Source organism: Mesoplodon densirostris, chromosome 19 (assembly GCF_025265405.1).
Source record: "Mesoplodon densirostris isolate mMesDen1 chromosome 19, mMesDen1 primary haplotype, whole genome shotgun sequence".
NCBI classification, from domain to species: Eukaryota; Metazoa; Chordata; class Mammalia; order Artiodactyla; family Ziphiidae; genus Mesoplodon; species Mesoplodon densirostris.
The window spans coordinates 9219206-9287306 of NC_082679.1; the positions used below are offsets into that span (position 1 = coordinate 9219206).

A 68101-nucleotide genomic window follows, 5' to 3' on the forward strand; every position below is an offset into this window, starting at 1 on the left:
TCTGCTGTAATTTCACTATCTGTCTCAATGTTTCCTAGATCTAGACAGGACAGAAATTGTGAATTCCTACATAACCAGGTGCTGTTAAGAAATGAAGGAATTTGCCCTTGAGCCCGTTACATACCTTTTACCTCTTAGTCCTAAGCAAATCCTTATATGCATGAGCATGTGCTGTGATGGAGAATGGAGAAGATCCCAGGAACTACCAACAATTTCTCCCCCTGTGCAAATGCAGCTTTAATTTTTATGGGTTTGGCAGAAAATGAGCCAAGAAAGGATAAAGATCTCTGTGGTGATTTTACAATATGACCACAAATTCTTTGATGCTCTTCCCTTCAAGAGGTGGAGCTTAATTCTACTGCCCTTGAGTAAGGTCTGGACTTGGAGAATCATTCCTAACAAGTAGAATATGGCAGAAGTGGCATTGTATGACTTCTGAGACTACGTCACATAAGGCTCTGTGGCCTTCTTGGGCTCCTTCCCTCTGCAATCACTACTCTGGAGGAAGCCAGCTGCCATGCTGTGAGGACATTCAAGCAGCCCTATGGAGAGGCTCACATGGTGAGGAACTGAGGCCTCCAGCCAACAGCCATGGGAATGAACAATCTTGGAAGCATGTCTTCGGGCTCCATACAAGCCTTGTGATGACTACAGCCCCAGCCAACATCCTGCCCACAACCTCACGAGAGACTGTCCCAGGTAAGCTACTCCCAGATTCCTGACCCTCAGAAACCGTGATATGACTCTGTTATTTTAAACATTTATTTGTTTATTTATTTATTTGCGGTATGCGGGCCTCTCACTGCTGTGGCCTCTCCCGTTGTGTAGCACAGTCTCCGGATGCACAGGCTCAGTGGCCATGGCTCACGGGCCCAGCCGCTCCGCGGCACGTGAGATCCTCCTGGACCGGGGCACGAACCCGTGTCCCCTGCATTGGCAGGCGGACTCTCAACCACTGCGCCACCAGGGAAGCCCGACTCTGTTATTTTAAACTGCCAGGTTTGGGGACAATTTCCAACCTGGCAACAGGTGATGAATACAAACTCTTTAGGGTGTCCCATCCTAGTTCCTGGGGAAGATGCTCTGTTAATTTTATACCTCAGGAGCCAAGGGTTAAGATGATTGTCCTCCTGGCGGATAAATAATCTGTCCTCCTCAGTTTGTTACCTTGTTTCATTATTTTCTCCTTCATCTCTAGTCACCCACAGAGAATCCACACCTGCACTTCATGAGACCATCAGCAACTGAATGTCACAAAATCAACTAGGATCATGACATTGATCATGACACATGCTCCCTGCATTTCTCTTGTCCCATTCCAACATGAGGAGCCAGAGCCTGAAAGAGGGGGGTGAGGAGAAATGAGGATGTGTCCCATCCCACCACAAGTCCCAGAGCCAGAGCTGGAGAAGGAGAGGGGAGAAGGATGGAATTTTAAACAGGATGAATAATGGGAATTCCCCAGTGATCCAGTGGTTAGGACTCTGCGATTTCACCGCCAAGGGCCTGGGATCGATCCCTGGTAGGGAACTAAGATCCTACAAGTCGTGCAGCACAGCCAAAAAAAGAAAAAAGATAGATGAACTTTCTTCTCATCAGATGAGGGATGAAAAGGATGATTTTAGGTGGTCCATATAGGTGTAGTGATTGAAGTAAAATTTAAATGTTTCAATTTTTTTTTTTTTTTTTTTTTTTTTTTTTTTTTTTTTTTTTTTGTGGTACGTGGGCCTCTCACTGCTGTGGCCTCTCCCGTTGTGGAGCACAGGCTCCGGACACACAGGCCCAGCGGCCATGGCTCACGGGCCCAGCCGCTCCGCGGCATCTGGGATCCTCCTGGACCGGGGCACGAACCCGTGTCCCCTGCATCGGCAGATGGACTCTCAACCACTGCACCACAGGGAAGCCCCTAAATGTTTCAATTTTCCCACCCTCTGTGCCCACCCAATTTCAGACCTCTTGATTAACTAGTTGTTTACCAAAGTATCAATGTGTATAGCTGCAGCTGGGGAGGCTCATATCCAACTGGATTCCTCTGTCCAGGTAATTGTTGGGAAGGAGACTAGCCCTTTCTGCTAACTCTGCTTCTTCTGGAGAAGATGGCTGGAGGAGGAAGGGACATTAAAATATATAAAACCAGTATGCCCAGGATCCAGCCAGCAGAGGGATGTTGGCTGAAAGCCCCGCTAGAGCAAGGACCAGGGACCAGGGATCCGGGTGGACTATCAACCTTGACTGTGGGGCTTCTTAGATTCCAAATTGCAAACCAGTCCCTGCTCTGGGCCTGAGAAGGCTGGGCTGGGCCAAGGCTTGCTCAGGATGAGATGATGCTGGGCTAAGGGCCAGGCGGGGGCCCAGGCACTGAAGAAGCAAAGGACACTGGGTGTAAAACAGAGACAGGGTATTTCCAGGGTGTTCTGGCCACACATCAGCCATGACATGTGGGCATCTGTTACCCAGCCTTAGACGCTCCCTTCCCCCATTGCACGGAGCACCCAGATACCAGGCCAGATGCTTAACTCACTTGACTGCAGGATCCCAGGTGACACAGGGAGAAGTCACACGTGGGGCCTCGCCACCCCACACATTGCCGGAGGCTGCTCAGCCCAGGGCCAGGCCCCCAAGGTCCCTCAGCCTCCCGGGGAGGAAGGGGCTTCGTCCCCAGCCCCAGGTCCAACCTGGCCTCTTCCAGGGTCAGCTCCTCTCTGTCCCCGGGGAGATCCCTGCAGCCCAGAGGGGGCCACTTCCGACCATGACCGGGGCAGCACCTCCTGAGTCAGCTTCTGCCCCTGGGTGTCCTGAGGTGGGGCTCGGACAGTCCAGCTGGGCTGTGGGGACACCCCCACCCCAGGCCCCTGTGCCTCCCTCGAGATGTGCAGGGCTCCCTCCCGGCACAATGGGTTCCTCACCTCCTGGGGATGGAACTTGGACACAGATACACAAATGGCCCCAGGACAAGAGGACCTGGAGGGGCTGTGGTGGAGATGGCGATTCAGAGAAAACATTGCGATGGGCAGAGGGGGCTGGTGCCCGTGTCACCACATGGACGCGGACACAACCCGGAAGTGTCTTCACTTGGACGGCACGTGCTGACCCCTGACAGCACCAGGCCAGGTTACTTGGGGGTACTCTAAGGCCAGGCTGTGGTTTCTTTCTGGGGGCATTTCGTCCCCTCTAAAGACAGGTCCTGGAGCGGCTCCGACACTGGCCCAGACCAGCCTCAGCCCCTCACAGGCCCCCCCTCAGAGTTCCCTCTGGCCTTTGATTGACTCAGACAGCAAACTGGGGAACCCTATCATCTTAAGTCAGGGGCTACCAGGCCAGCGTTGAGGGGCCAGTCAGCCCACGGGATGTGGGGGCAGCTCGTGGGACATGCAGGGGGAGCCACAGGCCCATGGGAGGAGCACTGCCTGGTACTGCAGAGAAAAGCCAACACTCTGTATGTGAATTGTCCCAAATTGAAAATGTTGCAAATAGGACGTCCCTGGTGGCACAGTGGTTAAGAATCCCCGTGCCGATGCAGGGGACACAGATTCGTGCCCTGGTCCGGGAAGATCCCACAGGCCACGGAGCAACTAAGCCTGCGCACCACAACTACTGAGCCTGCGTGCCACAACTACTGAAGCCCACGCGCCTAGAGACTCTGCTCCGCAACAAGAGAAGCCACCGCAATGAGAGGCCTGAAAACTGCAACAAAGAGTAGCCCCGTTCGCTGCAAATAGAGAAAGCCCGCGCGCAGCAACGAAGAATCAATGCAGCCAAAAATAAATAAATAAATATTTTTTTAAAAAGAAAATGTTTCAAATAATACCCATTGTTTGAAAACACTGTGCAGGTTGAGTGACAGGTTCAGTTTCTGGGCACCAGCAGGTGGCTTTGGCCTTGAGGAGCAGGTGCATTTGTACCAGCTACACTTCAGATGGGCAGGGCAGGTGTGGGTCTCTCTCTTCCTTCCCCTCCTTCCTTGGTCCTGGTCACCAGAGCCCCGCCCCTCCCTTTCCCTCCCCCACCTCTTTTCCCCTCCCCCAGGAGCAACCCCTCTGCCTCTCAGGCTTCTCTTCCTGGAATCATCTCCTCCCCCAGCAGGGAGGTTCAGCCTTCCTGACTGAAGGCTCAGCTACATCCTGACACCCCCGCGCGGCTGGGTGGCCGAGCCTCCATCACAGAGCCCGGCCCCCATCAGATTGGGGTGGAGGACAGGGGCACAGAGACGCTGGCCAGAAGCATGAGTCTGGAAAGAATGGGCCTCTACGAACAGCCAGAAAGAACTCACTGGCACTGCTGGCCTCCCCCGGTGCCCGGTGTCCACAGACACGCTCACCCCTGGGCTAACGCTGGAGACCCAAAGACAATCCCGCTGGGGGGGCCCTGAGACCCCGTCCCATCACCTAGGGCTGCTGCCTCCGCGGGCGCCCGTTACACTCTTCCTTCTTCCGTGGGGCTCGCTCGCGCCACCTGCAAAGGAGGGACTGAAAGGACAGGGGAGCGAGCGGTGGGCGGGCGCGCACTTTAGAGCTCAGAGCCCACGGTTCAGCGGTTGCCGCCTCCGCGGCGGGGAGGGCCGAGGGGCGGAGCTGGGGCCCCACCGGCAGCTGCAGCCTCGCCTTGACCTTAGCGGCACATGGAGGGCAGCCTCTTCCCCCGACCAGCCTTCTTCCCACGCGTGGACTTGGAGCCGGCGGGCGGCCGAGCCCTGGGCTGGCCGCCCTTGGCCTGCGCCCCAGCGCCCGCGCGCCCCTTCCTGCTCTTGCTTCCCGCCGCCTCGTCCTGGGCTTCCGTCTCGGGAGGGATGCCCAGCCCGCCGGGGCCGCCGCCTCTCCCTCGAGTTTTGCGGGTCCCCGATGGGGCGGGAGCCGCTGCCCAGCCCACCCGACCCAGGGCCCTAAAGGCCGGGCGGGCCTGCTCGGCCCGGGGCTTCCTGGACGCGCGGTCCTCGGGCTCCGGCTCCTCGCTCTCCATGTCCTCCGACGTCTCCTCCGATTCCCTGTTCCCGAGGGCCGCCCGCAGCGCCAAGACCTCCCCCAGGTTGCCTTTGGCGCATCTGAACCTCCCGCCCTGCCAGCCCTTTTCCTTTTCTTCCTGCGTCACCTCAGCCACGTCCTGGGCATCCAGGAGCACCGCTAGCTCCAGGAGGCCGCTCTCATCTTCCTCGTCCTCGCCCCAGCCCGCCATCGGGCCACCAGGAGCCTTCTCCCCTTTGCAGGTGGTCTGAGGCTCAGCCACGTAGGAGATGCATCCCAGCAAGTGAGCACCGCGTTTGGCCTTCCTCAGGACCACGGCGTCCACCGGGCGGCCTGCCTCCTCCACCTTCACTCGGGTTCCGGAAGTGTCCTTGGCCATCACGGACAAGACCTCGGGCAGGGCAGCTTTCTTGTCTTTTTTTTCGCTCCAGCCCAGCGACTGGATCACAGAAGCGATTTTCAACGTCTCCCTGCAGGTTTTGATGTCTGATGAAATCCTGTAGGCCAAGATGTCTAGAACTCGGGGTTCTCCATGCCCTTCTGGTGACCTGGTTACCTCATTCCTCGGACTCACCTCCTGAAGCATCACTGCCCTTGAGCATCTCATCAGGTGTGTCCCTCATGACCATGAGAGCCACTGTGTTGCAGGTGCTGCTCCTGGCTTCTGTGATGCTCAAGCTGGTCACATCGGGGGGCTCTTTCTTTGTCACTTTCTTCTTGGCTTTGTCCAAAACGGTCACCAGGGCCAAGAACTCCATGGGGACTGTCTGCCTCATCCACATCTCTCTGCAGGGCTTCCTTGCAGCCGTTTGGAGTGTTGCGTAGAGCACACTGGCATTGTCATTTATCCCTGCCCAAGTCCTCCTCTTCCACCTCCACGATCTCGAAGCCCAGGCTCTGATGGAAGAATCCTTTAGCTCCTTTTTTGCAGAGGTAAATGGCGGTCCTCCTCGGCCCCTCTTTTAGTCTCTGGCTCTATTTCTGTGACCCCACCCCTGCCCCCACTGCCCTTGCTAGCCTTGCTGGCTGAACCAGGAACGGGGCCTGGGTCTCTGAATTGGCAGATGAGTCCCCGGGGGCCCTGGCCACTGCGGCCTGTGGGAGCCTTTCATGCAGCAGCAAGCTGCCTCAGGACAGTTTCATCTGCCTCAGGACTCTCATGTCCTTGCACAGAACCCTCCAGACGCTGTTCTTGCCCGGGATCCCCCTGGGGATGGCACCGTGATTAATGTCAGCCACAATCTCCATGAAGGCGGCCTTGGCCTTCTCCTCCCTCACGTCCCTCGTGTTCCTCAACCTGAACGTGCCCTGGGGCAGGAAGGCTGGCTGCAGGACGGCTTCGATGGCTGCCTGTTCCAGGTCCTCCGGGATGCTGGTGACCAACAGGGCCCTGTGCGCGTCCACAGCCAGCCCCCTGCATGAGTATGGGCCTCCTGGGTGACGGATCACTACTCTCCCTCCCACTCCAGCCAAGTGTGACACACACACCCTCCCCCTTCATCCTGCCAGTTTTTTCGCATCTACATCAGAGTGGGCAGCAGGCTTTGGCTCCCGGGCACCGGCACCTCTCCTTCCCCCACTGGCTACTGCCAGTTCCATGACAACCGCTTTTAGGCTGTTGCCAGGGTCTGAGCATTTGTTTTGAGGAACCCAATGAAAATGAGAATATTCGCCTTGTGGTTTCACTGGGCAGGCCTCACACAGAAAACTCAGTCCCACTCACTCGCGGATCAAGTCTCAGGAGGACCAGGCCTTAATGGGGGGTGACCAGCCCTCACTCGGGGTTACTCCGGGTCTGGAGTGAGTTTGATGGCTAGGGCCAGGAGGCGGGGTCTGGACTGAAGCTGAGGCTGGGGATGGGAGTGCAAGTGGCAGGTCAGTGTCCCGGTGGGGCTAAGGGCCTCGAGGTGGCTGCGTTAGATGGAGGCTGAGCCCGAGCAGTGGGCCAGGCCTGGTTCAGGGGCACGACTGCTGTCCGGGTTTCACAGCCCTCTGGGCAGCCACAGCTACCAGGACCGCGGTGGGACCTTCTCTGTAGATCAGAGCAAGTGGGGTGCTCAGAGGGCAAGGCCTGCTCATGGCATGGGCCTGCGGCCACTGCAAATCATCATATCATAGTGACCCCCAGGGGGCCACTTGAATGATATCTCAATAACTGCCGCATTAACACCCCAAGCGCTGCCCCATTGTGATCCAGGGCTGCAGCCCATGACACCTCCAGAACTGCCCCTTCAAGCCTTAGGTTCTGTCCCTCCCCTTCCCTCCCCTCCCCCTCACCTTCCCTCCCCTCCCCCTCCCCCTCACTTGGGACCTGGACACACTGTGGTGGTGACCCAGGCCCCAGGCTGCAGGATGAGCCCCAGGTAATGACATTCGTTCATTCCCTCCTTCCATCTGGGCAAACTATTAGAGATAAAATCAGAGATTCCTTTCTTCTCAGCCCATCTGATGGCTGAGCTGCCAGTCTGCGCAAGCGTGGGCCCATCCAGCAAACACCGACCGAGAACTTTCCTGCCATTGGGTCTTCTTCGAGGGCAGCAAGACCGCCTTTACTGGTTCCCTGTTGGCATGAGACCTGGGGCCCCAGGAATGAGGCAAAAAGCCTCAGGAACCTATGGCAGGTGACGGTGCCAGGTCTGAGAAGTCAGGAAGACCTTTCCCTGGTCCCCTCAAGTCCTGCTCCAGCACTTCGAGCCAGAGGTAATGTCTGGCAGGGTACTGAGAGGCCCCTGTGCCCCTTCTTCTTGGGGGCTTGGAGAATGCTTTAGGGGGAAAACATTACACAGGACACTTTGAGTTCCAAGTGCAGAAACGGAAGTTGTCCTGGATTAAGCAGAAAAGAGAATTCATTGGCTCATGTTACTATAAAGTCCAGGTTGTATTAGCTTCAGTCATGGCTGGTTCCAGGGCCCCTTCATTCATTTATTCAACCAAAGACTCTGGACCAGTTCCCATTGGATCGGCTGGGTCATGTGCCTGCCCCTGCACCAATCACAGTGACTGGAGAGGGAGTGAGTGCTTTGATTGGCCAGGCTTCGGGGAGTGGTGAGTGAGGGTTAGTGATTCCCACAGGAACCACCTGGCTCCCTCCACGTGAGGGAGGGGATGCCACAAGGAGAAATGGAGGCAAATCACTTAGGAGACGGGGGTGGGAGGGTGGGGGGTGGATACTGGGCTGGAAAGCAGGCGATTCTGTCCCCAGGGGGTGAAGGGCAGTAGTGAGACTCACTGTACCTGGATGGGGGAGGGCCTGAAAGGGAGTATGGGGCCCTCTCCTTGGCCGGGGGTGTCTGTTGTCGAATCTCTGGAACACTGGTTGGGGAAGAGGGTTCACGCTTTCTGGTGCTCACTGAAGTCATTCTCGCCCAGAGACTTCATTCACTCATTCATTCAGTTTTTATCTAGTGGCTGTTCTGGGACCCACCTGTGCAGGTCGCTGGGAGCAGTGATGACCGAGGCAGGCTCTGCCTCCTGGAGCTCAGAGCCTCGGCGGTCGCATACGGAAGCGGAAGCGGGTGCTAGGAGGGAAACGCCTGCATTCTCAGGGGAGGTGGGTCGGAAGAGCTGGAGCTGATTCTGGATTGGGGCCAGCTTCCTGGAAACAGGTGACACTGAGCTGAGTCTGAAGGGAGGAGGCCCTCTGTGAAGTAGGGAAAGGGAAGAAGTGTTTTTGAGGGGGTTGGTGTATGAAGACCCCAGCGGCTGGATGGAGGACGGGAGACCTGAAGAGCTGAGGGGAATGAGGTGTGGCCGAGTGGGGGAAGAGGCAAGGCCAGGTCCACGGGGAACTGTGAGTTGGTTACACCAGGGATGTGGCCAACAAGCAAAGGGCGGTTGGGTCTCCAAGGCCAGAGTGGGAAGCTTCTCTGCAGTTTAGGCGTTGTGTGACGCTGGGAGAGTTAAACAACATCTCTGAGCCTCACTTTCCTCCTTTGCACGATACTTTGAGCTGCTGTGTTGGCTTAGGCACGTGGAGGGTTTAGCACACGTCCTGGGGTGCAGTAGGGCTTTCAGTAGCGGTTATTGGTATTAATCCTCTTCAGTATCGTAATACCTTTTTGTACGAAGAGCAGGCTGAGTCGCTGCTTTAGGGATTTGCTGGGTCAGAGCGTCCTCTGGTGGGCACAGGGAGACGTGGCTCAGAGAAGAAAGATGGACCAAAGGTTTAAATTTTAAAGATCTTTCTTCCCTCTCTCCCTCCGTTCCGTTCTCCCTGTCGTCTTTCCTTCCTTCCACACACATGCCCCCAGGACCTGCTTCCACCTATCTGGAGACCCAGTGGTGACTGCGACAGCCCAGGCCCTGCCCTCCCGGGATTCACAGCCTAGTGTGTGTGTGGGCGGAGGGGTGCCAGTCATAGGACACTCCTGAGTAGAGCTTAACACGGAAGCAGGATACTTTAGGCTGGAAAGAGACCCGGGAGGAGGGCGGGACCGCAGTATGCAGGGCCTCATAGGCCAAGGCGAGGAGACTGTGCTTTCTCCCGAGGGCACTGGGGAGCCATAGAGAGGTTTAGAGGAGAGGAGAGAGCAGGGTCAAGTTTGTGATGTCACGTGGAGGATGACTGGGAAGGGCGGGAGTGGGGCTGGATCAGACTCTCATCCTCCCTCGGAGTCTTCCCCAGTCTGGCAGTCTGATGGCAGCTCCCAGGGACCTGGCCCAAGTCTCCAGGCCAGTGTCCACACACAGAGCTCCGGGTGGCGGTGGCGGCCCCTCAGCCCGCAGGTCCAAGCTCCCTGCGCCCCAGGGCAGGTTCGGTTGGCCTTGGTGAGCCTGAAGGAGAATCTGGCGGGTCCCTCTGGGTGGGATCTGTCCCTGCATGGGCAGGAGCAACCTTCCCGGCTCCAATAGCCGGGCGAGAGTGGGCGAGGGGGGAGGCGTCGCTTGGTCCCTGCATGCTCTCTGGCGGTCTCCTTGTGGAGTTGGTGTTTTTGTTCACGTGTTATAGATGAGGATGTGGGTGTTTCTGTTTCGGGCTGAAGCATGTGTAGTGTATCTGTGTGTTTCATTTGTTAGGGCTGTGTGTGTCTTTCTGTGGATGTAGGTGGTGTGAGTCTCGGGGTGTCAGTGAATGGGTATCTGTGTATGTCTCTGGGTGTGTGCGAATTGTGTGTGTGTGTACGTTTGTAGGAGGGAGTAGAGTAGCTCAGTCCAAGTGTGTGTCAATGTCACTTTGTGTGAATGCAAGTGAGTGTGTGTGAGCCAGTGTGTGTTTTGTGTGTGTTAGTGTGATCGTGGTACGGGCTGACACGAGCCTGATGCCACACCTTGAATCTAGCAAACCTCCAACACCAGCCCCTTCAGTTTGTGGGGGGGCGGTGCGGGGAGATAGATCCGATACCCGAACCTGGGACCCCCTCCCTCAACACTCTCCCCCGTCTCAGGGATGTACCAGGTCCCAGAACCGCGGGGAGGGAATAGTGGGGAGCTCCGCGCGCAATAGATGAAGTTCTGCGGCGCCCGCATTGACCACCAGGCGGCGCTCCAGGGCCGCTACATAAAGACGCACCTGCGAAGGCGCTTCCCTAGCGCTCAAGTGCGCGGGCGAAATAATTTGCTTAAGTTGATTCAGCTCTGAAGTGGGGTGCTGGGGTTCAACACTAACAGCAAGAACAACAATAGCTATTATTTATATATCTCTTAATACGTGCGCTCTGATGATTTAAACGCAAGTTTAGGTGCTTTTACTGTGCACATTTTACGGATTCAGAGAAGGCAGATGACTTGTCAGAGTCACACAGAGCTGGAATCTGAACCCAGGCGATCTGGCTTGACTCAAGTCACGTCCGTGTGACTCCAGGGTCTGTGAGCGGACCCCTTCTTTGCCGTCTCCGCAAACTCTGGGGGAAGGGGAAGGGAGGGGAAAACTGGGTGTGGAGGAGCGAGGGACGGGGAGAGGCCAGGGTGAGCTGGGACAGATCATTAGGGGCCCGAGGCACCGGGTTGGGGACGGTACACGGTCTTGGGGCTCGCAGTAGTCTCTACGCAAGCTGCCCCCATTGCGGTCATGGTCAGTTGTGGGTGATCTGGAAGTGACCGGCCGCTGATTCATAACCTCAATAGGACTTGCTGAGTGCTGTAGGGATTCGCTGGGCACGAGCACGCCACAACCTCTCCTATCTTCCTGACGACGCTAAGAGAACATGATCCCCACTTTCAGGGACAAAAGTGGAGGCACGGAGAGGTTAGTTACCTGTCCAAAGCAGTAAGGATGGGATGGGTGTGTGCTGGTTATTTTTGCTGCATAACAAACCACCCTAAACTCATTGGCATAAAACAAAAATGTTTTATTATGTTCATGGAGTCTGTAGGTCAGCATAATGAAAGGGAATAATGGGGAATGGCTTTTTTTCAGTTCCACAACGTCTGGTGCCTTAGCTGGGGTGACTCCAATGGCTAAGGTCTGGAATCATTTGGAAGCTTCATCAGTCATGTCTGGTGCCTGGTCTGGGATGACTTGAAAACTGGGCTTAGCTGGAGATGTTGACTTGAGCACCTCCATTGGTCTCTCCGTGGGAGTCGGGCTTCCTCACAGCATGGAGGTTAAGTTTCAAGCAGGAATGTCCTGGGAGGGGGGGTCTCGAGAGCAAATATTCCAAGAGAAGTGGGCAAAAGGCTTTTATAATTGGCCTTGGGAGACACGTAGCATCACCTCTGCCATACTTGTTGAGGCAGTCACAGCATGTCCAGATTCAGATTCAAGAAAAGGGTATGTGGACGCCGCTTCCAGATGGCGGTCAAAGAACCTGTAGCCAGGACTTCCCTGGTGGCGCAGTGGTTAAGAATCTGCCTGCCAATGCAGTGGACACAGGTTCGAACCCTGGTCCGGGAAGATCCCACATACCGCAGAGCAACTGAGCCTGTGGCGCCGCAACTAGAGAAAGCCCGCACCCAGCAACGAAGACCCAACACAGCCAAAAGTAAATAAACAAATTTATACGAAAAATGAAATCTATTCTTAAAATTCATTTCACCTGTTTTTTATTTATTGAAGGTGGACGTTAGCAAACTTAACATTTTGCATGTGGCTTGCCTTGGGGGCTCGCATTATATTTCTGTCGGACAACGCTGCGCTAGAGAGAAGGATAACATCCATTTGGGGACCAGGAGGGCGAAAGGAAAAGAGGAAAGCAGGGGAAATAAGAGCTGTAAGGGCGTGGGTAGGAGAGTGAGTAAGCGGTTTGGTTTGCCGTAGGCCCAGTTTCCATGGTAACCTTGCAATAAACTCTTCCTACGTTAAAAAAAAAAAGGAAGTGTTGGGGTTCCTTCTTTATATACTTATTTATTTAACAATTAAATTAATATATTTATGTTAAATGATTATATCATGATAAGTTCTCAAGAAAGAAGTCCCATAGCCATCTTTCATGGTGCACCAACTCTGAGCCAACCTCTGTTCCAAGGGCTTTCATGGATCATCACCTTTCATCCCCCTAAGGATCCTATGAGGTACGGTTAATGGTTATCGCCATTTCACAGAGGAGCAAGCCGAGGCGTAGAGAAGCCCAGGGACCTTCCCAGAGCCCATGCGAGGGCAGCGAGCAGCAGTAGAAACTCAATAGCTGGACCACAGCGCCTGATTTACACACAATTGCGGGTGGGGGAGGTTTATAAAGGATGGTGATGCAGATGTGTATTTAGAGTAGCTACGATATCCACCTGTCCCGGCCTGCGGACCCAGTCAGCGGAAATACCTTCTTGCAGAATTCACGTCTGATCTCAGGATCATACACGTACAGAAACTGTGTACAAAAACACACGGTGGGGCTTCCCTGGTGGCGCAGTGGTTGAGCGTCCGCCTGCCGATGCAGGGGACACGGTTTCGTGCCCCGGTCCGGGAAGATCCCACGCGCCGCGGAGCGCCTGGGCCCGTGAGCCATGGCCGTTGAGCCTGCGCGTCCGGAGCCTGTGCTCCGCAACGGGAGAGGCCACAGCAGTGAGAGGCCCACGTACCGCAAAAAACAAAACAAAACAAAAAAACACGGTGAATTGCACGTGCATCGTTATGGCTACAGAAACATCTGCAAGAGCGAGGCCTCATTGAACGAGGCCCGTACCCCATCAGTGAGGGCTGTGGACCCCAAATGATGCCCGCACCTCACAGCTGAGGCCTGTGTACCCTTATTGAAGCCCGTCCCCACTGAGTGAGGCCTGAAAACTCTGAGTGAGTCCTGGTTCCACCGTGGGAGGCCATAGGCTTTTTTTCTTTTTTTTTGTCCTCACCGCGCCGCTTGCGGGATCTTAGTTCCCAGACCAGGGATCGAACCCGTGTCTCCTGATGTGGAAGCACGAAGTCCTAACCACTGGACCGCCAGGGAATTCCCCACCACCACTTTTTCCCCCTCATAGCCCTTGATTTACGTCTCTGTATCCTGAACTCCACCTACACTGTGGAAGGGAATTACAACCCTGCAGGAAGCCGGTCCTTACCGAAAGAAGGCCTCTATCCCCTGAAGGAGCTCGGAGCCCCCGGACTGCTGTTTCACGCCCTGTGAATATGGCCTTTTGGGGCTCATCACTAATGGCGATCCTACCCCCTGAGTCTTCCGTTCCTCAGGCTCGTCCAGAGCCGACTCCTCAGACCCCACCAACTCCGACCCCTACTCCAGCCCGCAGTGTTGCCATGGAGATGGGGTGCAGCTGGGAGGCGGGGCTAGCCCGTGTGCGCAGGCGCAGGGCGGAGCAGACCCATCGCCCGGAACTGCTGAGATTGAGCAGAGGGTGCAAGGCCAGACCCGGCCGCAGGCAGGCGAGCGTGGCGCCCCTACCCGCGCCGCTCCGGGGGCCCACGGCGCCGCCCTCTCCAGCACCTGTCCTGGGCGCCGCGGTGTCACTCAGCCTCTGTCAGGAACAAAGGGCGGAGGGGCCGGGCCGGTGGCACCCCTGGGTTTGACTCGTAAGCTTCCTGCGGATGCTAGGACCCCTGTGGGGAGGGGCCTCGGGAAAGGCTGACGCTGCGTCAGCCGCCCGGGGGCAGCTGGAGCCCGAGCCTTGCCACATTCACCTGAACCTGAACTCCAAGCCCCGTGGCGCTGTTCCAGAGTGGCATTTGCACAGGGGACCGCAGCCCACGTCCGCCTCGGGCTCCCTCCTGCTCCGCAATCAGCGCCAGCGGCGGCACCGTGGCCATGAACCTTTTGGGGGACTGGTGCAGGGGGCTGGCCGTGGACGTGCACAGGGCCCTGCTGGTCACCGGTATCCCGGAGGACCTGGAGCAGACAGCCATCGAAGCCGTCCTGAAGCCGGCCTTGCTGCCCCTGGGCAAGTTCAGGCTGCGGAACACGCGGGCCATGAGGGACGAGAAGGCCAAGGCCTCCCTGATGGAGTTTGTGAAGGGCATTAATCACGGTGCCATCTCCAAGGAGATCCCGGGCAAGGACGGCGTCTGGAGGGTTCTGTGCAAGGACAGCGCGGAGGGCGCCAGAGTCCTGAGGCAGATGAAACGCTTGCTGCTGGATAAAAGGCCCCCACGGGCCGCAGTGGCCAGGGCCCCCGGGGACACGCCCACTCCCCCCCCCCCCGCTTCGGAGACCCTGGCTCTGGGGTCGGAGCCGGGGGTCAGGGAGGCTGGCCCCCTCTTGGTGCAGCCAAAGATGCTAGGAGGGGCCGTCGGGGTCGCAGAAACAGAACCAGAGGCAGCAGGTTGACCAGAAGAGCAAGAAGTGGGGCGTGGAGGGCGGCCATCCACGTCGGGGAGCGGGAATCCCAAGACTCTTCCGACTAGAGCCTGGGTATCACGATCGAGGAGATGGCCAAGGAGGACTTGAGCGGGGATGGCGAACAGAGCGCACTGTACGCCACCCTCCAGCCCGCCGCGAAGGAGGAGCTTGTTAGGAAGTGGGCCCTCCAGAGGGAAGGAGATGATGGAACGGGCCCGGCGAGTTCTTGGCCCTGGCAACGGTGACGGACAAAGCAAAGAAGAGGAAGATGGAGAAAGATCCCCCTGGGGCTGAGTCGATCAGCCTGAACATCAAAGAAGACCGGAGCGAAATTCCAGACTTAGTGGCCCTACTCGCAGTGAGAGACGCGTCGGACGAGGAGACCATGGGCAGCGACGCCTCCCAAAGCGACTCTCAGGAAAACGGGGATCAAGAAAGAGAGGGGGTGGACATTCCTGAGTTTGTGGCCATTGTGGCTTGTACAGACCCCGCGAACCACTCCGCCCGCGACGAGATGTTTGAAAATCGCTTCTGTGATCTAGTTGCTGGGCTGGAGCGACAAGAAAGCTGCCCTGCCCGAGGTCTTGTCTACGATGGCCAAGGACACTTCCGGAACCCGAGTGAAGGTGGAGGAGGCAGGCCGCCCGGTGGACGCCGTGGTCCTGAGGAAGGCCAAACGCGGTGCTCACTTGCTGGGATGCATCTCCTACGTGGCTGAGCCTCAGACCACCTGCAAAGGGGAGAAGGCTCCTGGTGGCCCGATGGCGGGCTGGGGCGAGGACGAGGAAGATGAGAGCGGCCTCCTGGAGCTAGCGGTGCTCCTGGATGCCCAGGACGTGGCTGAGGTGACGCAGGAAGAAAAGGAAAAGGGCTGGCAGGGCGGGAGGTTCAGATGCGCCAAAGGCAACCTGGGGGAGGTCTTGGCGCTGCGGGCGGCCCGCGCGAACAGGGAGTCGGAGGAGACGTCGGAGGACGTGGAGAGCGAGAAGTCGGAGCCCGAGGACCGCGCGTCCAGGAAGCCCCGGGCCAAGCGAGCCCGCCCGGCCTTTAGGGCCCTGGGTCGGGTGGGCTGGGCAGCGGCTCCCGCCCCGTCGGGGACCCGCAAAACCCGAGGGGGAGGCGGCGGCCCCGGCGGGCTGGGCATCCCTCCCGAGACGGAAGCCCAGGACGAGGCGGCGGGAAGCAAGAGCAGGAAGGGGCGCGCGGGCGCTGGGGCGCAGGCCAAGGGCGGCCAGCCCAGGGCTCGGCCGCCCGCCGGCTTCAAGTCCACGCGTGGGAAGAAGGCTGGTCGGGGGAAGAGGCTGCCCTCCATGTGCCGCTAAGGTCAAGGCGAGGCTGCAGCTGCCGGTGGGGCCCCAGCTCCGCCCCTCGGCCCTCCCCGCCGCGGAGGCGGCAACCGCTGAACCGTGGGCTCTGAGCTCTAAAGTGCGCGCCCGCCCACCGCTCGCTCCCCTGTCCTTTCAGTCCCTCCTTTGCAGGTGGCGCGAGCGAGCCCCACGGAAGAAGGAAGAGTGTAACGGGCGCCCGCGGAGGCAGCAGCCCTAGGTGATGGGACGGGGTCTCAGGGCCCCCCCAGCGGGATTGTCTTTGGGTCTCCAGCGTTAGCCCAGGGGTGAGCGTGTCTGTGGACACCGGGCACCGGGGGAGGCCAGCAGTGCCAGTGAGTTCTTTCTGGCTGTTCGTAGAGGCCCATTCTTTCCAGACTCATGCTTCTGGCCAGCGTCTCTGTGCCCCTGTCCTCCACCCCAATCTGATGGGGGCCGGGCTCTGTGATGGAGGCTCGGCCACCCAGCCGCGCGGGGGTGTCAGGATGTAGCTGAGCCTTCAGTCAGGAAGGCTGAACCTCCCTGCTGGGGGAGGAGATGATTCCAGGAAGAGAAGCCTGAGAGGCAGAGGGGTTGCTCCTGGGGGAGGGGAAAAGAGGTGGGGGAGGGAAAGGGAGGGGCGGGGCTCTGGTGACCAGGATCAAGGAAGGAGGGGAAGGAAGAGAGAGACCCACACCTGCCCTGCCCATCTGAAGTGTAGCTGGTACAAATGCACCTGCTCCTCAAGGCCAAAGCCACCTGCTGGTGCCCAGAAACTGAATCTGGCACTCAGCCTGCACGGTGTTTTCAAAGAGTGGGAATTATTTGCGACATTTTCAGTTTGGGACAATTCAAATACAGAGTGTTGGATTTTCTCTGCAGTACCAGGCAGTGCTCCTTCACAGGCCTGTGGCTCCCCCTGCACGTCCCACCAGCTGTCCCCCACCCCACCTCCCGTGGGCTGACTCCCCTCAGCGCTGGAGGGGAGGGGTACGGCCGGCGGATCCCCAAGGGAAGCGCTCTCAGGAGGCAGGAACAGCCCGAGCAAAAGCCCCGAGCCAGGGCTGTGGTGATTGGGGTTTATTCGTGTGTAACCCTTGACCGCTCAGGTGCCAGGATTCCCTGCTAAGCGTAGGGGAGACCGTGTCTCCAAAACAGGCCACCTGCCTTCACGGGGGTGGCCGTCTATTTGGATTCCACGTTACTGGAGTTTAGATTGTGAGCGTGCAGAGGTCCCTGGGGTCGGGGCGAGCAGACAGGTCGGGAGCGTGCCCCTCCCCTTCCTGGGACCTCTAGGAGGAAGCTGTCCCACCCCTCGGTCTGCTCAAACGGAGACAGGGGCCCCCTGAGACTCCCGGGGATGTGACCTGGTCCTAGAACGGCCTGGAGGAAGAAGCCAGGGCTCCAGAAACAGAAAACAACAACCCTTTCCCTCTATTCGGTTCCTCAAAGCCTGTTGCCCACGAGGCCCCGCCTTCCTTATTGCAGGCCCCGCCCCAAGCCAGGACGCTCCGCCCCGCTACAACTAGACCTGAGGAGGTAGCGTCAACTCAGGCGAGTTGCCGTGGCCCATTTATCCACCAGGTGGCGCTCCAAGACCGATGCTTAAAATTGCGCCGTGGTGGCTCTCAGGGTGCGCCCACTGTCCCGACCAGGAGGCGCTCCGGGACAGATGGTTAAAATCAAGGGGACGACGGCCCTTCTTGAGCACTAAAGGTGCGGGGGCACTGGTCCACTGCCTTGAAACTTCAAAGCTCCGCCTGTTTTTTGAACTTTCGGCCAGGCTGCCGCAGTTCTCAAAATAAGGTCCTGAAACCAGCTGCATCCACGTCTCCTGGGAACTTCTTAGGAATGCATGTTCTCGCCCCCCCTACCCCCACCAGCCCTACAGCCCTACCGAGTCAGGTCTAAGAAGCTCAGGCCAGGACTGCAGCCTCAGGACCCAGGTGACCTTCAGAACTCCCTCCAAGAATTCCCTTGTCTCCTGCCTGTATCGAGGTTGGGGCAGGGTCATTTGCTGTTTTTCCCCCAGTGAGGTTGGGTGAGGGGACACAAAACAACACAGAAATGTCCCCCAGCTCCCACAGCATATAGCAACCTGATGTCTCCCGATTATAAGGGCCAGTCACAGTATACTGCCCACTACCACACCACAACCCACCTTTTGCCCTGTTCCTATGGCAATGAAGTTTTTTCAGTGTGTCCAGGAGCCAAGCTGCCCCAGGAGATGTTTGTGGGCCTTGATCAAAACAGATTCCTGGGCCGCACAGCCTGCACCAGCAATTCACAGCAATTCACAAAGGGCTCCAGAACCCGCGTTTTGGCCACGTTTCCCAGATGATGATTCTGTACTTGGTAGCCAAGATGTGACAAAGTATGTAAACTGCAGGCCCTGGACCCACCAAGCCTCCAGAACCCGGGAGTGTGGGGATGGCAAGCAAAGTGACTTAAACACAAGTCACCATCATGGAGGGGGGGAGGGGAGGGGTCACAAGGGTATGACAAAATCACCCTGGGGCATTCTTCAGTTGCCGAATCCACAGCAGAGAAATAAGTTTGTAAACACTTTTATTTGCATGTTGACCTGCACCCTCTTTTTAAGTTCCAGGAGGCAAGCGAAAGGGCAAAGAAAAAGAAGAGGAAGGAATTTCTCCCTCACCTCTCTCCCTTTTTCAAGCTGAGCACCTAGAATTGCATATGAAGAAGTTAAAATCATGGGTGATGCGAACCCGAACCCGTTGTATGGGTTTTTTTATTTACATTCCTTGGGTTACTAGAGAGTCTATATTTTAAAAATCAATGCATGGGGAATTCCCTGGTGGTCCAGCGGTTAGGATTTGGTTCTTTCACTGCCGGGCCCAGGTTCAATCCCTGGTCCAGGAATTAAGATCCCACAAGCCACGTGAAAAACAATTAAATCAATGCATGAGAGACACAATTTTAACAAGAAAAGAGAGGGGTGTTAGATGGAGATGTGTGGGGCACTGCCAGGCCCTTGCTGTACCTCCATTTTCAAGTGTGTAGATAGCATCTCTGTCCAAGTGTCGGAGTTAGGGACACACCCTCAGTGGCCCATACTGTGGCAGGTGGCGAGGTCCTCCGTGGCCCCCTGCCCTCTCCTCACAGCTGGTCTTCCTGCTCTCCGTGCTCTGCCTCTGCTCTGGCCTCAGCCCTCAGGACCCTGAGGCTCCTAGCCCCGCCTGCCCTGGGGACTCTCTTGGGCAGGATGGGCAACCGGGGAGTGTGCCAGAAGGCTCTCCGGCGCTTTCGAAACCATGAAAAGCGTCCAGGGGTCTGGAACCTCACTGTCTTGACCTGTTTCCGGGTCCTAGATCCTGGGATGACCCCTAGGGCCCTCCCAGCAGCTGAGGATTCAACCCCCTGGACAGCTGGGGTCTCTGCCCTCTGATTATCTGCATCCTCTACCCTCTGGACAGCTGGGTCTTCCGCCCTCTGATTGTCCAGAGCCTCTGCCCCCTGGACAGCCATGGCCTCTGCCCTCTGATTATCCACAGCCTCTGCCCTCTGGACAGCTATGGCCCCTGCTCTTTGATTATCTACAGCCTCCACCCTCTGATTACCCACAGCCTCCACTCTCTGCTCATCTACAGCCTCTGCCCCCTGAGCTCTGGCTGCTGCTTCCTCTCTCCTGCGATGCCGGAATGAGGCCCAGTTGATCTTAGGCCTCCACCGTCTTGGGGGGCTCTCAGGCACCTGCCCATCTCCTGCATTTCCCACATTATCCCCCAGGCTGGCGCTGCGTGGCACTGATGCGCCATCCCTCTCCAACCTGGTAGAGGCCTGCCAGGCTTCGCCCACCCCTGGGCTGGACCTTGGTGCCCAGCCTTTCACCCTCTGCTTCAGCTTCCCCCAGGACACCTGGCTGACATACTCCCGCCACCTGTCCGCTTTGGACAGCTGGGGCACCGGGTTGTCCTCAAACATGGGCACTGGAAGGTTCACCCGGCGGCGGGCTGGCGGCATGCTGGGCTTCTTCTCCCCCCGCCGGAGGAAGGCCTCCACCAGTTCCTCATCATCCTCGCTCTCCAGGTCGCTCCCAAGGAATTTGCTGCCCAGGTAACTGACAGGCATTTTGCGCACCTTCCTGCCACGCCCCGTGCCTTTGTGGCCCTTGTCACCCTTGTCTCTGGAGGTCTCAAAGTCGCTGAACTCGCTGTCACTGGCGTTGCTGCTGTCGTAAGTGCCCACGACCAGCCGGGGAGGTGGGGTCACCATCTGCTGGACTCTCCTCATCCGGGGCCCCTTGGGTTTTTTGGGGGGTTGGGGTGGATGCGGGGTGCTCTTCTCAATGATGCGGGCCACATCCTCCAGGGTGCGGCCTTCCTCCTCCAGAAACTGGATCAGCCGCTCCCGAAATTCCGCCTCCTTGGTGGCGGGCTTGGAGATGACCCTCCAGACGCCTCCCGCCAGCCTGACTTCGCGGGGGATGAGCAAATAGTCCACGTCCTCCCCGATCTGCAGCATCCCCACTGTGGAGTCCTCCTCCCGCCGAAACACCTTGCCGATCTTCTTAAAGGTCCCCACAGGCTTCAAGGCTTCCACGAGGACGTCCAAATCCACATCTTTGCAGACGTCGGGGACGCTCCAGAGGATCAGGCAGTCGGGGGATGGGAGGAAGCCCCAGGGGAACCAGCCCCCCACATGGCTTTTCTCGAGGGTCTTTAAAATCTCCAGGGTGAAATCTGGGGTGGGGGCAATGAGCCCAAACTACTCGTAGCCCCGAGTCTTGGGGGTGAGGGTGGGGTCTCGGCAGCGCCGCCGGGAGAGTCTCACCTCCCAATTTCTCTGCCTGCAACGAGTCTGGTCTTGATCAAGTCCCGCTCCCCTCAAGGACTGGTGGGAATCAATTTCCAGGATGCTTACGTAAGCCGGGATGAGGTCAGTCCTGAGGCTCCAAGCCCACCGCAAGCTGCAAACGGGTGTCCCGGCTGCAGCTGCGATACAGGGGCTGCCCGGTGGCTCTTCCTGTTCCAGGGAAGTGCCTGGAACTTGGGAGAGAACTTCGCAGACAAAGAAGGCTCAGCCGTGGCTATTCAATATGGCCGAGGCGCTTGGAGGCCGCAGCCCAGCTCCCCAGGAGGGTCTCCCGCCCCTAGGCAGGCTGCCACCCCGGTCCAGGCTGACCTTGACGCACCTCCCGCCTCCCAGCCCGAGCGCTCAATGCCGAGGAGCGCGCGCGCGCAGGAAGCTCCTCCTCGCCTTCCCCCAGGATGAGGCCCACCTACCCCCTTCTCATCTTACAGTCCGGGACTCGGGAAGACTGACAAGGGGGCTGTCCACTCCCTTCGGGACGCCCTCGCTCCCCTCCCCCACAGGGGTGTGGCTGCGCCCCGGGCCTCTCAGGGGCCCTATCTTCCAAGCCCAACGCCCGCGCCAAAGCCCAAGCCCACGTCAGCACCTTTCCCCAGTTAAGGCAGCAGCTCCCAAACCTGCCATCCTAAACGTGCGGGTTCCAGCCAAGCCCTGAAGGTGGGCGTGCTAATGGGACAGTCCCTTTGAAAGCCATTGGCACTGTATATTACCGTTTTAAAATCGCGTGACTTGTGGTACTAGCCAGTTCCTACCTATATACCGAGATGTGTGGGTGGAGACCTTGGTACCAGGGTCTTTCTGCACCAACCGCAGTGGGGGGCTTGGCACACAGTAGGTGCCCAAGAAATATTTTTGAGTGAATGAATGTGTTACCGACCAGGGTCCTTGACCTCCTTAATCAATAGAAATTGATCAGAGGCCAGATAAGAAATTCAGGCAAGGCTTTATTGGGGCCCCTGCGGCAGCAGGGTGGGAGCGAGAACAAACAACAGGTTCTCTTGCTGGCTCGCTCCCTGGGGCCGGGGGCGGGGGGTGGGGGGCGGAAGATCCTTATATGGGATGAGGGTAGGGGTGTGTCCAGGGGTCCGGCTGGAGCGGTGGCTTAGGTGGTTTGCCCACCTCTTAGGTGGTGGTGTGTGCAGGGGGCATGCACAGTACCCTGCTTTTGCTCCCGACCTCCTGCTTTTGTCCTGGGCTCTTCAAAAGTGGCAGTTGGATTTTTTGGTATCTTTTGTCCAGCATTTGCCCTAACTGCGCATGTATGCAGTTATTTTTAGTCCTGTATAGTTTCCTTGTTTCTGTCGCTGGAGGAGACGTGTGTCCAGGTGCAAGCATGGCGGCACTGCAGCAAAGGGTCCCAGGTCCCAGCCTGTCTCAAATGAACCTAATTGTTCATTAGTAGGAATTGACTAGACTGTACAGCTCTGTTCTTATAGTGATATACTAGGCAGCTATGAACAAAAAGAAGTGACTGAGAATAGTCACCTTTTATGGAGCACTTCCTATGTACTAGGCATCATTCTAAGTGCTCTCTACGAATTAACTCATGAAATTAACTCACCAAAACATTATGAGACAGGTAATATGATGATCATTCCCATTTTATAGCAGAGGAAATAAAGTCACTTGCTCAAGGTCACATGGCCAGGAAGTATTGGAACCTGGATTTGAATCTGAAGCAGTCTGACGTGTGTGTGTGAGCGTGTGCGCATGCGAAGGCCAAAGGGTCTCCTCCTCGCTCCGCTCCAGCCACACCTGCCTCCTTACTGTTCATCCACCACACGGGCTTACTGCCACCGCAGGGCCTTTGCACTTGCTGCTCCCAACACCCAAAACGTTCTGCTCCCTCTTCCTCTTGGCAATCTCCTACAGCTCAAGCGTCATCATTTCAGAAAGGTCATACTGCCCGTGACCCCCCAACTACTAGTTGGCCTCTACCCTCTTCTGGGCCCTCCAGTCCAGGAATCCTTAACCCTTTCTGTGCCATAGACCCTTTTCAGGATAGTTTTTCAATGCATAGAATTGCATCCATGGGATTACAAAGAAGACCAATTAAAACGAACTAGAACTTTTAAAAGAAAAATCGCAACAACAAAACCTGTAAACTAATGACTTTAATATAAAGTATAAAAATGAACACGTGTAACTTTAACTCACCACGTGTGATTTTATTTCACTCTTGAAGGAACCAGGCACATGTTTAGGGAAAGAAGGAAGGGAGAGAGGGAAAGAAGGAAGGAAGAAAGATGCTTGAGGGGCGGGGGATGGTTAAGGTCTCGCTGAGACCTTTTCACAGTTATTGGCTCATCCGGGTTGTTTTTGCTTTTGCAGAGCCGGGTCGTTAGGCTTCGCTGGATTTTCTCCTCCTCCTTCTCACAAGCTCCATCCCAGCCGCCGGGGTCACCCCTTCACCGGGCCTCCCGCCACTGCGCCCCTTCCTCTTGCACAATTTCTCTCGCCGCCTCCCAGCGTTCTCCATGGCAACGAGGAAGACACACTCCTTCCCGATGGTCCGCTCTGAGAGTGTGGGAGGAGGCGGAGGGCGGAGCAGGGCAGCCCCTCCTCTCAGCCTCTTATTACTTCCCTCGGCCTGATCCCACAAATCAGCTTCCCTGAGAAGCTGCTTTGTAGAGGTCCGAAACTAAAAATTTCTGCGACACCTCTGGTTGAGGAATGTTGGCTTAAGAATCCAACTCTGATAAGTCAAGGCTTCCACGTGGGAATGGCCTCGCAGATGAGGCATCGGGTTTTGTAACTGGTAAAAATTGTGTTTGGGGGTGGGGGGGGAGGATTATCCTAGAAATAAAACCCTCAAATGTTCAGCATTGTTACAAAAATTGCCAACCCCTGAGCAGTTCCGCTGTGGGTGATTTAGATTACCCAGCCCTCTGGCAGGCGAGATTCTCCAGCCGCCCCAGAAAAAAACGATAATTATAGCTCCCGCTTCTATACTTGTTTAAAATAAATGAAAAATCCAAAAAGAATGGAGGAAGAAAACAAAACATGGCTCAACTCTCTCTACCCAGCTACACTTGGTTGCCACTTAAAAAAAACTAATAAAAGTGACACACACACTTAAGAAAATGCTGAAGTTACAGAAAGGCTAAAATGAAAACCAAGTCTCCCTCCCCCAGTCCCAAGCCTCCAGCCTCTCCCCCCAAAGTAACCACAGTTAAATGCCTCTGTACTTCTTTTTCTAAAAAAAGAAATGCTTGCATGGGTTATTTTAGAATTTAACCCATGAGGATTTTTAACATCATCCTGAATTATTTTCATCACATCATTTACCACTTCCTCGTATTTTCTTATTTATTTATTGTCTCACCCTATTAGAATACTAGCCCCATGAGAGCAGGGATATTTGTCTGGTTTGTTCGCTGCTGAATTTGCAGAATCTAGAACAGTGCTGATCGGAGCTCAAAATATTTGTTGAATGAATGAATGAGGGGATTGGCCTAGATCTAGTGCTATAAAACGTGCTTTTTTCACTTAATAGCATGTCTTGAAGTCTTTCCATGTCAGTACAAGCAGATCAATCTCAGTTTTCTTTTTTCTCAACAGCTTTCATCTTTGCATAAGCCCTCAAGCCTGGAATGTAATAATACTGATAATAATTCATTTTTCTTGAGCACCTATTTTACCCCCAACCCTGTGCATTTTCTCTTTTAATCCCACAACCCCTCCTAAACAAGTATTATTCCCATTTTTCAGATGAGAAAAACTGAGGCCAAAGGTAGCCACACAGCTAAGAAGTAGCAGAACTTTGAATCACTCAGGATTCTTAGATTCCAGCCTCCTACTTTTTTTTTTAAGTCTTTATTGAAATTGTTACAATATTGCTTCTGTTTTATGTTTTGGTTCCTTGGTTGCAGGCATGTGGGATCTCAGCTCCCCCACCAGAGATTGAATCCACACCCCCTGCATTGGAAGGGGAAGGCTTAACCACTGGAACACCAAGGAAGTCCCACTCCATACTCTTTTTAAATAATGTGGGATCTTAGTTCCCTGACCAGGGGTCGAACCTGTGCCCCTTGCAGTGGAAGTGCAGAATCTTAACCACTGGACTGCCAGGGAAGTCCCTCCAGCCCCATACTCTTAAGCCTCCTTTATTTGCCCTGTTGCCTGTGGTGGTTGCGGGGAGGGAACAAGGTTGGCGGGCAATCCCCGAAGACTCCTCTCCCAGGTGACATTTGTAACTCTGGCACAGTCACCAGATTTGTCCTAAATGTCCCGAAATCAGATCCCTATCTAGAATGAACAGGATATAAATTATCCACACTTTTGAACCAGATATCACTGGGTTAAGTGACAGCACATAGTAGGTCCTCAACACACACAGCAGGAAGCAGCCTGTGGCCCACACTCCAACCACATAATTGGGTCGCTCTCCCTTCCCACCCTCCCCAATCCCAAATCTGAAGGCTTTTGGTGAGTATGGAAGCAAAGCTGGCAGTTAAAGCAGCCATACATTTAAAGAATCATTCATTCATTCATTTATTCATGTGGCACATTTCTCTAAAGTAGTGATTCTCAAATCTGGTTGCACATTAGAATCACTGGGAAGAGTTTTAGAAATCCCAGTTTCCTGATTCCAACCTACTGGATCAGAATGTCTTAGGGTGGGGGTGGGGTACTGCATTTAAAAATCTTCCCAAATGACACTGACAGAGGTGATGGCTGGTAAGGATGGACAGAAGTAGGTGAGGAACTGAATGTCCCTAGAGGAACTTGACCAACTGGAAGTACCACAATAGCAGCAAAGAGCCAGATCGGAAATTACGGTTTGTCCAATTTTAGCAACATAGAGGAGCCCTTTAAAGGGCGCGGGGGGCTCTCAGGTTGAATCATATCTACCCAAAGATTTCAGGTCCTCACCCCTGGAATTGGAAAATGGTGCTTTATCTGGAAAAAGCGTCTTTGCAGATGTAAGTAAAGATTTGAGATGAGATTGCCATGGATTATCTGGGTGGATCCAAAAACTGCCATCAGGAATGTCCTTATAAGAGAGAAGCAGAGGAAGCAGATGACAGAGACACAGAAAAGAGGTACAGAATCGGAGGAGGCCATGTGAAGACGGTGACAGAGACTGGAGTGATGGGGCCACAAGCCCAGGAACACCTGGAGTCATCAGAAGCCGGAAGAGGCAAGGAAGTCTTCTTCCCTAGAGCCTCTGGAGGGAGCTCAGCCTTGCCAACACCTTGATGTTGGACTTCTCTCTGGCAGGACTGAAGAAAACTCCAAATTAAAGCATTCGAGTTTTATTCCTTGACCTTGTCTCTCAAGAATAATTATTCCTGAAGTGAAAGAATTCTTGTGCAGTGTCCTGATCCCCAGGAGTCAGTTTTGGGTGATGGGAACCTTGGAAATGTTTTAAAATGCCCCCCGCCCCAGCCTGCAGAGCTTCTGTCTGCTGCCTGCCCCTCGTTGCCAGCCTCACACGAGGGCGATCCAATGGTTAGACCTCCCTTCTCTCAGGAGTCTATGAAACTTTTGGCATTCACATATCTCACACTGAACTTTCCTGTAAAATCGCCTCCCCCTTACTGAGCACTTGATCTTCAGACAGCATCTTTTTGAGTCTTCATGATCACCCTCAGCAATAGGTATGATTACTATCAACCCATTTCACAGATGATGAAATTAAGGCACGAAAATGAAGTACTTTACCCAGGCAGCCCACCTCCAGACCTCCCCACTCTTTATTTCATTAAGTCAGTTTTATTGCAAGTATACTTTATATCTTATACAACGTACCCTTTTTAAATCTCCATTGTGGTAAGTTTTAGAGTTACCATCACCACCATCAAGATATAGAACCCTTCCATCAGCCCCAAAACTCCCCTTGTACTGTTTATGGCAGTCACCTCTGCCTACCCCCAACCACTGGTCTGATTTCTGTCCTATAAGTGTTGCTTTTTTTAGAGTTTTATATCAAAAGAATCAAACAATGTGTCCTTTTTGTTTGGCTTCTTTCACTCAACATCATGATTTGGGGATTCATCTGTGTTGCTGTATCTATAGTTCATTCCTTTTAGTTGCTATGTAATCATTTATTGAGTGAATACTCCACGATTTATCCATTCACTTCTCAGTGGAGATCTGGGTTCTAGCAGCTTTATGATTAAAGCTCCTATGAATATTTCAGAGCCTGTGTTTTTCACTGCAAGCTGTATACTCTCTCTGTTGCAAAGAATCTGCAGCATGGGTAGCATTAGCCCCACTTTACAGATAAAGAAACTAAGGCCCAGAGAGGTGAAGTCGGCTCCCTGAAGACACACAGCTAAACAGGTAGCAGAGTCAAGAATTGAACCCAGGCCTGTGTAGCTCCAAATCCTTTGACACTCCTTCCATTGTGTGCCCTGTTGATGCCAGGGAACAGTGAGTACTGTCTTCCGAAGGTCATGACCTTGGTGGATTCACCAGTCTGCCTTTTGGCATCCCATTCTGAAGCAGCCTTTTGTCAGCACACAGAGAACACATAGTCTGCTGTGGGAGCTGGGTACACTTTTATCAAGTTCAGGAATCTGAGCTCTAAAACCAGACTGATGTATTCTTTGTCAACGCAAAATGCACCTGTCACTGGATCCAGGATCCCAGTGGCCAACACTTAACAGCTTCCCCCTCTCAGCCACTGTGCTAAGTCCTTTATATGTCTGAACAGATTTACTCCTCCCCCAAACCTGGTAAAATAGGTTACTACTAGCCCCATTTTTCAGATAAGCAACCCAAGGCACAGGGGGATAAGAGGCTTGCCCAGGCTCATGCTCTGGGAAGTGGAGGAGCCCGGACTCATACCCAGGCCATCCGTCCAACACTATTCCTCACCTCCAACCTCCATACACCAGACAGAGGCTTCTGCTGCCTTAACTGGCAGGTTGCCTAATGAGCAAGCTGATTAGAGGAATTTAGTTCCACTATGAACTTACAGAGATAGTTATCCGTGTTGTATGTTTATCACTGTATTAACCATGTCTTTTATTTTCTGTACTCTGACGCTTTGACATCCGGGGACTTGCTGACCCTTGAGGGGCTGCCCTTCCCAGGGTTAGGCAATTCCTAGAGAAAGGGAACAATGCTTGTCCTTGAACGTGTTCTTCAAATGCAAACGAACCAACCAATCCAGAGCCCATGCCCCCAACTACCTTCTTCATTAAGCCCTCACACTCTGGGCCACCATCCACCTGCCCTATTCACTCCAGGGCCAGGTCCCAGACACCTAGGGACAGCCCCTTTACCCCAGAGCCTGCTGAAATTATTCAGACTAGCCAATCCTGAGCCTGCCTTCCCTGCCTCACCCATTCCTTCCCTGAAGAAACCATAATAAAGTTCTTGTCCACGGTTCCCCCCTCCCTCTCCCTCTGCCTCCTGACCAATCCTGGAGCTTCCTCATGTGCCCCCCTCTGTGGTGTGACCTGTCCCCTTTTCTTGGGATCTGTGTTAGGGCACAAACTGTAGTCAGAAAGACCTGGGCTTCAATTTCTTTTGAGCTTTCCTGTGTGGCCTTAAGCAAGTCACTTAACCTTTTTGAGCATCGCTTTCTTCAGCCATAGAATGAGAAGATGATCATGATAAAATTATAGTTCATAATCACTTAGCTCCTCTTCTGAAATCCAAAAAGCTCTGAAAGCTTTGCACCAAAAAATTTATCCAAAAAATGAAAAAAAAATGGAAGCAAAATCTAGACTGACATGAGGTTATTTACAGTTTTAATTTATTTCACTTTATGTCAATATTTCTCTACTATTAGAATACTAATGGATATGATTATGGGAGCTGCCCAAATCCCCCTGGGGGTGAATTACACAATATAAGATATAGTCTCTGTATCACTTTTCTAAAACCCAACACTCTGAATTCTGAACCATACCTGGCCCGAGGGTTTTGAATCAGGGGTTGTGGACCTATAGTCCCATACCTCAAGGGATGGGAAGATACAATGAATTAATGAATATGAAGGACTCTGCACAGTGCCTGGAACACAGGATAGCTGTTATTGTTTTTATTCCAGATAAATTGTTTCACTTTTCCCATCAGCCACTGGAAGCCAGTGAGATAGAAGAAAGCTGTGTGTTTTGTGTTCTCTTGGCCATGAGATCTCATAACACCCCTTTTAAAAACAATGCAGGGGCTTCCCTGGTGGTGCAGTGGTTGAGAGTTTGCCTGCTGATTCAGGGGGCACGGGTTCATGCCCCGGTCCGGGAAGATCCCACATGCCGTGGAGTGGCTGGGCCCGTGAGCCATGGCCGCTGAGCCTGCGCATCCAGAGCCTGTGCTCCGCTACGGGAGAGGCCACAACAGTGAGAGGCCTGCGTACTGCAAAAAAAAAAACCAAAAAACAATGCAGCCCTGGAAAACTTCAGGCAACCCACAGAAGTGATTTTCAGAGCATTTTTTTTTTTAGCAACCAGATTGGGGTCTTTTTTGGGTTTTTTTTGCGGTACGCAGGCCTCTCACTGTTGTGGCTTCTCGCGTTGCGTAGCACAAGATCTGGACGCGCAGGCTCAGCGGCCATGGCTCACGGGCCCAGCCGCTCCGCGGCATGTGGGATCTTCCCAGACCAGGGGACGAACCCGTGTCCCCTGCATCGGCAGGCAGACTCTCAACCACTGCACCACCAGGGAAGCCCTGCCTGAGGTTTTGTGTAACCTTTATTTAAGCTCAGATTCTCAGGAAACAGAAACAAAATAGTACAATATTCTGTCAGTGAGTATGCCCAGGTTGGAAATTTGCAAGGAATACAAAGATCAGTAGAGAGCTACAAACTTCTAGACCACGGATGCATTTGCAAGAAGTTCACATACATGTGTGAGGATGGCAGGAAAAGCTTTATCCCAACCATTGCACAAGACAAATGCTGTCAAGGCTGATGGCAGAAAGCCAGCTTGGGGAATGGACAGAAATCAGAGTCTTCAAGATCTTAGGTCATGTCAAAGCAAGAAAACTCTAAAAATTCCTCTGTCTTGACACCTGCTGCAAATGCAAGGACCTAATGGGAGTTTCTAACTGCCTGAGGGTGGGAGGCTTGCCTGCATCCTGGCTGCCAAGGTGGGGTGCAGGGAAAGAACTTCCACCTTTTGGCTCTGCGAGCAGGGCAAAATGGGGTAGTCTTGCAGAAATAAGAAAGGGGTTTGGATGCTGGAATTCACAGACATGACTGATGCCCATCATCGTAATACACTGGGGAGTCTCCACCACTACAGTTTGGTAGGTAAGAATCTGAGCCTGTCTCTCTGTGTGTAAATTACATTTTTAAAAAGAAGTTCAGGGCTGCCCTGGTGGCACAGTGGTTAAGAATCTGCCTGCCAATGCAGGGGACACGGGTTCAAGCCCTGGTCCGGAAGATCCCACATGCCACGGAGCAGCTAAGCCCGTGTGCCACAACTATTGAGCCTGCGCTCTAGAGCCCACGAGCCACAACTACTTAGCCTGCGAGCCACGAATGCTGAGGCCCGTGCACCTGGAGCCCAGGCTCCGCAACGAGAAGCCACTGCAATGAGAAGCCCGCGCACCGTGACAAAGAGAAACCCCCGCTCGCCGCATCTAGAGAACGCCCATGCACAGCAACAAAGACCCAATGCAGCCATAAATAAAGAAATAAATAATTTTAAATAAATAAATAAATAAATAAGAAGTTCAACTCAAACCTTTGCAAATCCCTGAACTAATGGAAGTTTGCAAACTCACAGGTCAGACATCCTGAGCAGGTGTTCTGTCTACCCACAGACACTTGGATTGTACTTGGTTGTTTTTCTGTTGTGGTCTTTTCTCACCATTCTGGGGGACTCAGCTTATAGACTTGGGGACTATACGTTAGTGTTGTAAATGGATCATTGTTGAAGGTGACCTCTTAATTATTACCTCCTTTTGACCATTCCCTGGAAGTCTTGCCTTTTGTTCTTTAGAGAGTTGAGCACAAGTTAGAGCTTCTGAGATTTAATTTGGGGAGAACTCATACCCTCACCCCAGGCAGCAATCAGAGCAGAAATGTCCCATGTCTGACCATTCCTGTAAGAGAGACCCAGCATGTAGAGAACAGTGACAGCTTTTTCTCAGAGTCACACACAGAGCAGTGAGGTCCTCAGACGTGGCAAGGAGACAGCTCACTTTCCCAGTCATGGTTTCTGCTTGCCTCGTGCAAAAGAGCAGCCCATGCCAGACAAGTTTATGCCACAGGCACATTCGAGATACATCCTTATAAAAGACAAAAACAGGTCTAAACTTTGCGATGACAGGATTTCCAGCAGAGCCCAAAGCTGGGGGGTGGGGTGGGTCTGGGCCTCATCCCCGCAATACACACCCAGTAAGAGGGTTTGTCCCCAACATCAGGCCGCCGGGTATGGCGAAGGGGATAGTGGCCTTTCTCCCGAGCGCAGAACAGATCTCCCTGACATGTTCTTCCTGCTTGGCTGTTCCTCAACTCTGGTAAGAGACCTTCTGCAAAACCTTGAAATTCCGAGCCCCATTTCTCCTCTTCCATTTCCCGCAAACACGTGTTTACGCAGTCGCCGCAAGCGGCCCGCGGTCTCCATGGCAACAGTCTGACTCGCTGCTCGGCTCCGACCGCGACTGCGCAGCTGGTCCCGCGGCGCCTCCGGGTTGTTAGACTTTGTATGCGGATCTTTGAAACTCTTCCTCATTCAGAAGTTACCCTCACCCACTCAAATAATACCCACACGCATACTCAGGTGCCACTCCCACACTCTTAAGTGTTGCGCACAGCTACTCAAATATTACCCGCTTGAGCTTATATACTCAGGTGATGTGATGCTACTCACATATCAAATGGCACCCACGCTCACGCATATGTATTGAAGTATCCAAAAAGCAACTGAGATGTTACCCGCACCTACTCAAATATTTAATATGAGTGCCGCGAGGGCAAGGTTTGGGTCCGTTTTGTGCTCTGCTGTATTCCCAGTGCCTGGAATAGTCTGGTACACTGCCCAGGAAATATTTGTTGAATGAATGAATGATCCATACTCAACCAGATATTATCCACTCTGCTCAAATGGTATCTACTCGCACTCAGATGTACCCAAGTAACTCAGAAGCTACCCACTCACTACGAGTGCCGTGAAGGCAGAAAGTTGTGTTGGATTTGCTCCGTTCTGTATCCCCAGCTCCTAGAACAGTGCCTGGGACATAGTAGGTGTGCAATGCACATCTGTAGAATGAGTGGATGAGTGACTCACACTCAACTAAGTCTTAACCACACCCGCTCAGATGTCACCGCAAGTTAACTCAGATAAAAATGCCCACCTTCGCTCACACTAGTCAGATGTTACCCATTCTTACTGAAAAGTTACCCACTCTCTTGACCGGGTAACTCATCCTCACTCGCATTATCCACATTCGCTCTCATCCCCCAAACTTACTCAGAGGGCACCCAGCTTTCCAAGTCGCCACCCACACCCACTCAGCTGACGCCCACCCTCATTCAGCCGCACCCATGCCCACCCCAGGTCACCTCACAGCTTCCCGTCAGATGCACGGTGTCGTCGACGGTTTTTCTTGTGCTTCCGCTTGCCTTTCTTGCCATCTCCCGCCTTGCTCTCCTTCGTGGAGTCCAGAGGTGGCACCCCGTCCACCGCAGCAGTGGCCCCAGGCCCCGGTTTCTCCCCTGGCCCAGGCTCATAGCAGTTTCTGGCAGGAAGCTCTCTGGGGCCCGTCACTGTCGGGCACAGTCCCTGCCTTAGGACCCGGGCCACATCTTCCGCCGTCCTGCCCTGGCTCTGCAGGAAGAGGTTCAGTTTGGTCAGGAATTCAATATCCTGCTTCCGGGGCATGTAGACCACTCTCCACATGCCGCCCTTGCCCTTGATCTCCCTGGGGATCACAGCATAATTGATGTCCTCTGCCAGCCTAATGATGGCGGCCTTGGATCTCTCTTCTTCCACACAGGCCTTCCCAGCCACTTCGAATTTACCCAGAGGTTTTAGGGAGGCCTGTATGATCTCTTCGAATCCCTCATGGTCGCAGTTTTCCGGGATACCCAGGATCATCAGAGACTTGTAACTGTCCACCTCAAGAGCCTTGCACCCATGCTCCAACAATGCAATGTCCTTGACGCCAAAAAGCACCTTGCCCAGCTCTCGGAGGCAGCGGTGTGCCCGATGGTGCACACCTGAGCTGCCTCGGGAATCCAAAACGTTATCCAGGGTGCCACGACCCCTTCCCAAGGCAAAGAGAAAGGCCTCACGGGGCCTGGTTTGTCCACCTCAGCCAAAGATGCCCCAGGCCCTGCCCACAGGGCTGCACAGTGTCCAGCCTTCTGTAAACTTCCTCCCAGGGGGCTCTTGGGAATTCCTAGGGACTTACAGAGTGTGAAGCAGGGGTGCGTGTCTGCCGGCTAGCTCGTGGTTCCTGAGTCCTAGGCAAGGCCGCACCAGAGAGAGTATGAAGATGCTGGTCCCTCTCTCTGGTGGTGGTCCTCAAAGGTCTCGCAGGCCCTGTCAGTCTCAGCAGATCTGGGACGGCTGATCGCCCTGGGGCTGCTGTCACCAGGGTGTCCTGCGAGGGTGCCTGGCTGGCAGGGTGGCTCATTCCTTGCTGCTGGCCCAGAGGCCACCCTCACTGCCCTGTGGCCTGGCTAAGACAAGGATGTGGCCGCTGCACTTGCTCCCACAATGACATCACCGCCTCCTTCCGCTCTGCAGCTCAGCGGTCTCCATGGCAACTGCTAGAGCATCGCCTCTGCCATTGGCCCTGCCCGGCGGCATTTAAATCAGAGTCTGAGGGGAGTCATTCAGGGGTGAGGGTTCAGCCACCCGCCTTCAGAAGTACCCTCTCTTCTCCCTTGAGAAAATGGCTGATTCTAGGGGTTGGGGGACAGGGAAGATACAAGATGAGCCTGGAACATTTTTGGGGTCAGAAAGTAAGGAAATGCTCAAAGAATGATGAGAACAGGTGGAAGGGCATAGAGCCAGCTTGAAGGGCTCCCACTGGCCAAATCTGGGACATTTTGAGCATCAACATTAAAAATGAGCGCAACAGGGGCTTCCCTGGTGGCGCAGTGGTTGGGAGTCCGCCTGCCGATGCAGGGGGCGCGGGTTTGTGCCCCGGTCCGGGAGGATCCCACATGCCGCGGAGCGGCTGGGCCCGTGAGCCATAGCCGCTGAGCCTGCGCGTCTGGAGCCTGTGCTCCACAGCGGGAGAGGCCACAACAGTGAGAGGCCCGCGTACCGCAAAAAAAAAAAAAAAAAAATGAGCGCAACAGATCATAACCCCTTAAATAAAACAAGAATCCATGAATCTATGTGGATATAATTAAACGGATAAATGGAAAGTTTGCTGGAGCAATGTGGGCTATTATGTTGTCTCACATAAAATGTATGAATCAAAGGGAACAAAAGTATCTTTACCGTGGAATATCCTTGTTTGTAGGACACACCCACTACAATATTCAGGGATGATAGGGCACCAGATTTGCAATTTACTCTCAAAACCGTTGGTGGAGGGGAAGTTCTTTGTACCATACATGCAACTTTCCTGTAAGTTTGTGACTGTTTCAAATATATTTTTTAAAAGGAAAAAGAAATGTCCTGCACACGTGTTCACCTTCACAATGGCCATTTCTCCTCTTACCACCCCAGTAAGAAAAGCCATAAGTTTGTATCAGACTGACCCCCTCCAAACTCCCAGCTCCAGGGATGGGCACTGAAGGGTTTGAACTAATCAGCATAATCCCACCCCCTTGCCACAGTGATTGGTTCAGAAGTGGTCACCCAGGTAACCCAGGCCTAAGCCTATCAGTGCATTCTATCTCCCTGGTCATGGAGATGGATTAAGGGCTGGATACATGGACTTAGTCCAACTAGAAAGATGCTCAGGAGTTTTGTGACTAGTTGTGAGGAAGAATACCCTCTCTTTCCCCCTAGATGTGAAAGAATAAATATGGGAGCTGCAGGAAGCCATCTGGGAACCACAAGAGAAGGCATCTTGAGGATGAATTCTACATCCAGAGGAAGGCAGAGCTGAGAGAATCACAGAGACCTCTCAGGGCAACCCCCTTCATGCTGTGGCTCAGTGATGCAGGCTGCTTTTTTATTTCCAAGTCATCGTGTGCTCCCATGACTACCACAGCAAGGGAACAGAGAGCAGAGGGACTCATGCACCAGCATTTGAATACTTCCACCAGGAAGCTACATGTGACTTTTGCTCATATTTCATTGGCCAAAGCAAGTCACATGACAACACCTAACTTCCGGGAGGTGGGGAAGTACAGTCACCCATGCACCTAGAAGTGCAGGGGAATTGAAAATAACAGTGTACACAGTCATGCCTGCCACAAGCTCTCAAAATGTGCCCGGCACCATGCTAAACTCTGCACATGCATTTCATTCTACAACAACCCTATGAAGGGGTATTATTAATGTCCCCAATTTTATAGGCAAGAAAACTGGGGATCAGAGAGGTTAGTTCAGTTACCTAAGGCCACATAGCTAATGAATGACAAAGCTAGACTTCCTTCCTCGGGCACCCTGACGCCTGGGCCTAAACCTTTAACCTCATATAACACTATGCTGTTCCCTGAGAAGAAAGTGCCCTAGTGTGTCGCCTGGCTTGTTTCCTGTTCCATCGTATACAGTTGCTGTGTGACCTTGGGTAGGCTGCTCTCCCCCTCTGGGCTGTGTGGCAATTTAGTTCTGTCCAACTTAGCTAAGTTGGGCCTATGTATCCTAGAACACCTTTCCCCTGGTGGCTCTGGGTTACAGTTGTCTAAAAGGAAATTTGCATGAGATTTAGACAACAGAAGTGATGCAATAGCTATTATGGTGGGAAGGTCATAAATATTTGCCATGGGGAATGTAACTTGGTGCAGCTGCTATGAAAAACAGTATGGAGCTTCCTCAGAAAATGAAAAACAGATCAACCGTATGATCCAACATTTCCACTTCTGGGTATTTATACAAAGGAAAGGAAAACACTAAAAGATATCTGCACACCCATGTTCACAGCAGCATTATTTATAATAGCCAAGATATGGAAACAACCTAAGTGCCCATCAATGAATGAATGGATAAAGAAAATGTTACACATACACACACACACACATTCACACACACACACACACACAGAGGAATACCGTTCAGCCACTAAAAAGAAGGAAACCCTGCTATTTATGACAACATGGATGGACCTTGAGGATATAATGCTAAGTGAAATAAGTCAGATACAGAAAGACAAATACCATATCATCTCAAATATATGTAGAATCTTTAAAAAAAAAACCCCACAAACCCAAACTCATATATACAGCAAACATATTGGTGGTGGCCAGAGACAGGGGGTCAAGTGTGGAAAAAAATGGGTGAAGGTGATCAAAAGGTACAAACTTTGAGTAATAAAATAAATAATAGGGATGTAATGTACAACATGAGGAATTTAGTTAACGCTGCTGCACAAGATATGGGAAAGTTGTTAAAAGAATACCAAGAGGGACTTCCCTGGTAGCACAGTGGTTAAAAATCCGCCTGCCAATGCAGGGGACACGGGTTCGAGCCCTGATCCCAGAAGATCCTGCATGCCGCTGAACAAGTAAGCCCGCGTGTCACAACTACTGAGCCTGTGCTCTAGAGCCCGCAAGCCACAACTACTGAAGCCCGCGCGCCTAGAGCCTGTGCTCCGCAACAAGAGAAGTCACAGCAATGAGAAGCCCGTGCACGGCAACAAAGAGTAGCCCCAGCTCACCTCAACTAGAGAAAGCCCGCACCCAGCAATGAAAACCCAACGCAGCCTAAATTAATTAATTAAATAATTAATTTTTTAAAAAAAGAATACCAAGAGTTCTTGGCAATGACGATTTTTAAACGTATCGTTCACCTGATAAATAAATATGAGGGTGTAAAAAAGAAAAAAAAGAGTACTAAGAGTTCTCAACACAAGGAGAAAAATTTTTCCTTCTTCCTTTCCTTCTTTCTTTTCTTTTTATTGTATCTCTATGAGAAGGTGGATATTGGCTGAACTTACTGCGGTAATCATTTCACAATATAGGTAAATCAAACCATGATGCCATATGCCTTAAACTTATACAGTGATGTATGTCAATTATTTTTCAATAAAACTAGGGAAAGAAGACTTGTAATAGAGATGTTTCTAACAAACTCCTTGCAAAAAAAAATTTGCAATGGATTTATGAATCCTTGGGGCACCACTGCATATCCCTGGGTTCATGCACATTACATACTGAGAGGCAGGCGACAGAATGGTGCATTTATTGGATCCACCAAGATTGCTTGAGAAGTTTCCTTGTTCCAGGCTCTGGGCGACGTGTTAGGCATACTTGAGTGAATGAAATAAGCTCTACTTTTAGGAGCTTAGAGTCCAGTGGTTATGACAGGACAGGCCAGCCTGTTTACAACCAGGGAGGAAAACCCTATAATTATCATGAAAATGTGTTCTGATCCTTGGTGCGGGGCATAGAATACAGAGTATACTAATTGGGACATGTCTTTAAACATGAAGTTTAAAGAGAAAACTACATAAAGTGCTTTGGGGACCCTGAGCAACTGATCCTGTCTGGTCTTATCCGGGAAGGCTTCCTGGAGGAGGTGACACTGGAAGGGATCTTGAAGGTTGCATATAATAACCACAGCAATAATACTATTTTTAAAAGGAGTCATCACTATCACTTACATAGGGCATGCTGTGTGCCAGACAACATTCTAAGCCCTGCATCTGTACTGTCATTTAATTTCTTTAAACCATTTTTTAAATTGAAGTATAGTTGATTTACAATGTTGTATTAGGTGTACAGCAAAGTGATTCAATTATATACATATACATATATATATACACATATGTATTCTTTTTCTATATATATATATATTCTTTTTCAGTAAGTCATTTAATTTTTACCACAGTTTATGTGTTATATATTGTTTTACTGATTTAGTTGCTCACTTATTCAACAAGTATTTATTGAGCAGCTCCTGTGTTTTATAGTCAGGGAAAGGATCAGAGAGGGTAAATCACTTACCTAGGCCCACACAGCTAGCTAATTTTTTAATTTTTAATTTAATTTTTTCTCTAAATTTTATGTTCATATCTCTACTTTTTTTTTTTTTTTTTTTTGTGGCACGCGGGCCTCTCACTGTTGTGGCCTCTCCCGTTGCGGAGCACAGGCTCCAGACGCACAGGCTCAGCGGCCATGGCTCACGGTCCCAGCCGCTCCGCGGCATGTGGGATCCTCCCGGACCGGGGCACGAACCCGCGCCCCCTGCATCGGCAGGCGGACTCCCAACCACTGCGCCACCAGGGAAGCCCTCTCATTGTGGTTTTGATTTGCTTTTCCCTAATGACTAATGATGTCCAGCATCCTTTTATATGCTTGTTGCCATTTGTATATCTTCTTTGGAGAAACGTCTATTCAAGTCCTTTCCCCATTTTGAATTGCTTTGTGTTGTTTTTGTTGTTAAGTTGTATATAGTTAACTATTTAAATGTTATAAATCAAATTGATAAGCTGTTAAATACAGTATGTTGTAGCCTCCTACCTTGATCCACGTACCTTCATACAGACCTGGCTCCATCCACTGACGGATGGATGAGTGGATATACAAAGTGTGGTATAGCCATACAATGGAATATATTCAGCCACAGAAAGGAATGAAATTCTGATACATGCTACAACATCGATGAGCCTTGAGAACATGATGTTAATTAAAAGAAGTCAGACACAAAACACCACATACTGTATGACTCCACTTATGTAAAATCTCCCAAATAGGTAAAGCCGTAGGGATATAAAATTGATTAGTGGGGCTTCCCTGGTGGCGCAGTGGTTTAGAGTCCGCCTGCCGATGCAGGGGACACGGGTTCGTGCCCCGGTCTGGGAGGATCCCACATTCCGCAGAGTGGCTGGGCCCATGAGCCATGGCTGCTGAGCCTGCGCGTCCCGAGCCTGTGCTCCGCAATGGGAGAGGCCACAACAGTGAGAGGCCCGCATACCGCAAAAAAAAAAAAAAAAAAAAAAATTTGATTAGTGCTTGCCAGGTATTGAGGGAGGGGGGAATGGGGGGTGACTGCTTAATGAGTATTGGATTTCCTTTGAGGGTGATGAAAATTCTTGGACTAGATAGAGGTGATGGTCGCACAACATTGTGAAGGTACTAAATGCCACTTGTACACTTTAAAATGGTTAATTTTATATTACATGAATTGCACCTCAATGAAAAAATTTTAATGACTCTATTTTTGGCTCAGATGTTTAGAATGATGGTGGGTCTGTTCATTATGATGGGGAAACTTTAGGGAGAAATGAGCTGGGAGATCAGGAATTCCTTTTGGGGAGGTCTTAAATGTGATATGCCTATCAGACATCCAAACAGAGTTAGACACACAAGCCTGGAGTTTGGGGGAGAGATGGGGTGGAGATATAAATATAGAAGTCATTGGCACATGGAGGTATTTTAAGCTGAGGGGCAGGATGAGATCATCTAGAGAGAGGGTGTGGAGAAAGGAGAGCAAATGGCCCTGGGGTGGATGAGGCAGAAGAGGAGGAATCAGGAAGAGGGATTGCGCAGGAGGGGAGGGGGCAGAAGAACCCCAAGAGTGTGAAGAGCAAAGAAGAATAGCAAGATACTGGAACTGGCCCAAGTACCCGTTTATAGAGGGCTGTTTACCAAATCATGGTGCATCCATATAATGGGACAATTGCACGTGTAAAAGAAAAGCAGGAGGGCGTTCTCTCTGTGCAGGTATTAAAAGATTCCCTTTCTAGGAAACTGAAATCCTCAAGAGGTATTGCTTACAAAACGAAGGGAGGTGTGTGTGTGTGTGTGTGTTTAAAGCAAAGAGAGGAGTTACAAAGGGAAAGGTGGTGATTCATGCCAGAGCAGCCTGGCAGACGCCACTTTGATCAAGTGATCAAAGCAAACATCCCCCGTGGTGGGACATACTGAAATCAGGCTCCCCCGCTATAATATACCGAGGAGGACACTGCATCCCTTCCGGGGAATTCCTGCCAAAAGTGCATCCTTGAATCCAACCTCCAGGAGACACCAGAGAAGCCCACATCAAGGGGCATTCCACAAAATAACTGGCCTGTACTCTTCAAAGTGTCAGGGTCACAAAAGTCAAGGAAAAATGGGAAATGGCTCCAGAGTGAAGGAGATGAGAAGGAGAAAACTGAATGCAACTTCTGATCTCACATTAAATCCCGGGCTGAAAAATACAGTTGCTGGAACGGACATGATTGGGATGATTGATGAAATTGAATATGGACTTCGGGGTGAATAAATGTGTGGTGTTAGTGTTGAATTTCCTAATTTTGGTAACTACCGTGGTTGTGTGAGAGAAGGTCCTTCTTATTTTTAGGAAGTGAACACTGACATATTTAGAGGTAAAGAAGCATGATGTATGCAACTTACTCTCAAAAGGTTCAGAAAAAAAAATATGCATATAGACAGAAAGAGTGGAGGATGGGGTGTATCAGTTTCCTAGGGCTGCCATATCAAAATGCCATAATCAGGGTGGCTTCAAACAACAGAAATTTATTCACTCACTGTTCTGAGGCCGGAAGTCTGAAATCAATAGGGTCATGCTTCCTCTGCAATGTCGAGGGGAATCCATCCTTGTCTCCTTGCCTCTTCCTAGCTTCCGGTGGTTTGCTGACAAGCCTTGGCTTTCCTTGGCTTACAGCTGCACAACTCCCATTTCTGCCTCTGTCGCGTGTCATGTCTCTGTGCCTCTGTCTTCATTCACGTGGCTGTCTTCTTACTGGACACCAGTCGCATGGGATTTGGAGCCCATTCTACTCTAGTAGGACCTCATCTTTATTGATTACGTCTGCAGCCACCCTCTTTCCAAATAAGGTCACATCCTGAGCTACTGGGGGTTAAGACTTCAACATACCATTTTGGGGGGAGGGACACAGCTCATAACAGAGGGAGAAAGGGGGAGGGCTGGGGAGAAACAGAGAGAGAGATGGAATGATGACACATACCTGCCAGAATGTTACAGGGATGCAGGAGTTCTTGGTCCTAGTTTGCAACTCAGCTGTAAGTTTGAAATTATTTCAAAATAAGAATGTAACAACACAGAGAGGAGAGGGCTTCAGGGAAAGGGTAGCAGTCAGATGAGGGCAGAGAAGCGGTTGTTTTGTTGGCTTTACAAAACGGAGGCCCCTGTACTTTTTGAGAGGTGGGAACAGAAATCAAAGCACAGGGAGTTGGAAGAGTGACCGGAAGGTGTGTCTGTCGAAACCCAAGGGTAGCAGTTCTTTCAAGGTGTTTTGCTATAAAGAGGAAAGGGGGGAATGGGGTGGTAGCTGGAGATGGGGTCAAAGAGGGCTTCTAAAAACCAAGAAATGATGCAAGAGAGACTGTGAAACAGGTTAGAGCGAGATGGAGCCTTCCCCCAGTAAGGAAGGTGGGACCCCAGTGCAAAGAAGGAACTAGCTTTTGGTGGGAGCATGGCCATTTCCTCCAAGGACGGAAGAGAAAAGCAAGCGTATGTTGGCAAAGTTGGGTTTCACCGTGGGAGGCTAAAGAAGCAAATTTTAATTTTATTTTCTTTTTTAACAAAAACTTATATAGTGCTTACATACCAGACCCTGTTCTAAGCACTTGGCAAATATAACTCGTTGGATCTGCATAAAAATTCTCAGAGGTAGGTACAGTTACGATTTCATCCCCATCTTACAGATAAGAACACTGAGGCCCACAGAGGGGAAGGGCCTTCCCCAAGGTCACACAGCCGGTAAGAGGCAAGTCTTTCTGAAGTTGGGCAGTTGGGCTGCAGAATCCAGACTCAAATTCTATCCCATAATACCTCTGCCTGTCTCGCCTCTGTTCTTAATAAAGGAAGATGCATGATCAGCGGTTGGGGATTCAGGATGGGTGGGGGCACTTGGAGGTTTGAGGACAGAGGAGAATCGCCAGCCACAGGCTTGGTGAGGAAAACTTACTAGAAAAACAGGAGGGTTACGCATTTGAGGTTTGTGGTTCTGGGTTTTCTGTGAAATCCGGGCGGCTGTATGTTTGAGTCTTCCCTGCATCATGGCAGGGCATGGTTTTTGCACAAAAAGTGGGGCCCCTTCCCCAGCCCATCTGCAAATCCTCCCTGTGCTCCGGGCCCAGAATCTGGCGCCGGCTGGCCCCTCGGTCCTTCCAACCCGCCTGAGCACATCCCCAGGCTGAGGGGGAGGGAAGGGCCTGGAAGGTTGTTCACAGGCCAAAGTCCAAAGGAAACATATTGCATTCCAGGAGCAGGAACCCAGCGGCAGGGGGTGGGAAGCTGGGGGGACGGAGGGAACGCAGCGCCCAGAGCTTGGAGAGCCTCCGAGGTGGCTCAGGAAGCTTCTCTTTGTACCCCAGAGAAAGGTGGGGGCTGTGATGGGTCTCCTCCCGCAGTCATGGCGAGTAGGATAGACCGGGGGCTCTGCAGCCAGCCAGATGCGAGTTTGAATCTCAGCGCTGTGGATTATTTTCTGAACGTAACTATAGCAACTGTGATGGGATGAATAATGTCCAAGGACAGTTGCTGTGCTGACCCTGGGAACGTGTTGCCCCCTGTGGCAAAAGGGACTTCACAGATGTGATCAAGTTAAGGACCTTGAGATGGGGACAGTAACCTAGATCATCCAGGAGGGCCCAATGGAATCAAAAAGATCCTTATACAGGAAAGAGGGAAGCAGGAGGGTCAGAGTCAGAGAAGGAGGGAAGCAGAGTTCCGAGAGAGGCACGGAAGGGCCGTGAGCCAGGGAATGCAGGCAGCTGCTATACAATGGAAAAGGCAGGGAAAGGGATTCGTCCCTGGAGCCTCTAGAAGGAAGACAGCCCTGCTGATCTGTTTAGATGTCTAATCTCCAGAATTTAAGACAATGAATGTGTATTGTTTTCAGTCACTGAGTTTGTGGTAATTTATTACCGTAGCAGAAACTTGGTAGAGCAGCTTTCTTCACCTCCCTGGGCCTCAATTTCTCAATCTGTAAATTGGGTATAACTGAATCCTCACAGCACTGTAATGAAGGTTTGGTGCATGGATACATTGGAGGCGCTTAGGGTGGTCGCTGGCACACAGTAAGTGCACAATCAACAGTAGCTCTCTTTATCTTCAAAATGGAGATCAACCATTCCTTTATCCAACTAATATTTATTGAGCATCTTCTACGTTTCAGGCACTGTTCTAAGTGCTGGAGATGCAGCATGAATGAGACAGGCAAACACTCCAGCCCTTGGGGAGCTTCCACTCAGGAGAAGGAGAAAAACAAAAGAAATGAATAAACTCTATGGGCAGTCAGATGGTGGTAAGTGCTAGGTAGCAAACAAATCAAGAATGAGGAATTGGGGCTTCCCTGGTGGCGCAAAGGTTGAGAGTCCGCCTGCTGATGCAGGGGATGCGGGTCCATGCCCCGGTCCGGGAGGATCCCACACGCCGTGGAGCAGCTGGACCCGTGAGCCATGGCAGCTGAGCCTGCACGTCCGGAGCCTGTGCTCCGCAATGGGAGAGGCCACAACAGTGAGAGGCCTGCGTACCGCAAAAAAAAAAAAGAATGAGGAACTGACAGAGCTGGGGGACTGGGTCAAGGAGACCCTGGGGAGAAAGGGACATCTCCGTAGAGACCTGAAGGAGGCGAGGGAGCAAGTCCTGTGGAAATCGGGAAAGAAGCTTAGCAGAAGGATTTAGCAAGTGCAAAGGTCCTGGGGCAGGAGCATGTCTAGAGCTTGCAAGAAAAAAGCAAGGAGGCTAGTGTGGCTGGCAGGGTGAGAAGTAGGGGGAAATGAGTTCAGAGGGATGACAGGTGGAGGGAGGGCAGATTGAGGCTTTTGGGGCCACGGCAAGGACTCTGGCTTTTACTGTGAGTGAGGGAGGAGCTGTGGGAGGGCTCTGAGCTAAGGAGAGACATAATCTGACTTCAGTTTTAAAGATTCCCTCTGGCTGCTGAGTGGGGAACACACTGTGGGGAATAAGAGTGAAGCTGTGAGCCCGGTGAAGATATAATCATAGGAGTAATCATAGGGTTTGTTGGAGCAATAAATGAGTCTGTGTTTGTAGAGCAGGTGCCTGGCACATATGTTAGTTGCTAATTATTACTGTTGTATTATTATTGTTGTTTCTGTTACTTCTCCCTTGTCACAGAAGATTCCAGAGTCACAACTGACCATGGATTGTCCCCCAGCTGTAAAGTACACCCCCCACAGAAAGGAATCATCCTCACCCCTGATAAGAACTTCTGTTTCCTCCTTGTCTCAGACTCTTCCTTTTTCATCACATTCATGACCCTGAACTCCAGTGGTTCCTATGGTAACCCAAAGATCATTCCCAGCCTCCTTCTTCACTACCCACCACTGTTTTCGAGGCTGAAAGCCAGGGACTCATTTTCCCAGCATCCTTGACTATTACTCACAGTCATGTGACACCATCATGGCCAAGGAGATGAAAGCAGAAGTCAGCTGGGAGGCTTCTGGTAAACCTTTGTGTCCCTGATAATAAGGGTCAGAAAGGGCTTTCCCTTTATTCCTACCTTGATTGTGGATGTGATGGTCAGAGTTGTAGCAGCCATCCTGTGGTCATGAAGCAACAGGCACAAACATGAAAGTCAACACTCTAAGGATGGTGAGGCAGAGAGACAAAGAACCTGGGACATCAGATGTCATTGAACCAATACCTTCAATACCATTGAACCAATACCAAACCACATTCTTCCGGATTTTTTGTTATGTGAGAAAAATAAGTACATATTTTTTTATATCATCGTTTTCTATTACTTTCAGTCAAACACATTCTTTACTGACTGACTTACAGAAGAGAAACTGGGCCCAGAGCGCCATGGGGTGATACTCAGCATTACACAGACAGTTGTTGGAGATGCCAGGACAGGATTGCAGGAGGGGACAGGTGGGCTCTCAGATCTTAAGACCAGAGACAGCCTCAATTCTTCTTTGGAAAAATGAGAATTTGGGGAATGTGAGCTTAGAATGTGCCAGGAGCTTCTCTTGAAAAAAAAAAGGTGGTCTCAGATTCAAAAGATAAAGCCAACAGGCAGAGACATGCAGAGAAGGCAGACTCAGAGAGACAGCCATTTATATTCCCAATTGTTGTAAAGGTGTCCAAACAAACAAACAATACAACCCACTCTGCTCTGCCCACACTGTAATTCGAAGAGCCAGTTGAGCTTTTTTAAAACAGAAGCCTGAGCTTCTGTAGTTTAAAAGTAAAACAGCCTAATAAATACAGCCTCTTAAGTTGATGTGATCAATACATAGGGAAGATGGTTGCTATCAGTCCTCCTTGGAAAGACACTCTATGAATTTTACACCAGAACCTGCCTTTGACTACTAGGTCCAGAGCTGGGAAAGGAATATGTATCTCTCCATCAACTAGACTTCACCTGGGGAAACTATAAACTTCATTTCTCCTGTTGTCTTAGTCAGGGTAACATTAGCTGCTGTAACAAACACGCCCCCCCAAAATGTCTAATGGCTCAAACAATGATAGGAGTTTATTCTTGCTCATGTAAAGTCATGGTTGTTCTTGATTGCAGATGCTTTTCCTCAAGGTGTGATCCAGGAACCCGAGTTCCTTCCACCTTATAGCTCCTCCATGTTCAACTTTTGGCTTCTGAGGTGGTGCCGGGAGTCTTCTCTGTTCCAGTTGGCTCCAACGAGGAACGAGTAGAGAGAATCATGGGCAGGAGGTTTAAATCCCCTTCCACTCAGGTCCCGTTGCTTAGAACTCAGTCATATGGTCAAAGGAGGCTGGGAAGTGTCTTACAGAGGTGTGCACAGCAAGAGAAGGAAACAGGGGCTTCCCTGGTGGCGCAGTGGTTAAGAATCCACCTGCCAATGCAGGGGACATGGGTTTGAGCCCTGGTCTGGGAAGATTCCACGTGCCGCAGAGCAACTAAGCCCGTGCGCCATAACTACTGAGCCTGTACTCTAGAGCCCGCGAGCCACAACTACTGAAGCCCGCGTGCCTAGAGTCCATGCTCCACAAAAAGAGAAGCCACCGCAATGAGAAGCCCGCACACCCCAACAAAGAGTAGCCCCCGTACGCCACAACTAGAGAAAACCCATGCACAGCAACAAAGACCCAACGCAGCCAAAAATAAATGATAATAAATAAAATAAATATTTTTTAAAATCTTAAAAAGAAAAGAAGGAAACAGTTTTGCAGAACTACTAGCAGTCTGTGTCGTGCTGCACAATCCTGAAATAGTAACATAAAACACAATAACAGATAATAAATATACTAATAATGATGATGTGGTGAAATGTGGCATTGGTCTAGCTAGCATCCCTTCTTCTAGAAACACTACCTTCATGTTCCTCAGGAAATCATGCCTCTCTCCATCTCCTCCATGTGATTCCTGTGGCACGAACTCTATCTCTGGTCCCAGGGTCAGCACACGACCCACTCACAGTCAAGCACAGCTCAACCTGGGACTTTTCCTAGAATGACTGGGGTTGGGGGGAGCTCTCTTTCCTCTTTACACTGGATGAATCTGGGAGGACAGGAGCCCAGAGTTGCTGGAAGCCTGCCTGTGAATAGAGCTAATACACAAAAAAGTCTAGAGACAGAGGGAGAACGATTCTCTGAGGACATTACTCCGTACAACTGGATTCAGCCATGCCTGAAGCCAAACCATCGCTGAATTACGTTAGCCAATAAAATCCCTTTTTAAGAAAATGTTACTTTATGTAAGCCAATTAGAACTGTGTTTCTATTATTTGCACCTGAATGATGCCCAGTTAATAACACTGTTGGCATTCCCAATGCTACTACTGATTATAATAATAAAAAATTATATAATGCTTACTATACACAAGCTACCTGACCTGCATTCATTCATTTAGTCTCCACAACAACTCTATGAGGGTCATGCTATTATCCCCAGTTTACAGCAGAGGATACTGAAGCTCAGAGAGATTAAGAAAGACTGACAATGGTCACACAGCTAGTAAGCAGAGAACTTGAATCTGAACCCAAGTAGTCTTGGCTCCATTTATTAATTACACACACACACCCTCAAAATATTATTGAACTTCATGCCAGGCACTGTTCTAGGTGCTTAGGATACTGTAGTTAACAAAAACAAACAAACAAACAGACAAAAAAGAGTGAATTCCCTGGTGGCGCAGTGGTTAAGAATCCGCCTGCCAATGCAGGGAACATGGGTTTGAGCACTGGTCCGGGAAGATCCCACATGACACAGAGCAACTAAGCCCATGTGCCACAACTACTGAGCCTGTGCTCTAGAGCCCATGAGCCACAACTACTGAGCCTGCGTGCTGCAACTACTGAAGCCCGCGAGCCTAGAGCCTGTGCTCCGCAACAAGAGAAGCCACTGCAATGAGAAGCCCACGCACCGCAAGGAAGAGTAGCCCCTGCTCACCGCAACTAGAGAAAGCCCATGCGCAGCAACTAAGACTTAACGCAGCCAAAAAGAAAGAAAGAAAAAAAGAAAATTCCTGCCCTCATGGAGCTTATATTCTAGTAGGAGGAGACAAATAATAGATAAATAAATAAACAAACAAATAAAACACTAAGTGAGGAAGTGATAAGTTTTAAAGATACGAGAAGTGGGGGAGGAGGGAGGCATTTTTTGGTAGAGTGGTCAGAGCGTGTGTCATTGAAAAGATGCCATTTGAACAAAGACTTAAAGGAAATGAGACAGTAAGTCATGGAACTATCTGGAGCAACAGCAGTTCAGGCAGACAGAACAGCCAGTGCAAAGGCCCCAAAGCAGGACTATGCGTATTGGGATCAAGGAATAGCAGGGTAGCTGTGTTACCCACCAGGGTTCTTGGCCTCCTTAATCAATAGAAATTGATCAGAGGCCAGACAAGAAATTCAGGCAAGGCTTTATTGGGGTCCCTGCGGCAGCAGGGGGGAGCGAGAACAAACAACAGTTTCCCTTGCTGGCTCGCTCCCTGGGGCCAGGGGGTTGGGGGGCAAGCTTGTTCCTTACATGGGGTGAGGGTAGGGGTGTGTCCAGGAGTCCGGCTGGAGCGGTGGCTTAGGTGGTTTGCCCACCCCTTAGGTGGTGTTGTGTGCAGGGGGTGAGCGCAGTACCCTGTTTTTGCTCCCGACCCCCGCTTTTGCTCCAGGCTCTTCAAAAGTGGCAGTTGGGTTTTTTGGTCTCTTTGTATCTTTTGTCCAGAATTTGCCCCAAGTGCACTTGCACGCAGTTATTTTTAGTCCCATACAGTTTCTTTGTATTCTGTTGCTGGAGGAGGGGTGCGTCCAGATGAAAGCATGGCAGCACTGTGGCAAAGGGTCCCAGGTCCCAGCCTGTCTCAGCTGGAGCACAGTAAGCAAGGGAGAGTGGAGGGAGATGAAGGCAAAGACGTAAGTAGAAGGTAATGTTAGTAGGGCCATGATGAGATCTTGGGCTTTGATTCTGAGGGATATAGGAGCCAGGGTTCTGAGCAGAGAGGGACATGATCTGACTTAGGGGCTAACAGGAGCCCTCTGGCCGCATGTGGGGAATCTTCCATAGAGAGGCTAGAGGTTGCTGGATATAATAAATTAAAAGGTAGGTTGCCCAGTGAAATTTTAATTTCAGATAAACAATGAATATTATTTTAGTTATAAGCATGGCCCATACAATATTTGGGACATACTTATACCAAACAAAATCGTTTATCTGAAATCTAAATTTCACTGGGTTTATGTGGCAGTCATGGGAGCAGGCAGGGAGGTGGGAGGAGATGGAGACCAATCCAGGGTAAAAAGTGGATGGATGCCGTGTCCATCCGGAAAGTAGAACTGATGATATTTCTTAATAGATCCTGTGTGGGGCTTCCTTGGTGGCGCAGTGGTTTAAGAATCCATCTTCCCAGCTTCCCTGGTGGCGCAGTGGTTGAGAGTCCGCCTGCCGATGCAGGGGATATGGGTTCATGCCCCGGTCCGGGAGGATCCCACGTGCCGCGGAGTGGCTGGGCCCGTGAGCCATGGCCGCTGAGCCTGTGCGTCTGGAGCCTGTGCTCCGCAACGGGAGAGGCCACAACAGTGAGAGGCCCGCATACCGCAAAAAAATAAATAAATAAAAGAATCCACCTGCCAATGCAGGAGACACGGGTTCAAGCCCTGGTCCAGGAAGATCCCACATGCTGCAGAGCAACTAAGCCCATGCGCCACAACTACTGAGCCTGCGCTCTAGAGCCTGTGAGCCGCAACTACTGAGCCCACGTGCCACAACTACTGAAGCCCATGAACCTAAAGCCCATGCTCTGCAACAAGAGAAGTCACAGCAATAAGCCCACGAACCACAACGAAGAGTAGCCCCCACTCGCTACAACGAGAGAAAGGCCCACGTGCAACAACAAAGACCCAATGCAGCCAAAAATAAAAAATTTTTTAATTAATTAATTAATTAAAAAATAGATCCTTGTGGTATATAAGCGACTACTTCTGCTGTTATCACAGACATATCACATATACAAAAACACATACATACATACACACCAACATATATGCATACATTTATACATGCACACATATACATGTGTACATATCCAACCATGTATACAGATATAAATACACATAAATACATATGCGTCTATATACACATACAAACATATACATACTTTTACACACATGTACACAAGACATATAGACACAGACACATATACACAAATACATGCATACGCACACACATAGAGAGATGTGCGCCAGTATATACATAAACATTTTTTCTCTTTTAGAAGGAGAAATGTGAACGTGCTATGGCCACTGGCTTTAGGGGAGGCGGAGGAGAAGTGGGATGGGATGGTGCTTTCTATTTTCAATCCTGCACTGCCTCAATGTCTAACACTGTGCATACCTTATTTTTAAATGTCCACAGGGGCTATTTTGGCAGTGGGTTAATGGGTCACTTCTTGTTTTCTTCTTTATATGGGTCCTTATTAAATAAAAACCAAGCCACCACAACCTAAAAATAAAATCTGTTGGAAGCCAAGACCACATTATTGGCAGCAACCACAGTGATTCTTTTTTCTTTCTTTCTTTTTTTTCCCCCTTCCTTTTTCTGCAGCTCTGATTGTTCTTGTAAATCTGTCACTGAATAAAACACTTATAGCCGTATCGGAATAGTCCGGCCCTGGCACGTCCTCGCCAGTGAGATTGTTTAAGCCAGCAGTTGCCACCTCTCACATTCCTCAGGCTCCAAAGAATGACAAGAGCATCTGCTAAGGATTTATTCAGCCTTGTGACATAACAGCTTTATAACAAATGACTGTGTAACAAGTTTGAACACAAGGGTTTGCTATTCTAGATGGCTTCATGCTGGCAAATTCAGGGTATTTCCCTTGTGACTTTCTCATTTGTGGTAAGAAATGACAAGAGTTTCACAATTCAATTCAGATATTTAAAAAAAATTTCCCCCACTGCACCACTTTGAATCCTTCTGGACCTGTATAACCAAGATTAGAAATGACAAGAATTTCACAATTTGATCAAAAATTTTTAAAAAACCACAACTTCCTCATTGCCCCACTTTGAATCCTTTTGGATTTGTGTAACCAAGATTAGAACTGACAGCTGTTTAAAAACTATTACCAGAGCTGGGACATTGCTGAAAAGAAAGTTGAGAACAGCTCATTTAACAACCATTAAAATGTTAAAAAACAAAATCAATTAAAAGGTTTTGGAAATGGAGGAAAAAAAAGAACACATCCATGGAATGATTTCAAATATAGGCATTCAGTTTGTCAGTTTTTTAGACTTTACAATTCTTTGATCATATACAAGCTTTCAAATTCAAATATATCAAGCTTGCTCCTCATAGTTTCTGAGTTCTGTTTTTCCACTTAGAAAAATATTTCCCCCACTTCTAAGTGCATATATTAATTCACCAGTTTTTTTTGGAGTGCTTGATGGCTTCATGGTTTGCATTTAACTTTCGGATCCATCTGGATTTCAGTGAAAGGAACATAGAAATCCAGCTTTTATTCCCCTCACACTCCAAAGAAAGGTTTGGCTACTTGGTCCTCATCTTGCCTGCTGCATAGAAGCACTGCCTTCATCAAAACCAAAAATCTTGTACCTGGGGGCACCAAACAGTTAGGTCGCATTTTGCTGTCTGATAGGGCTTACTGTTGCCCCTACCTTCAAAGTTTCTCCATTATTCTCATATGGTAACAATTTTTCAGCAGCTTATCCTGCAAGCATATGTCAATTTCCAGGAGGTGGACAAACAGGTAGCGGGGGATTTTCATTTTAGAGTTAATAAGAATCTCAGCTGTTCCCACTTCTTAGCCTGAATGTCAAAGTCACGGGGAGGCACCCAACCCGTGTCCCCCACAGCATGTGATCACGCCTCAGTTGTTACACATTCACTGGCTTTTATAGAACAATTACTCAGGGATTGGAACTTTGTCCACAACAGCAGTGCCCAAGGTTTACTTGTCATTACGTTGAGTGTGACAAGGCATGTGCTTTGCAGAAATGGTGGAGTTTTTCAGGCATGGACCTGCCCAGACCAAAAATGTTTAAAAACTAACCAGCGTCCAAAGGGATACACCTTCCAAGACAAAGATACTTTATAAGAAGTACATATTTGTACAGAAACCGACAGGAAACGCTGCCAAGAAGAGCAGAAAAATCTGGTTAACTTAGCAATATCTGTGAATGTGGTGTGCAGGGAATTTCATTTTTTTTTAAAGTACAGTGTCATTTTTTAATGCAAAGAGGTACAGAGAAAATGAAAAACGTCTTACTATCTCGCCATGTCGGCATTCTAAAAAATAATGTGCGTTCAAATGTGAGAGTTACAGACAGGGATGGCAGTAAAGCCCTCCCACACCCACCCCCACCCACCTTCCACTCATTTCCTACCTCAGAAGAATCCGTCTTCAAAGTTTGTTGTTTTTCCTTCCAGGGGAAAAAAAAAAGAATCGATGCATATGCTACCATTTGTAACCACATAACATTTTTCATTTATACCAATGTGATCCCATGTGCCCTACTGCACCTGGGTATTTTAAAAATATTTTCCGGAACTTCCCTGGTGGCACAGTGGTTAAGAATCCGCCTGCCAATGCAGGGGACATGGGCTGGAGCCCTGGTCCAAGAAGCTCCCACATGCCATGAAGCAACTAAGCCCGAGCTACACAACTACTGAGCCAGTGCTCTAGAGTCTGCGAGCCACAACTACTGAGCCCGCGCGCCACAACTACTGAAGCCTGTGTGCGTACAGCCCGTGCTCCGCAACAAGAGAAGCCACCGCAATGAGAAGCCTGCACCCCGCAAGGAAGAGTAGCCCCCGCTCCCGCAACTAGAGAAAGCCCGCGCGCAGCAACAAAGACCCAATGCAGCCAAAAATAAATAAATTTAAAAACCAAAAAGAAATGCTTAGATGTCTATCACTGATGTATTATAGAACAACTTGGAAAATATTTTTTTAATTAATTAATTTTATTTATTTCTTTCTTTTTGGCTGCATTGGGTCTTTGTTGCTGCGTGCGGGCTTTCTCTAGTTGTGGCGAGTGGGGGCTACTCTTCGTCGCGGTGCGCGGGCTTCACATCTCTTGTTGCGGAGCACGGGCTCTAGGCGCACGGGCTTCAGTAGCTGTGGCACGTGGGCTCAGTAGTTGTGGCTCGCAGACTCTAGAGTGCAAGCTCAGTAGTTGTGGCGCACGGGCTTAGTTCCTCCGCGGCACGTGGGATCTTCCGGGACCAGGGATCGAACCCGTGTCCCCTGCATTGGCAGGTGGATTCTTAACCACTGCGCCGCAAGGGAAGTCCTAAGCATTTCTTTTTAATGTCTGTAGAGTGTCCCACCCTCCCAGGGTTATACCCCAGTTCATTTAATCAGTTCCATACTGATGGACCCTTGGATCACTTTCATTTTCCACTCTTACAAACCCTCTCCTTTAATACCTCTTGAGAGCTATGGCATATATTTGAGACGATGTAGCAGGAGAAAACTGCTAGCAGCAGGTTCCCTGGGACCCAAAACAAAAGTCTTTTGAAAATTTGACAGCTATTTGCCAAATGGCCTTTGCACCAGTTCACACTCCCACTAATAATGAGTGACACTGTTTCATCGCATCCTAGTCAACACTGGCTATTACACAACTTTTAGAACTTTTGCCCATCACATACGTGGACAGTGGTATCTCCTGGTTGTTTTCTAGGCTCTTGGTTCTATTCCCCTGATCTCTAAGTCCATCCTTGTGACTGTTTCTGCTCTGCGTTTCTTTAAGCGTGACGCTGAGCATCTTTTTATGTGTTTACTAGCTGTGGACGCTTGTTTTTCGGTAAACTTCCAATCCGTGTCTCTTGCCCATTTTTCTCAGCTGTTCCTCCTTCTCTTGATCATTTACGTGAGTTTTTTGTAAAGGGAGGCATGAAACCTCTATTTTCCCCCAGTTTGTCACTATCTTTTGACTTTGTTATTTTTTTCTTGTATAAAAATTTTAACTTTTCTGTTAATCACAGTGACTAAGAAGCCTCTTTTCTTTGATGGTTTCAGGTTACAAGAGACTGGAAACCCTCGCTGGGTCCCTGGCTGTGCCTACATTTGCGATAAGATCTTTGAACTCTGTGAGTCCACTCAGCTTTGAAAAGCTTCCTCCTCTCCAGAGGATGTGGAGAAAAGGGAATCCTCCTACACTGTTGGTGGGAATGTAAACTGGTGAAGTCACTATGGAGAACAATATGGAGGTTCCTCAGAAAACTAAAAAATAAAATTACCATAAGATCCAGCAATCCCACTCCTGGATATATATCCAGACAGAACTATAATTCAAAAAGATACATGCGGGGCTTCCCTGGTGGCGCAGTGGTTGAGAGTCCGCCTGCTGATGCAGGGGACATGGGTTCGTGCCCCGGTCCGGGAAGATCCCACATGCTGCGGAGCGGCTGGGCCCGTGAACCATGGCCGCTGAGCCTGCGCGTCCGGAGCCTGTGCTCCGCAACGGGAGAGGCCACACAGTGAGAGGCCTGCATACCGCAAAAAAAAAAGAAAAAAAAAAAAAGATACATGCACCCCTATGTTCATAGCAGCACTATTCACAATAGCCAAGACATGGAAACAAACTACGTGTCCATTGACAGTTGAATGGATAAAGATGTGGTACATATACATAATGAAATACTACTCAGGCATAAAAAAGAACAAAATAATGCCATCTGCAGCAACATGGATGCAACTAGGCATTAGCATACTAAATGAAGTAAGTCAGAAAGAGAAAGACGAATACCATATGATATCACTTATATGTGGAATCTAAAATATGACACAAAGGAGCCTATCTATGAAACAGAAGCAGAATCAGGGACCTAGAGAATAGACTTGTGGTTGCTAAGGGGGAGGGGGCTGGGGGAGGGATGGAGTGGGCGTTTGGGGTTAGCAGATGCAAACTATTATACATGGAATGGATAAACAACAAGGTCCTACTGTATAGCACAGAGAACTATATTCAGTATCCTATGATTATCCATAATGGAAAAGAATATTTTAAAAAGAATGTATATATTTATATATGTGTGTGTATATATATATATAAAACTCAATCACTTTGTACAGCAGAAATTAACACAACTTTGTAAATCAACTATACTTCAATTTAAAAGAATTAAAAATAAAAAAGAGACAAGCTTCCTCCCCTCCAAGATGATCAACGATCCACCCATCTTTCCCTCTGCAACTCTTACAATTTCATTTTATACATTTGGATCCGTCGGGAATTAATTTTGATGTAAGGAGTGGGCTGTTTTTCCCCAAACAGCTTGTTGTCCCAAGACCACTTTTTGAATAATTCACCTTTCCTGTGCCGATTTGAAACCCCACCTATATTTGTAAACACTCTTCGTAGATTTAGGTTGCTCTGTTTCTCTCTTTCTTCGGTCTGTACTGGACTGTTTTAATTATTGCAGGCTCATCATACAGTTTCATATTTATCCGAGCCAATCCCCTTGCGTGACTGATCTATCTCTCTGTTTTCCGGTTGTTTATTTCGGATGTTTCCCTCCCTATTCCTATATGTTGACAGTTTTAAAAACAGCTCAGCCTGCCCTCATAGGAAATGCTTCAGTTAAGTGCATACAGGATCACGGAAAAGCAGTGGGAGGGAATTTTTACTTCAGCGTTTTGCCCTTGAACATTCTGTAAATGCTCGCATTTCTTATCGAAGTGTGAAAGTCATAGGGGAAACACCCAGAACACGCCTGGAGCATGAAAGTGGGCTGTAATCGTTGACTTTAGCTACACATTCACACTTGTTTCAGAACGTTCCCACTGAGGCGGGGGCCCCATGGCTTCGCTTTACTTGAGCATGACCAGATTTGTACTCTCTGCCAGCCCTCTTGCTTTTCCAGTTTTGTGAGAATGGAAGAGCCCAGGCTGGAATTTTAAAAACTGACCCTTGGAAGGCTAAAAACTTTCCAACCAAAAACATGTTGATTAAAAAAAACTCAAATACACATCTAAAGAGGACAGCAAAAGCTTTCTTCCGAGATCTGCAACAGAGCTACTTTCCCCAGCAGCCAGAGCTAACACGGGCGTTTGGCTTTGTGGCTTTTTTAATTCAAGGTAAAGTATAAAGAAGAACCTCTACCGTACCCCCCTCAAAAAAGGTCCATGATCCAGATGCCAGATTTTTTTTAACTACTTAAAAACATTGCATTGAAATTCACATGACATAAAATTAGCCATTTTAAAATGCACAGTTCAGTGGCATTTAGTAGATCACAATGTAGTGGAACCACCACCTCTATCTAGACCCAAGACCTTTTCATCACCCCAAAAAGAAACCTGTACTCATTAAGCAGTCGAACCCCATTCGCCCTCTCCCAGCCCCTGACAACCACTAATCCACTTTCTGTCTCTACAGATTTTCCAATTCTGGACATCTCATATATATAGATCATACAATATGTGGCCTTTTGTGCCTGGCTTCTTTCGCTCAGCTGAATGTTTTTGAGGTTCAGCCACATGTAGCATGTATCAGCACTTCATGCCATTTTATGGCTGAATATTGACTACTGAAAAAAAAAACACCTAATACAGGACTTCCCTGGCGGTCCAGTGGTTAAAGACTCCTGCGTTTCCACTGCAGGGGGCACAGGTCTGATGCCTAGTCAGGGAACTAAGATCCCGCATGCCTCAGAGCGGCCAAAAAGAAAGAAAGAAAGAAAAAAAGACACAATATGATTGTATGGTTAGAAATTGACAAAGCACAGGAAACCAAAATAAACCCTGAAGGTCCCCACCTTGCACCCCTTCCACCTGCCCTGTACCCCGTCCCTCACTCTAAGGGCAATCACTATTAACAAAATACCTGTACCTTCCTGAAACAAATAGATCTGTATGCATGTATTAACAATATCAATGCGTTATTACTCCTTCTTAAAATATTCAACAAAAGGGATCATAATGCATCTTTTTTGCAGCACAGTTTGTTCACTGAAAAGTGTGGCTTGGACAGAACTTACCTCTGCGAGTGAGGTTGGGGGTGGGGGAAGGGTGGGGGATGGGCAGGGCTCTCAATAGACTTTGGTGGGGGGAGGCTTAGGCGTTTTCTGGGGGCTGGTTGCACAGGTGTGTTCCATTTGTGAAAATGCATCCAGCTGAACACTTAGGATACACATACTTTTCAATAAAAGGTGTTAAAAATATGGCCTGGCAATCAGCACTCAGAGATCCATTTCATTCTGACAACTGCACAGTGTTCCTTTCTATGGTGTCCCATAAATCATTTAACCATATTGTTTCCAGTTTCCTCCTCCCTTTTACAAAAATGCTGTAACCAGCATCCCTGGCATACCTCAGCACAGTTTGATGAGTATACTTTAAATCTTGATGGCTAGAACCACATCGCCCTCAGAAGGAAGTACAAATGTCCAAGCCTATTAAGAACACCTGAGTAGGGCTTCCCTGGTGGCACAGTGGTTGAGAGTCCGCCTGCCGATGTAGGGCACACAGGTTCGTGCCCCCGTCTGGGAAGATCCCACATGGCGCGGAGCGCCTGGGCCCGTGAGCCATGGCCGCTGAGCCTGCGCGTCCGGAGCCTGTGCTCCGCAACGGGAGAGGCCACAGCAGTGAGAGGCCCGCATACTGCAAAAAAAAAAAAAAAAAAAAAGAGAACACCTGAGTAGAATATCCTAAGTTGCAGGATTTTCCCTTTCAGCACTTTGAATATATCAAAAAAAAAAAAAAAAAATCCACGTGCCTGCTTCCCCAAGCCCTCGCCAGTCTGGGCATCCCTAAACTTTTGCATTATTGTTACGTTGATATGTGAATGATGAGATCGCATGGCTGTTTGGCTTTGCACTTTTTTTTTTTTTTTTTTCCTGCGGTACGCGTGCCTCTCACTGTTGTGGCCTCTCCCGTTGCGGAGCACAGGCTCCGGACGCGCAGGCTCAGCGGCCATGGCTCACGGGCCCAGCCGCTCCGCGGCATGTGGGATCTTCCCGGACCGGGGCATGAACCCGTGTCCCCTGCATCCGCAGGCGGGCTCTCAACCACTGCGCCACCAGGGAAGCCTAATGGTTTGCCTTTATAATGTCAGATGTGATTCGGTTAAACCAAATGCTTGTTAAGTCAAGTATGGGGAATTTGGTTCTTTTGAATCATTAACATCCTTTAATAACTAAGCACCTTCCCCTCAGAAATGTCAAGGTCACAGGATCCAACAGGAGAATCCATTCCAACAGCTCCTCCTCCGGGGTGGAGATTTGTTGCATCCTCACACTGGACCAAGCAGCCTCCACCCCTCTGTCTGAGCCCCCTGACCTTGAACTGAATGTGACTTCCACACACTTGAGATGTGACTCACATGCACAGTTTTATGAGAACGGACGTGTCAGACCTGAATTTCAAACGGAGACCCATGCTGGGCTATAACAGTCTTAATCCACATCGCGTTGATGGGTAACGTAAACAGGCTCACAAAGTGAGCTGGAGCTGGCTTACCACAAGATTTATAACCACACACAAAATGTGTTAAACCAGCCCCGTTACGGTGATGTGGCTTTTAGTGTACAACATAGTTATGGTTTTGGCTGTTAATCATTCAGTGCACAGAACTATAAAGATGAAAATAAAATCACCTCCCTTACTTTTTATTTTTAAATATTTATTTATTTTTATTTTGGCTGCGCCAGGTCTTAGTTGCAGCATGCAGGATCTTCCTTGCAGCATATGGAATCTTTTAGTTGTGGCATGCAGGCTCTTAATTGTGGCCTGCGGGATCTAGTTCCCCAACCAGGGATCGAACCCGGGCCCCCTCCACTGGGAGTGTGTAGTCTTACCCACTGGACCACCAGGGAAGTCCCCCCTTTACTTTTCTTTTTTTAATACATTTATTTATTTTATTTATTTATTATTTGTTTTTGGCTGCGTTGGGTCTTTGTTGCTGCACACGGTCTTTGGTTGCGGTGAGCGGGGGCTACTCTTTGTTGCGGTGCACGGGCTTCTCACTGCAGTGGCTTCTCTTGTTGTGGAACTCGGGCTCTAGGCGCGCGGGCTTCAGTAGTTGTGGCTCACGGGCTTAATTGCTCCACAGCATGTGGGATCTTCCCAGACCAAGGCTTGAACCCGTGTCCCCTGCACTGGCAGGCGGATTCTTAACCAGTGTGCCACCAGGGAAGCCCTACCCTCTTTACTTTTTAAAAATTGTGTTTATTGAGGTGTCATTTACACACAATGAAATGCACACATTCTAGGTGTATAATTCGGTGAGTTTGGACAGACACGTATACCTGTGCAACCACCACCCCGGTCACAGAACATTCCACCAAACCCCCTCGCAAAGACCTTCCCCCAACTGAAGCAAGCACAGTTCTGATTTTTTCCACCAGAGATTAGTTCTTCCTGTTCTAAAACTTCTTATAAATGGACTCATCCAGTAATGCTATGGATTGAATGTTTGTGTCCCCCTAAAATTCATATGCTGAAATCCCAATCCTTGAGGTGATGTGTTAGGAGGTGGGGGGTCTTGGGGGTGATTAGATCATAAGGGTGGAGCCCTCCTGAATGGGATTAGTGCCGTTATAAAAGAGACCCCAGAGAGATCCCTAGCCATGTCAGGATTCAAAGAGAAGTTTGCCATCTGCAACCTGGAAGGAGGCCCTCCCCAGAACCATGCTGGCATCCTGATCTCGAATTTCCAGCCTGCAGAACTGTGAGAAATAAACTTCTGTTGTTTATAAGTCTCCGGTCTATGGCGCTCTGTTCAAGCAGCCTGAACTAAGACTAGTATGTGTATTTATTTTGTATCTGGGTTCTTCCCCTTAAAATAAAACCTTTGATAGATAAACAAGGACCTACTGTACAGCACAGGGAACTAGATTCAATATCTTTTAATAACCTCTAATGGAAAAGAATCTGAAAAAAATTATATATATATATATATGTATAACTGAATTACTTTGCTGTACACCTGAAACATTGTAAATCAACTATATTTCAATTAAAAAAAAAACCTTGAGATTTGTCCATATTGTTGTGGGTATCAGTATTTCATTCTTTTTTGTCATTGAGTAATATTCCATTGAGTGGATGAACCACTTCCTAGGTAACCCAAGAGAAAACATATGGCAACCCAAAAATTTGTTACGTGAATGTTCACAGCAGCATTATTCACAACAGCCAAACAGTGGAGACAGCCCAAATGTCCATCAACTCATGGATAACTAAAATTGGTATGACATTTGGGTTGTTTCCAGATTTGGGCTATAATCAGCAAGATGCTGCTGTGAATGTTCAGGTACACATTTTTGGTAGATATAGGTTTTCATTTCTCTTGGGCAAAAATACTTCGGAGTAGATTGCCTGAGTCATGTGGCAAGGGTATGGCTAACCTTAAGAAACTTCCAAATAGTTCCCCAGAGTGGTTGTACTATATCTGGTTATTTTGTTTTCTTGTTTGTTTGTTTTATTTTTGGCAGCATTGGGTCTTGGTTGCTGTGTGCGGCAAGCGGGGGCTACTCGTCGTTGTGGTGTGTGGGCTTCTCAGTGCGGTGGCTTCTCTTGTTGTGGAGTATGGGCTCTAAATGTGTGGGCTTCAGTAGTTGTGGCACGCGGGCTCAGTAGTTGTGGCTTGTGGGCTCTAGCACACAGGCTCAGCAGTTATGGCGCACGGGCTTAGTTGCTCTGTGACATGTGGGATCTTCCCGGACCAGGGATCGAACCCATGTCCCCTGTATTGGCAGATGGATTCTTAACCACTGCGCCACCAAGGAAGTCCCTCTCTGGTTATTTTGAATGAAAGAATGAATGAATTGTTCATTGTTGGAATATTCAGAGTACTTAAAGACAAACTACGAAAAGTGAGACTCACCTTACTGCTACTCCTCCCCTAGTCCCTCTCCCCAAAAGGATAGCTTTCTTATTACTCTTTATTTGTTACTATCAGAAAAATAAATTATTCATAAACCAGCATTTATACACAAATCTTTTGTGTTTAAACAAAAATGATCTTAATATGCATTCTTCTGAATGTTTCCTTAAATTAATAAGATAGCTCAGAAATCCTTTTACCTCTGGCACATAAGAATGGCTGATAATTGATTTAACCAGTCCTGAAACCACAGGCATTGAGATCATTTCCGGATTGGACAAATTCACCTCCCTATAAACAGTGGAGGAGATTGCCCGTTTCTCCACAGCCTCACCAGCAGTGGGTTGTTATCCAATTTTCAAATTTCTGATGGGTGAAAAACCATAATTCATTGCTTTTGATTTTAATTCTTAAAATAGGAATGGGGTCGAGCGTTGTTCTTTTCACACACTTAATAGTCATCTTGATTTCTTTTCTCCAAACTGCCTGTCCTGGCCTTTGTATACTTTTCTGCCAGGTTGTCTTTTTCATATTATTATTCTGAATCAGCTTTTGGTAAATTAAAGAAATTAGCCCATGTGTGTTATACATGCTGTTAATATTATTCCCAGTTTGCAGTTCATCTTTCTTTTTTCTCACTTCCTCTTCAGTGGCTAAAAGCACAGACACTATACTTCTAAATGAATTAAAATATACATGTTTACATTTTTATGTGTTACCTACATTTTTTGAGATTATGTGGTAATCCCTACTCAGTACATTTTTTTTCCCAGAAATTTCCCTATCTTCTCATATGGTAATAATTTTTCTATAGCTCGCTTTGCGAACCCAGGATACACTTCAATTAAATGGAGCCAGAAGCTTGAAAGTGAAGTCACAGGAAACGTGGTCTCATAGTGGACCCACTAAGTCTATCTAATAAGTCCTTCCTTTCCTCATCAAAATTGCAGAAGTCACAGGAGAACGCCAAATCTTACACCGGCCACTAAGATGATCCCAGGACCATGGAGTCATGCTGAGACCTGCCATGCATCCTCTTGCTGTTCCATGGCCATCAGGGCTCGACAAGAGCCAGGACCCAAAGCACCTGTGACAGTCCCACTTGACGCTTAACTGAGAAGGAGAGACGCACTGTGTAGACCCAGGACTTCCGGGGCCACTTTTACAGGCCTGGACGTACCAGGTGGTGTTAGCACAGACCATCACAGCTCTCTGATCTAGTCACTCGTTCTGTCTCAAAAAGTACAAGTCTCTAAGCACAATGGGTAGAAAAAGTCACTGCATTATCTGTGGAGAAATGAGTTCATCCGACCACACTGGCTAATGTCTGGATTGAATCATGTCTGTTTGCATGCTTTTTAATGTCTGTGGTGTTGCATTTTTTAATGTGAGGAAATATAAAAAAGTAAAACTTTAAAAGTATGTGGCATCCCACCACTCAAGTAGCACCACCAAATTGATTATTTTGTTAAAGTAACAGAGGTTCACTGGTGTTCTGTGAAAATATTAGTTGTAATCACCAAATATTGATTAAAAACTCCAGAAACTTGGCATCCGTTTAAACAAATACGCTCTACGAAGCTGCCTTTCCCTAATATGGTTGCCAGGAGGGAGTATGTACAATGTGTAAGAAGGTTTGCCCGTCAGGTGAACAATGCTCTCTTGTTTTGATTTGCACTGATTGCAGCTTGAGTGCAGTAAGCTTACTTTTCACATAATTTATCAGTTGTTTGTAATATCTTCCCAGTGAATTGCCTGTTCATATGCTTTGCCCATTTTTCTATTAGGGTGTTCATCTTTTGCTCATTAACTTGAACCAGCTCTTACTAGAGTTAAAAAATTAGCTCTTTGGGCTTCCCTGGTGGCACAGTGGTTGGGAGTCCGCCTGCTGATGCAGGGGACACGGGTTCGTGCCCCAGTCCGGGAAGACCCCACATGCCACGGAGTGGCTGGGCCCGGGAGCCATGGCCGCTGGGCCTGCGCGTCCGGAGCCTGTGCTCCGCAACGGGAGAGGCCACAACAGAGAGGTCCACGTACCGAAAAAAAAAAAATTAGCTCTTTACTATGATATATATTAGAAACATTTTGCAAGTGTATATCATCTGTCTTTTTTTTAATAGCAACATCTGTCACAGGGTGACTTTTAATTTTTATGTTGACAAATGAATTAATTTCTTCCTTGGTTTGGCCCTTAGGGTTTGTATCCTGCTTAGAAAGATCTTTCTCACGCCAGAATGACAGACAAATTCGCCTGTGTTTTCTTCTACAACTTTTATCCTTTTTGTTTTTTGTGTTTTATTCTTTGATACATCTGGAATTTATACTTTATGAGAGTAACTAGCCTCTCTTCCCACTGCTGCCACGACACCAGCTGTTCAGTAATCTCTCTTTTCCCACTGATTTGCAAAACCACCAAACAAAATTTCCCAAATCTATGTGTCTATTCCTGGATCTGCTGGTCTGTTCTATTGCACTATCTGTTATTGTGGATTCATAACATATTTTTATAATATCTTTACTAACCCACAAGGCTCATCCTCTTTCCTGGTCTGTTTTAGAATTTTCTTGGCTACTCCAGCTGTGAGAATGTTAAAACTGTTCACCCTGCAATTACCGGAAATGCTCAAATTTAACAGATCTTAAGGCCTGGAAGAAGAGTGGTATATTTTTGTATCAGTGTTGAATTTTTAACACTATTTAACAAGCGCTCACATTCCTTCCCATAAACAGAGGGTATTAGGAGAACACCTCAAATTTACAATAAGCACAGCCATCATCTGTCATGCCAGATTATGCTGGCAAAATCTGTTCCAGGTTCACTCATCATTATCACAGTGAAAGTGGAGCATACTGGCGGCAGATGGGCTGGAGAAGTTTCTGCCATGTGGTCCCCTGCTTCTACAATTTTGCAGAAAGGGCTGGGATTTCAAAATCAAGGGAGCATGGGACTTCCCTGGTGGTCCAGTGGTTAGGAATCCATCTTCCAAAGCAGGGGACGTGGGTTCGATCCCTGGTCAGAGAACTAAGATCCCACATGCCACGGGGCAACTAAGCCCACGTGCCACAACTACTCAGCACGCGAGCCACAACTAGAGAGCCCCCATGCCACAACTACTTAGTCTGCGTGCTGCAGTGGAGGATCCTGCATGCCACAGTGAAGATCCCCTGTGCTTCAACTAAGACCTGATGCAACCAAAAACAAAACAAAAATGAAAACAAAAAAACAATCAAGGGAGCATGATGGAAAACAGTATGGCAGTTCCTCAAAAAATTAAAAATAGAATTACCATATGATCCAGCAATTCCACTTCTGGGTATATACCTGAGAGAATTGAAAGCAGGGAGTGAAAGAGATATGTATACGCCCATGTTGATAGCAGCACTATTTGCAACAGCTAAAAGGTGGAAGCAACCCAAGTGTCCATCAGTGGATGAACGGATAAACAAAATGTGATACACACATACAATGGGATATTATTCGGGAAGAACATTCTTCTTCTTTTTTAAAAGGAAGAAAATTCTGACACATGCTATGACAGAGATGAAACTTGAGGACATTATTCTAGGTGATACAAGCCAGTCATAAAGTGATTCCACTTATATGGTGGTTGTTGAATGCTGGAGGGAGGATGCAATGGAGAGTTATTGTTATTGGTTTGAGTTTCAGTTTTACAAGATGAAAAGATTCTATGGATGGATGGGGGTGATGACTGCACAACCATGTGAATGTACTTAATGCCACTGGACTGTACACTTAAAACAAACGGTTCAACTGCTACATTTTATGTTATGTGTATTTTACCACAATTTTTAAAAAAGGCAGCACAAAGCTACCAATTCACCTACCCATGGCACATTTAACACAATGTCAAATATATGTTCATATCTCAAAGGAATCTTTATTCCAAAACCTCTAGAAAAACAAGTTATCTTGGCAACCTTAGTCAATGCGCTTTAGGTTATAGAACACAAATATTGGGGAGGAAAATAAATGGCCTGTCATCCTGCCTCTCAGAAAACAGCCCTACTGATATTTTACAGAAGTAAAAAGAATTCATGGGCAAAGGCCAAAAACGCAAAAGGTACAAAAAAGGAACAAAGTGAAAAAGAAATTCTTCTCTTCCCATCACCTTCTCATCCCTCTCCCCAAAGACATCCCCCGTTTAAAATATTTCTTACTTACCTTCTAGTTATGGTGCTTATTATAAAGGATTTTAAAGACCCAACAGCCTTACCCATTACTGTAGAGTCTCCCACCTTGGGAGGACTCTGTGAAGTTGATAAGCCCCATTTTACAGATAAAGAAATGAAGGGGAAGGGACCTGCCCAAGGTCACACAGTCAGAGAGTGGAGCTGAGATTCAAACTCAAGCAGGTTGTCTCCCTTACCCACTCCCCTAGGCTGTGTCTCCCCCAGGCCCGTCCTGTGGCCTGCCCTCTAGGGTCTCTCCAAGGCTTTATACTCTGAGCTGGAGAATTAAAGCTTTGTCCTGAGCCTCTATTAGGAGTCATTCGGTATCTATTTTGTCCTCTCTGCATCTCTCTTCTTTTTCTTTCTTTTTTTTTTCTTTTTTTTTTTTTTTTGTGGTACTTGGGCCTCTCACTGTTGTGGCCTCTCCCGTTGCGGAGCACAGGCTCCGGACACGCAGGCCCAGCGGCCATGGCTCACGGGTCCAGCCCCTCCGCAGCATGTGGGATCCTCCCGGACCAGGGCACAAACCCGTGTGCCCTGCATCGGCAGGCGGACTCTCAACCACTGTGCCACCAGGGAAGCCCTGCATCCCTCTTGAAAACTGGTCCCTCCCTTCTTCCACTGATATCTGGAGGGGCTGGCTGTCTATCAAAGGGCCTACACCCACTGTCACAGGGACATGTGACCCAGGCTGGCCAATCAGGGCACTATGTTCCCATAGCCACTCTGGTTTGGAGCTAGACATGTTATCCAGGGCAGGGGGGCCTATCAGAAGTCTTCCGTGGGCCAGTAACTGGAACCATTGGAAAACACACCCATTTTTACTGGGAGCTTTCAGGATCAAATAGCTTTACACTGCTGGCAGCTACCTTTGTCGCCATGGAGAGGCTGGCCTGAGAAGGAAACCAACACACAGAAAAGAGCTTAGAGTGGCAGGGGAGCCAGATTCCTGAGACTTGTCTTTGAGCAGCTGGATACAATCGTACCTGAAGCCACTAACCCTGACACTAGGCAGCCAGATGATGAAAAATGGAACATCCTCTAAGATATATTAGGTGCAAAAACAAGGTCCAGAAAAATGTGCATAGTATTCGTACATTTGAGTTAAAAAGCGGATGAAAATATATCTGCATATAAATGCTGTAAATCTTTTATCTACATAGAGCATCTCTGGAAGGATACAAAAGAAACCACTAAACTCTGGAAGCTAGGGTGGATGGGTGATTTAGTTTTCATTGTACTCCTTTTCGTAGTTTCATTCATCAGGAAAATGTCAGGCGTGAAATAAGCTAATTCAGATTGCTGGGGGAGGAGAGGATAGGCTAAGGCAAAAGAAAGAAAAGAAAAAGTAAGATATTTATTGATTCATGTAACCCAAAAGTCCAAGAGTCTGGCTTTCAGGCATGGTTGGAGCCAGGCTCTCAATACAAACAATATTCTCTTTTTCTCTCTTCTGCATCTGCTTTCCTCTATATTGCCTTGGGTTCAGAAAGTCTACCTCCTCTGACCTCACCTCCTATTTCCCCTCCTGCTCACTCTGCTCCAGCTGCACTGGCCTCCCCGATACAAGAAATACTCTTGCCTCAGGGCCTTTGCACTTCCTGATACATGGTGGCAAGATGACCTCCATCAGCATCTACTGGTCTTTTACATCTATTAGTTTACATTCTACTAGTAGGGAACTCCAGAAGAGAGTGGAAGGACGTAAAAACAAATCAGCTCAGTGTGCTGAAGTGCATGCTGTTTTCCCAATGGTGGTGGAAGAATTAAAGTGGTAAAATCCGTTTTGGTTTTTACTGACTCATGAGTGATGGGCAATGGCCTGGCCATGGGAAACCTGGCCTATTAAAGGGATGCCCAGGGACTTCCCTGGTGGCTCAGTGGTTGAGAATCCGCCTGCCAATGCAGGGGACGCGGGTTTGAGCCCTGGTCTGGGAAGATCCCACATGCCGCAGAGCAACTAAGCCCGTGTGCCACAACTGCTGAGCCTGCGCTCTGGAGCCCACAAGCCACAACTACTGAGTCCACCTGCCACAACTACTGAAGCCCACGCACCTAGAGCCCATGCTCCACAAGAGAAGCCACCGCAACGAGAAGCCTGCGCACCGCAACGAAGAGTAGCCCCCACTCAACGCAACTGGAGAAAGCCCGCGCGCAGCAACGGAGACCCAATGCAGCCAAAAATAAATAAATAAATAAATAAATAAAGGGATGCCCGTATGGGGCACAGCCCTGTGGAAATCACTAGGGGAACTTAGGAGGTGCGTTAAAGTAGGACATGTCGGTGCCTTTCAGAACTCCCAGGTTTGGAAGGTGACTGGAATCCACAAGCAGATATCCCCATGTGGTCCCTTGAGTTGGTCACCTGGGGCCATGGAATGAGTGGCTATGGGGGCACTGTAGCAATACAGAGAGGGGCTGAAGCCAGACCCAGTCCTCTTGCACCCTCTGAGGCACAAAATGCCAGTAAGAACTGCTGGATCTGCCAACGAGAGACAGAGACTGCACATGGCTGTGTGGCAAAACCCTCTGGTGGGAAGGCCTGATCGTACGTAGCTGGCACGTGAGGCTGACGCTGCTAGCCCGGGGGGGCGGGGCTCCAAACGGAGGTTGACGGAAGTGGACACTGATTCCAGACTGGGCTTTTCTCACTCAGTGGAAGATGCAAGTGCCCAGAGTCCTATAAAAGAGCCAGAAGAACCTGGACCGGTTTGGACAGTGGAGCATCACTTCTTCAGATCAAGGATTACACTTTACAGCCCGTATGTCCAACCACGAGCAGAGAAATCTCCTCCTCAGAGTAACAGTTGGATGGAGAATGGAACGGGGAAGGGAGCCTGTAAACATCGTAGCTGGATCACGACCCTCCCCTCTCCTGACTCACTCAGACTAAAGCCAAAGCCCATCCTTCCTGAGTCGTCTCCTCACTTCTTCCTTGCTTCCCTCCACTGCAGCCACGCCGGCCTCCTTTTTCTCAGACCAGGCGCCCTCGCGCCTCCTTTCACACCGATTGTTCCCTCTGCTGGCGATGTTGTTCCACCAGCCAGTGGTCTGTCTTACCTTTCACCTCTTTCGGGTCTGTTCAAACGTCACCTCCTAAGAGAGGCGCTCCCTGACCACTGTGCAAAACAGCCAACTCTCTTCTCTCGCATACACACTCACCTCGACCCTCTCCTGCTTTGTACCTTGTCACAGTACTCACCAACCCTTCCCCGCCGTCATGTATCTATGCATGGTCCACCTCCCTGCTGGAATGTCAGCTCCAGGAGGGTAGGGCTCTGTCTTGTTCCCGGCTGTTCTATGGTAGATGCTCAATAAATTCTGGCTAAACAGAAGCATGAATGGATGAGCAAACTTTACCTTCAGGCCCTCCTGGTGGTGTGCAAGCCTCTCCTCAGCACCGCGCACCTTGCCCCGGAGGCCCCTGTGGCCAGGCCTTGCTCTGAGGCCCACCCCCGAACAGAATGCTGCCCCGTCCAAGCAGTGGTCTGAGGGGTCTCCTTGGACAGCTGACTTCCCCTGTACCCCACGGAGCCCCATCCCTGGATCTCCTCCCACTTCCGGCCATGTTCTCCCACTTCCAGCCTTTCCTGACAGACTGGGTGCAACCGGACGGAGTGGCTGGTCATGGGAGGTGCATAAAGATCTTGGCCAAACATGGCTTTTCCCACAGAGGGGAGGAGAAAAGGACCCAATACATTAACCTCTGACCTGGGTTTTTATGTGTGCACACTCCAGTGCCTAATTAGCTCCCCCGTCCTCAAAGTCCAGCTTCCCCTTTGGTCTCTTGTGCATCAGGTGTGCACAGGTCTCTTGTGCATCAGGTGACTCTGATGCAGTGGCCCCCTGGTTCAGGCGTCCCAAGCAGGGGAGGGGCTTGGGCAGGAGGAAACTTAACTCGATTTTTTGTTGAAAAACCTCAGC

At 49.7% G+C, this 68101-nt stretch overlaps 3 protein-coding genes across 3 annotated transcripts; 1 reads left to right on the forward strand and 2 right to left on the reverse strand.

The window, feature by feature from the left end:
• Window positions 1-10965: 10965 nt before the first annotated feature.
• PNMA8B (PNMA family member 8B) lies at window positions 10966-15939 on the forward strand. Its single transcript, XM_060083101.1, is given in 6 exon segments — window positions 10966-10975; window positions 13516-13883; window positions 14000-14531; window positions 14534-14823; window positions 14826-15134; window positions 15136-15939. Coding segments are annotated over 6 exon segments (2313 nt in total).
• A 3102-nt stretch (window positions 15940-19041) lies between these two features.
• CCDC8 (coiled-coil domain containing 8) lies at window positions 19042-20406 on the reverse strand. The gene has a single exon (XM_060085444.1). The coding sequence runs from the start codon at window positions 20404-20406 to the stop codon at window positions 19042-19044; it is 1365 nt and encodes a 454-aa protein (XP_059941427.1).
• An 11816-nt stretch (window positions 20407-32222) lies between these two features.
• PNMA8C (PNMA family member 8C) lies at window positions 32223-33425 on the reverse strand. Its single transcript, XM_060083103.1, has 2 exons — window positions 33391-33425; window positions 32223-32925 (listed from the first exon to the last, which is right to left on the reverse strand). The coding sequence occupies exons 1-2, from the start codon at window positions 33423-33425 to the stop codon at window positions 32223-32225; spliced, it is 738 nt and encodes a 245-aa protein (XP_059939086.1).
• Window positions 33426-68101: the final 34676 nt, after the last annotated feature.

Coding starts and splice junctions, on each gene's coding strand:
- CCDC8 (XM_060085444.1), bottom strand. CDS start 20,406: ATGCTGCAGATCGGGGAGGACGTGGACTATTTGCTCATCCCCCGCGAA.
- PNMA8C (XM_060083103.1), bottom strand. CDS start 33,425: ATGGAGACCGCTGAGCTGCAGAGCGGAAGGAGGCG. Junction 32,926..33,390: donor CTGCAGAGCGGAAGGAGGCG/GTGATGTCATTG, acceptor TGCCTTGGGAAG/GGGTCGTGGCACCCTGGATA.